At 46.8% G+C, this 71,382-nt stretch overlaps 1 protein-coding gene and 1 pseudogene across 4 annotated transcripts; one reads left to right on the plus strand and one right to left on the minus strand.

Annotated features, from left to right (window-relative positions):
* Positions 1–11,909: 11,909 nt before the first annotated feature.
* LOC129328264 (nuclear factor 7, brain-like) lies at positions 11,910–22,147 on the plus strand (annotated as a pseudogene).
* Positions 22,148–22,283: 136 nt separating this feature from the next.
* Positions 22,284–44,800, minus strand: MDC1 (mediator of DNA damage checkpoint 1). Of its 4 annotated transcripts, none has more exons than XM_054977211.1 (15): positions 44,716–44,800; positions 43,668–43,795; positions 41,849–42,322; positions 38,192–38,285; positions 35,890–37,412; positions 34,309–34,404; positions 33,652–33,738; positions 31,564–32,067; positions 28,636–28,703; positions 27,943–28,509; positions 27,496–27,621; positions 26,175–26,357; positions 23,277–23,405; positions 22,819–22,929; positions 22,286–22,695 (listed from the first exon to the last, which is right to left on the minus strand). In XM_054977211.1, exons 1-15 carry the CDS (start codon positions 44,736–44,738, stop codon positions 22,435–22,437), a joined length of 4,374 nt encoding a protein of 1,457 aa, XP_054833186.1. In that variant the 5' UTR covers positions 44,739–44,800; the 3' UTR covers positions 22,286–22,434. The 4 variants fall into 4 exon arrangements, with proteins under 4 accessions (XP_054833190.1, XP_054833186.1, XP_054833188.1 ...); XM_054977213.1 differs by lacking the exon at positions 44,716–44,800 and adding an exon at positions 44,239–44,328 and having other exon boundaries at positions 22,287–22,695; XM_054977212.1 differs by lacking the exon at positions 44,716–44,800 and adding an exon at positions 44,293–44,377 and having other exon boundaries at positions 22,288–22,695.
* Between the last annotated feature and the right edge of the window lie 26,582 nt (positions 44,801–71,382).

The following is a 71,382-nucleotide window of genomic DNA, read 5'->3' on the forward strand; positions in this document are numbered from 1 at the left end:
TAAAGGGATCAATCTGTAAGCATCTGAAGGACCGCTCAGTGATCCGGGGAAGTCAGCATGGTTTTGTTCCTAACAGATCCTGCCAGACCAACCTGGTTTCCTTCTTTGATCGAGTGACCAGCTTGCTGGATCGGGGAAACTCTGTTGATGTGATTTATCTGGATTTCAGTAAAGCTTTTGATAAGGTCCCCCATGACATTCTGATGGGCAAACTGGAAGACTGTGGAGTAGACTATAGGACAGTTCGGTGGATAGGGAACTGGTTGGAGGACCGCACTCAAAGAGTGGTGGTCAACGGCGTTTCATCAGATTGGAGGGAGGTGTCCAGTGGGGTGCCGCAGGGCTCGGTTTTGGGCCCGCTACTTTTCAATATTTTTATCAATGATCTGGATGAAGGAGTGGAAGGGCTGCTCATTAAATTTGCTGATGATACCAAATTGGGAGGGGTAGCAAACACCCAAGAAGATAGAATTAAAATTAAAATTCAACAAGACCTGAATACTCTGGAGAAGTGGGCAGCTGTGAATAGGATGCAATTCAACAAAGACAAGTGCACAGTATTACATCTGGGACACAAAAATGAGAAGCACAAATAGTGGATGGGGGATACACTTCTGGGCAGTAGTATATGTGAAAGGGATCTTGGGGTAAGAGTGGACTGTAAACTGAACATGAGCAGTCAGTGTGATGTGGTGGCAATAAAGGCTAATTCAATCCTGGGTTGTATCAAAGGGGCCATAGCATCGAAATCGCAGGAGGTCATAGCCCCTCTCTATACTGCCTTGGTCAGGCCACACCTGAAGTACTGTGTGCAGTTCTGGAGGCCTCACTTCAAAAAGGATGTGGACACAATCGAGAGGGTGCAGAGGAGAGCGACGAGGATGATCAGGGGTCTGGAGACTGAGCCCTACGAGGAAAGGCTGAGGGCCTTGGGAATGTTTAGTTTGGAGAAGAGGAGGTTGAGGGGGGACATGATTGCTCTCTTTAAATATTTGAAAGGCTGCCATTTGGAGGAGGGCAGGGAGCTGTTCCAGTTGGCAGCAGAGGGTAGGACGCGAAGCAATGGGCTAAAACTACATGCACAAAGGTACCGACTGGATATTAGGAAAAACTTTTTCACGGTCAGAGTAGTTCAAAAGTGGAATCAGCTGCCTAGGGAGGTGGTGAGCTCCCCCTCACTGGCAGTTTTCAAGAAGAGGCTGGATGAATACTTGTCAGAGATGCTTTAGGCTGATCCTGCACTGGGCAGGGGGTTAGACTAGATGGTCTGTATGGCCCCTTCCAACTCTATGATTCTATGATTCTATAATATAAATATATAAAGGGCAGGAGTTGAACTAACAGACGTTGCTCCAAGCCCTGAGGTTGCTCAAGGTAAATTCAAGGTAATGTGAATGGGCAGCTGTTCCTAGATCAATGGAGCATTCACACGTGATTCTCCATTTCCCCTGATCTACTGGAGCCCACCATTCTCCACCACACTGCCAGAGGGATTTTTTTTTTAAAAAATCAGTAATAATTTTTAAAAAATCAGTAATAAGCTATAGTGCCATTATAGCAATATATCAAAGATTTATTAAAAACATAGAACTGCACAGGGGGGAGGGATGAATGGAAGACACAAGATGTCACCGTGGGAAGGAGAAATATAACTTACAGGTTATTATGATTCTTACGTTTTGAGATTTTAGTCATACAGGTCATGTTTTCAGAAGAGACCGTGCATTCACCTCCTGCTATTTCACACCTCTTTGATAAAGACATTTTTTGCACGTCAGACATTTTACTGTAAGGAGAAAATAGGTATTGTTAGAGAGGCAATATGTGCAGTGGTTAGAGGGTGGGATTAGAAGAAGGGAGGGCCAGACTGCGATCCCACTCAGCTGGCAAGCTCAGGTGTCATTGGGCCCGTCTCTCTGACGAATCTATCATACACGAAGGGAGGATAAAATGCGGAAGCGCATATCACTGAAGCTAGCAGGACTTCCTTCCTTGCAGGAATGGTGGACCGCTGATGCTTATGGGATCCAATAACCAGGATGCTCTTCTATAGTGTTGGAGAAGAACGAGTTATGGCCAGACAAGCAGAAGCAAGAAAATTCTCTTAGGAAATGTGAAGTTTATCACATCAGAACTGTACCTCGTACTTCAGCCAAGAAAATAAATAATATCCCATTTCCCTCGTACAACTCACCAGTCTTCAGGCAGAGTAGAGCACAAAAGACCAAGATCACAATCTTTCTCATCTCGGATGATTTTTCAGGCGCAGGTGAGGATGTGAGAGTGGAAAGCAAGCAGAAAATCTCCTTCAGGCCAGGAAGATGCCCTCCAACATTGGGACGGATCAAAGCAGACTATTTATTCCCTCGAGGGACTGGAAAGAGTCAACCAGATGAGCCAAGAAGGTGTAGAAATACTTTGTGACTGGAAAGGGATGCTGAGATCCTCACATGCCCTTCTTGTAACAGAAATTATTGCATTTAGTTTTGCAACAAGTTTTTGCAATAGCTATTATAGCTATTAGAATAGAATTTTCTTTGTGGAAAAATACTTTTTTAGTTTGGGGTTTGGGCTTGGCCACCTACATTTAGTCGTAAAGGTTCTTCTCTCTCCTAGCAGAAAACAGGTAGGAAGGGGGAAGTTAATTGCTTCCAAGTTTCTCTAAGTACCAGCCATCAAATCTTTGGAAATCCTAATGGCCATCCTGGCCAGAGACACTAAAATTGTCAACTCCCACCTTGGCTGGAATCTGACAATGAGAAGAGACTGAGGGCCAAGCTACAAGTGATGAATGACACTAGAACGGCAAGTGGATTGAGAGGAGAGCAAGTGGAGGGCAAGTGAACAGGGAGGAATACACTTGCCGTTCAAGTGTCATTCGTCACTTGTAGTTTGGCCCGTAGAGACTAGGTGATAAGATGGGATAGATTGCATCTCCCTGGAAACTTCCGGCAAGGATTCTTTGACCCACAGGGTTGTGGGGAAAGAAAGGTGATAAAATCCCGTGGCGCAAAAGGAGTGGGGTTCATTTTGCAGGTCTGTTTGAGCTGAGTCTATCTGGAGGAACAGCTAAATTTGATTCCATTCCTGCTGCTCTACTGCAGACCAACACAGCTAACCCCATCTTGATGGCTGATATTGCCACGTGAAGCAGATAATGGGCCGACTGTCAGGACAAATCGTCCAAAGTAATGGGAAGCTTTTAGAACAGCGGTTCCCAAACTTTTTGGCACCAGGGACCGGTTTCGTGGAAGACAATTTTTCCACGGACCGGGGCGTGGGGAATGGTTTCGGGATGATACAATTGTGCACTTTATTTCTATTATTACATTATAATATACTAGAAACAAAACCCGTTGTAGCAAAAAATACAACAGGCTCTAGAAAGGGCAAGGGGGGGCTGTCTGATCATTGCTCCCTCCCCAGCACCCGGATCTGGGGCAGGGGAAGGAGGGCAGGATGGTATGCCCACCTCCAAGCCCCCTGCCCTCGCCCCCATTGTAGCTTGGGGGGGAGGTGAGTGAGATATGCCCACTGCCATGCCCCCCTTTGCCCCTGTGTGGCCCCCTCACCTCCCCTTTGGGACTTGTAGGGTTGCCAGCTCCAGGCTGGAACATTGCTGGAGATGGGGGGGGGAGTGGAGCCTGGAGAGGGTGGGCTTTGAGAGGGGAGGGACCTCAGGGGGAAATAATGCCCGTTGAGCCTACCTTCCAAGGCAGCCATTTTCTCCAGGGGAACTGAGCTCTGTCACCTGGAGATATGTTGTAATTCTGGGAGATCTCTAGCCACCACCTGGAGACTGGCAACTCTAGGCTTATTGGGGGGGGGCAAGGCAGGCAAGCCTGCCCCCCCTGCCCTTCATGTTCGTGGCTTTCTGGGGAATGCCGCAGGCTCCTAGGGTTGCCAGTGTCCAGGTGGTAGCTGGAAATCTCCCAGAATGACAGCTGGTCTCCAGGCCATAGAGATCAGTTCTCCTGGAGAAACACAGCCCTTTCAGAGGGTGGACTCCATCATAAGCTGCTGAGGCCCCTCCTCTCCCCCAGCCCCAGCCTCTCCAGAATCTCCCTCCCCCCCACCACACACACAATCACAGCTTTGGGGAGGGAGCAGGAGAGCCAGGCTAGTCCACCTCCATGCCCCACCGCCCCTCTCCCCAGAATCATGGCTGGGGTAGGGGGAGGCCAGGGAGGCTTCCATGCGGCTACTCGACCGACCCCCCCTCCCCAAGGACCTGGCTTTGGTGGGGAGAGGAGGCCAGCGATTGGGGTGCTGCCAGCAGGGAGCATGAGGGGGGGGCAACGTTCCAGGCTTCTCCACCCGGCAGCCACCCCGATCGGGCTGGTGCGGCACGGAGCGACTCTCCTCCGCCCGGCTGCCACCCAGATCGGGACGCTGCGGGCGGGAGGCGCAGGGGGGCCGGGGGGGGCTCCAGGCTCCTCTAACTGGCAGCCACCCCGATCGGGCTCTTGTAGCACGGAGTGACTCTCCTCCGCCCGGCAGCCACCCCGATCGGGCTGCTGCGACACGGAGCGACTCTCCTCTGCCGGGCAGCCACCCCATTGGGCTGCTGTGGGCGGGAGGTGCACGGGCTGGCAGCTCCAGGTTCCTCCGCCTGGCAGCCACTCCGATCAGGCTGCTGCAGCACAGAGCAATTCCCCTCCATATCCCCGCTAGGGGTGCACTTCTGCGCCTGCTCATTGGAATCCATGTGAGTCGTCGAAACCGCTAACACAATTATGTTATAGGATAATGACATAATTATACAACTCTTTCCCTATGTCCATCTATGGCTGCTTCGCTCATCTGTACAGCGCCTTCTGCAGGTACCGCCCTTCAAATGTGCAAACTCCCCAGCTATGCTCATTCTCTGAGGTGGCCTCCGCCTGCCTGAAAAGGTCAGGAAAGCTCCCAATCTCTTGGTTTTCACAGGTATTAGGGCTGTGTTATAAAGAAATGGTTCAGAGAAATACTTTAATAAAGGGCTAGGGACTGCAGACTATGCTACCGCATGTTGTCCGTTGTCTCCACGTCATTTAATATGTCATTTTAAAATGCTTATGTTTTGTTTCGGCATTGTTTTAACTCTGTATCCAAATATGTACTCTATTGCAGTGCTACTCAAAGTGTGGTCCGTGGACCAATGCCAGTCCACGAGCCCAAACGCAGGCCTGAATGTAGACAAAGGTGATGCTTCGTAGTTGCTCCTGCTGGATCTATCTGCAGCCTTTGATTCATGCTGTCGAGTCGTTTGGAGGCAGAAGTAGGTATCAGAGGACACACCTTGGACTGAATTCCTGTTGGACACCAGGGCTGAATCCATATGCCCTCGGAGCGTCCCGGCGTTGTGCTAAATGTTCTCTAAACACCCGGAAGTATAGCGTCTTTCTAGCACGATTCAGAAATCGCGCTAGAAAGACACTATACTACCGGGTGTTTAGCGAACATTTAGCGCAACGCCGGGACGCTCCGAGGGCATATGGATTCAGCCCAGCTATCTGTTGGAATATATGTTGCAAGGTCTGACATTCAGTCATTATGGGTTAATGTGTCTACTCATTGTACTATTGTTTGTTTGTTGGTCCCAAACCATATACGGCTTTACAGGTCAACACCAGCTCCTTGAATAGTGCCTGGAAACAAATTGGGAGTGTATACGAGCTAGGACTGGAGTGTTATATTCCCTATGACCTGCTCCAGTCAACATCCAGGAGTTAAAGAGAATGGCCGTTTCCGTAATGAAAGCTGAGCAGCACAGAGGGGAAACCCCCACGGAAACCAAACAAAACACCAATCAGTTAATAAACTTTGAAAGTTCTTAAAGTGCCAGTGCAATATACAGTGCAAACTTTTAACATGAAAAGTATCAAATTCATTCAAATTACATTCGTATACAGTAGCATAAACATTCAGATAAACTCTACAGTAGTAGTTGTAAACATTCAGATAAACTCTACAGTAGTAGTTATAGCAGCATAGCTGTGTTTTTTGGGACTCATCCACACACCCTCAGATTATGTCTGAGCCCTTCTTCCTGCCACAAAGTGCTGGTCCCTCAAGCTGCTACTCTCTATGGATGTCCTCTGTTCCTCTTTAACTGGTAAATATTGCCCTCCCCTGAATCTTTCTCATCCTTCCTCTGTTCTCGTTAGCTCTGTGCGCAAATTTCTAAAATTAAAAGTGGTGTAGAAACTGGGCAGAGGGTAATTATTCTCTGCAAAGACCAGGATTCTTAGTCATATGGAACACTAGGGGCCTGCTCCACCATACTTCATTCACTAACTTGATTCACAAATAGATAATGAGTATTGTATGAGCAATTCTACCATCTGACATTATTTCTGGCCTGATCTCGTGATGTCATACCACTCTAAGATTCAGATCTAAAATCCTACAGTGGCATGATGTACATGAGAGCAGAGTCACCTGGGCTCAGGAGCACATGGTCTGCAGCTGCTAGAGGAGGTAAGGGCTTTTTGCCTTTCTTGGCTGTGGTGGGTTAAGCTGAGAAGCTAAGGGTGGTCCTCTCTAGCTTTGGGGCTTTTTGTGTGTAGTTTTGTGTTGATTTGAGTGTAGTTTTGAGGCTGAGTGTGTTTGGGCTTGATTGTGTTTGAGGGTGAGTGTGTTTGTAAGGCTGCTGGGGGTTGCTGGAGTACAAGCCACACACCCCCTTTGTGCTCGCCTCCTGTGCTTAGCAGGAAGTGACCTTTTGCATTGAAAAGGCAACTGCTGGGCAGGGGCGCGAGCCTTTGGCGCGAGCCGAAGGGCGAGAGCTAAAGGGCTCTTGGCCTGTGGCTCTTAGCCAGGGGATCATAGCCGTTTTCTTTCCTCTTAGTGTGTTATTCCTAAAACAGAATAATGAAGTCAGAATGCCAGCAGGGGGTTGGGGGCTTTCCAGTGTATTGCACTGAGTGTCACATGTATGACTATCTGCCTTCTGGTCAGAAGTCCTGGATGTGTGCTCGCTGCAAGGAGCTCCTGGTTCTCAGGGAACGAGTACGTACCCTTGAGGCCAAGGTGGCTGACCTGGAGAAGCGGAGACAGTTAGATAGGCACGAGGACAAGATTCTCAGGGACAGGATAGATGTGTCCCACTCTAAAAATGGCAGCGTTCTTGTTGTCAAGGAGAATGAGGATCTTGTGGAATCAGGGCACCGTACTGAGGATAAGGGGAACATGCCCTCAGAAGGGACCTCTTCTTCAGTTGGTGAGCAGGTTTCCTTTCGCATCAAGGAACCATCCCTGGGTGGGGCGGGAGGGAGGCTCTTGGTAGTTGGTGATTCGATCCTTAGACAAGTAGATAGCTGGGTGGCACAACCGCGTTCTGACCGTATGGTGACTTGCCTGCCTGGTGCGAAGGTAGCGGACATTACGCGTGTTATAGATAGGCTGGTAGATAGTGCTGGGGAGGAGTCAGCGGTCGTGGTCCATGTTGGAACCAACGATGTTGGGAAATGCAGTCGTGAGGTCTTGGAACAAAAATTTAGGCTGTTAGGCAGGAGACTCAAGGCCAGGACCTCTAAGGTAGCCTTCTCAGAAGTGCTACCTGTTCCACGCGCAAGGCCAGAGAGACAAACGCAGATCAGGAGTCTCAATGCGTGGATGAGACGATGGTGTAGGGAGGAAGGGTTCAAGTTTGTTAGGCACTGGGATTCTTTTTGGGACAAGCGGGAGCTGTACAAGAGAGACGGTCTCCACTTGTCCCGAGAAGGAACCCGGCTGCTGGCACTTAAAATCAAAAAGGTGGCAGAGCAGTTTTTAAACTAAATGCTAGGGGAAAGCCGACAAGAGATAAAGTGTCTCTGGTTCAGGATGGTTCATCTCAGAGAGATGAAGGGCTAGGTATAACACTTCTACAGGGAGATAGATTAGAGTTGTCAACTGAGATGGAGACAAACAGTGCAGATGACCTAACTACGTCTCGAGGCAAAGTGTGCCGGGGAAGTTACAGGTGTTTATATACAAATGCTAGAAGTGTCCGAGGTAAAATTGGGGAGCTGGAATGTTTAGTGTTGGGCGAATCCATAGACATTGTGGGCATATCAGAAACTTGGTGGGATGAGGAAAATCAGTGGGACACGGTGATTCCTGGATATAAATTATATCAGAAGGATAGGGAGGGAAGGGTTGGTGGTGGGGTGGCTCTATATGTCAGAGAAGGTATACATTCCAGTAAGATTGAGAAGGTAACTGAATTAGATTCGCCTCTGGAAATGCTATGGGTTGAAATTACGGGCCCAAATGGAAACTTAACTGTGGGAGTTTGTTATCGCCCTCCAGATCAGAAAATAGAGGAGGATTATAAAATGATGACAGGATTAAAGATGGCTGCTAAACAAAAAAACTGTGTTGTAATGGGTGATTTTAACTACCCACACATTGACTGGGCCAATGGGTGTTCGAATCGGGGGAGAGAAAGTGAGTTTCTAGACTGTCTCAATGACTGTGCTATGGAACAGATGGTTACAGAACCTACTAGGGGAGAGGTGATCCTGGATTTGGTCCTCAGTAATGCTGAAGACCTGGTGAGAGATGTAAATGTGATTGCACCACTTGGGAACAGTGACCATAATGTTATTGAGTACAACATATGTATAAATAGGAAATTGCCAAATAAGACCAACACAGCCATGTTTAACTTCAAAAGGGGTAACTTTTCTGAGATGAGGGGGTACGTGAAGAAGAAACTGAAAGGGAAAGTAAAAAAGGTCAAAACACTTGGGGAATCTTGGAGACTATTTAAAACTACAATCCTGGAAGCTCAAATTAAATATATACCGCTGGTTAGGAAAGGCACAAATAGGTTTAGGAAAAGGCCAGCATGGTTAACAAGCAATGTAACAGAAGCTGTAAAAGGTAAAAAGGATTCTTTTAGGCAGTGGAAAACTAGTCGGAGTGAGGTTGATAAAAAGGAGCATAAGCTGTGGCAAAAAAAGTGCAAGTCTGTGATCAGACAGGCAAAAAGGGAATATGAGGAGCATATTGCAAAGAACATAAAGAAAAACAATAAACAATTCTTTAAATATATTAGAAGTAGGAAACCAGCTAGGGAGGCAGTGGGGCCCTTGGATGACCAAGGCGTAAAAGGATTACTAAAGGGTGATAGGGAAATGGCTGAGAAGCTGAATGCGTTCTTTGCTTCTGTCTTCACTGTGGAAGATAAGAAGTGCATGCCCACTCCGGAAGCACTGACTTTGGGACGGGTTTTGAAAGACCTGAGTCACATTGAGGTGACGAGAGAGGAGGTTATGCGACTGCTAGATAATTTAAAAACTGATAAATCACCGGGCCCAGATGGCATACATCCAAGAGTTCTGAAAGAACTCAAGTGTGAACTTGTAGATCTCCTCACAAAAATATGTAATCTGTCATTAAACTCTGCATCTGTTCCTGAGGACTGGAAGGTAGCTAATGTTGTCCCCATCTTTAAAAAAGGTTCCAGGGGAGATCCGGGAAATTACAGGCCAGTCAGCCTGACGTCAATACCGGGTAAGTTGGTGGAAACTATTATCAAAAATAAAATTAGTGGGCACATTGATGACCAAAAGCTGATGAGGAAAACTCAGCATGGGTTCTGTAAGGGAAGATCTTGTCTCACCAATCTGTTAGAGTTCTTTGAGGGAGTGAACAAACAAGTGGACAAGGGAGACCCGATAGATATTGTTTATCTTGACTTCCAGAAAGCTTTTGACAAAGTTCCTCATCAAAGGCTCCTAAGTAAGCTCAGTAGCTATGGGATAAAGGGCCAAGTCCTCTTGTGGATCGAAAACTGGCTAATTAATAGGAAACAGAGAGTGAGTATAAACGGGCACTTCTCACAGTGGAGGGTGGTGAGCAGTGGGGTGCCACAGGGGTCGGTATTGGGTCCAATGCTTTTTAACTTGTTTATTAATGATTTGGAATTGGGATTAAGCAGTGAAGTGGCTAAATTTGCAGATGACACGAAATTGTTCAGGGTGGTGAAAGCCAGAGAGGATTGTGAGGCACTCCAAAGGGATCTGTCGAGGCTAGAAGAGTGGGCATCCATGTGGCAAATGAGGTTCAATGTAGCCAAGTGCAAAGTAATGCACATTGGAACCAAAAATCCAAAAGATAAATACAAGTTGATGGGGTCTGAACTGGCGGAGACTGACCAAGAGAGAGATCTTGGAGTCATGATAGATAACTCACTAAAAACGTCAGCACAGTGTGCGACTGCCATAAAAAAAGCTAATGCTATGCTAGGGGTTATTAGGAAAGGGATTGAAAACAAATCAGCCGGTATCATAATGCCTCTGTATAAATCGATGGTGAGGCCTCATTTGGAGTACTGTGTACAGTTCTGGTCGCCACACCTTAAAAAAGATATCATAGCACTGGAAAAAGTACAGAGAAGGGCAACTAAAATGATTAAAGGGTTGGAACACTTTCCCTATGAGGAAAGATTGAAGCGCTTGGGGCTCTTTAGCCTGGAGAAAAGACGACTGAGGGGAGACATGATAGAGGTTTACAAGATAATGCACGGGTTAGAGAAGGTAGAGAAAGATGTGTTTTTCTCCCTTTCTCACAAGAACTCGTGGGCACTCTATGAAATTATTGAGCAGTCGGGTTAGAACAGATAGAAGAAAATACTACTTTACACAAAGGGTGATAAACACATGGAATTCGTTGCCACAGGAGGTGGTGGCAGCTACAAGCATTGCCAGCTTCAAGAGGGGACTGGACAAATATATGGAGCAGAGGTCCATCAGTGGCTATTAGCCACAGGAGATAGATGGTATTCTCTTTGTGGGGAGGTGGTGCTCTGTTGTCTTGGTGCTGGAAGGAAGGCAGTGGGAGGGCTTCTGGTGTCCTGGCCTCACTGACAGTCCTTTAGATGGCACTGGATTTCTAGCCAGTGTGTGTGACAGAATGTTGGACTGGATGGGCCACTGGCCTGATCCAACATGGCTTTGCTTATGTTCTTATGTTCTTACTTCCTGTTTTGGTCCGGAAATGACATCATATCATCACCATGAAGGTGCCCCCATGTGCCCACCTCCCATTCTTCTGTTGGTTGTCAATCACAAGCCAGCAACCCAACACCAATAAACCTCATCCTTTTTCCTCACTTGTTTTCAAGCTCCTGTCATGCATGCACTGTAAGCGAATTCCAGCTGGGTAGCCATGTTAGTCTGTACTAGAAGAGCAAGATTTGGGTCTAGTAGCATTTTAAGGTGCTACTGGACCCGAATATTACACTGTAAACTAGTTTCTGAAGAATCCTGGCAGCTTGATGAAAATTCTAAGAGAGCTAGCACTCCTCAGGCAGAGAGAATACTTAAATCAGTTTTATAAATCTCTCTCTATATATATTAAATGTAGGCAACTATAATATTGCTATCGGCCATGCCATGAAAATCTGCAGCGGTCCATTTCTACACATTTTAAGCCTCTGTTAAACAGACATGACATTTTTCTCCAGGCCTTTTGGCAATGGGCAATTCCATCAATGGCATTCATAAGCATATTAATAAATGAAGAAAAGCTCTAACTGCTGAGCTTGAGAAAAGAGCAAGAGTCCAGAAGCACCTATGACACTAACAACATTTGTGATAGGGGTGTGAGCTTTTGCGAGCTGTGACTCACGAAAGCTCACACCCCTACCACAAACGTTGTTAGTTTCATAAGTGCTACTGGACTCTTGCTCTTTTCTACTACTAGACAGACCAACATGGCTACCCATCTTGAGATATGAACGGATTCCTCTGTCTACTGTGTTCCCTTCTTATAGCCTTTGATTCTCAGCTAGGGGTTCAGAGCCAAGCTACAAGTGACGAATTACACTTGCCTGGCAAGTGAACAGACTCACCTGTATTCCTCCCTGTTCACTTGCTCTCCACTTGATCAAGTGGAGCGTGAATGGCAAGTGAACAGGGAGGAATACATGCGAGTCTATTCACTTGCCAGGCAAGTGTAATTCGTCACTTGTAGCTTGGCTCTCAGTCTAGTCCTTCCTTCGGACCTCCTCTTCTCCCCGGGCCTGGCTTTCTCTAGCCTCCAGTGGAGCCTGAGGAGAACCGAAGAGAAGGGAAAGTGAAAGCAATTCCGCGGCGCCTGGAGCAGCCATGGCGGAGGCCTTCCACCCAGACCTGACGTGCTCCGTCTGCTTGGACCTCTTCACTGAGCCGGTGCTGCTCGGCTGCAGCCACTGCTTTTGCCAGGAATGCATCGCCCGCTTCTGGGGCAGCCCAGAGAGAGCGGCCACTTGCCCGGACTGCAGAGCGCCTTGCCCCGACAGAAAATATGCACCGAATCGGTTGCTGGGGAGCTTGGCCGAAAAAGCCCGGCAGATGCAACGGGAGGAAGCGGGCGGCGACACCGGCCTGGAGGAGGAGGAGGAGGGGAAGCGGGAAGGGGAAGAAGAGGAAGAGGCCCCGATGCGGGGCTGCAAGGCGCACGGCGATAGTTTGGGGCTTTCTGCACCACCGATGAAGCGCCCGTTTGTTACCGCTGCGTCGACTCGCCTGTGCACGCCGGGCACAGCTTCAGCTCCTTGCAGGATGGGGCTCAGAAGTACAAGGTGAGCGAGCCGGGCTCTGTGGAGAAGGGTGGGGCCGGCAGGCTGCCTCCTCGGCTCCTCTCACAGGTTCTTCTTTCTCTGCTCAGGAGAAGCTGGCCCAGTGGCTGGAGTCCCTGGAGGCGCGAGCGGAGGAACTGGAAAGGCGAGAGCGCCGCCAGGAGGGCCATATGGTTTCCCTGAGGGTAAGGCACCTTCCGATTACGGGTGCTAACTGGCTAAACAGAACTTGTGGGTTTCTTTCCTGACTAGATTTGAACCTCATATGCTTTCAGCTCACCTTGTGCTTCCCGCAGTTCAGAGCCCCTTGACCCTGTTGTGAGTTTGTTCGTTGTTGTTCTTGCCAAAACCTACATAAAGCATCTGCCTGGCTAGATGCTTTGACTTACAAAATCTTATATTCTGGCCTGGAAAACATTGTTAGTTACTTTCTAAGGTGCTAGTGGACTCGAATTTTATTCAACAACCGACATGCCTCTCCTAAAAGGATCCGCTCTCAACTTTTCCTCATAGGACTTGTTTTCCAGCCCCTTCACCGTCCTGGTGTCTTTTTCCTTTGGACATGCTGTAGTTTGCTGATCTCCTTCTTCAATGTGGTGCTCAGAACTGGCCACAACCCTCCTAGTGAGGCCAGACCAATACAGAATAGAGTGGGACTGTTACTTCCCATAATCTGGACAGTTTGCTTCTGTTCCTGCGGTGCAAGATTGTATTAGCTTTGTCTGTAGCTGCATCACATTGCTGGCTCATCTTTAGGTTGTGATTAATGCTCACCTATATGTGAAGTGTGAGTTGGGCTCTGACCCAAGACTCACAGCAACCCCCGGTCTCCTTCCTGCTCAGGCAGCCATTTTTTCCTGTCAAAAGCAGCGTAAGATGGAAAGGAAGGGAAGTTAAATACTCTCTTGCTGCTCCAGAGCCTATTTGGCAATCCCCACACTGTTTCTAAGGTGAGTATCAGGTCAAATGTAAAATGCGAATTGGGCCCATCTTGCATTTAATTTAATGGCACCCTTAGATACCTAGATACTTTTTGCAACTATTGCTGGTCAGCGTGTATGAAATTATCCAAATCCAGCAGCAATTGTTAATATGAGAGCCATCGTGATACAGTGGTTAGAGTAATAGACTAAGATCTGGGAGACTGCGGTTCAAATCCAGATTCTGTTGTGGAAGCTTGCTGGGTGACCTTGGACAGCCACTCACTCTCAGACTAACTTATCTCATAAGGTTGTTGTGAAGATAAAATGGAGAAGAGAAGCGTGTCTTAAACCATTTTTATTCCACAGTTTCCCATTGTGGAATAGGATATAACTGAAGAAAAACAAATAAAAATGTTACAAACTTGTCCTTATTTTCATCCATGAAATGTTAGAGAGTGTGAAAGTAATGTAAATCCAGTCATCAGGAACTGTGTCATGAGCTGCAGATAGCTGTACCCCAAAGCAAGAGCTCTAGGGGTCAGATTAGGGCTGTGTTTTGGGCCAGTGACGGTGATCTTTGGCAAGGCACTGTCTCTCAGGTGACCTGTTGCACAGTGTTGTGAGGATAAAATAAAGAGAGAACCAGGAACGGTTCCTTGAGCTCTGTGGAAAGAGGACGGGATCCAAATATCCTAGATACACACACACTTCTCACTCTTCTGTTTCAGGACTCCGCCGTATCATTGCGTGCAAATATCGAGGCCAAGTTCTCTGAATTGCAGCAGTATCTGAACCAGAGGAAAGATAAAATGCTGGCCCAACTAGAAGAGGAAGAAAAGGATGCCCACAGAGACATGGAGATCTCTTTGTGCAAGATCCAAGCAAGGCTGAATTCTGCCAGGGTTTGGAGGAACCAGGGCAAGACTGTACTGGAAAGGAAGAACGCAACTGCCTTCCTTTTGGTGAGGCTATAATGTCGTTAACAGGTCTGAAGGTAGATTGTGTGAGAGTTTGAAAATGAGGAGAGAAAGAGCTCTTTAAGATGAAATTTGGGTGATGAGAACTGGCATAGGAACAAGGATTAGGGTTTCACAGTTCCCTAGGATACAGAGGATATTAAGGCCTAGCTAGTTCTCCCTGAGATCTTAAACCTCAGCAAGTGTGAAAGCTCAGACAATGATAATAAATCCCTTCACATAGAAGATTACCATGACTGAAAGAAGGCTAGACTAAATCCCCTTTGCTATATGCTATATGCAGTTTGCTATATGCAGACCTATTTTGTATGGGTGAAAACTTAATAATTTAAACTATGCCCCCCCTTTCAGCCTGAAGCAATACATCCCAGACTGACATTTACCAGGCTTAAGAATCCTAGGAGATAAGTGGGTCTAGTGGGTACATGGAGGTGTCTAAGAGCCAAGCTACAAGTGACAACTTGAAGTGGAGCGCAAGTGAATGGCAAGTGAACAGGGAGGAATACACGCGAGTCTGTTCACTTGCCAGGCAAGTGTCATTCGTCACTTGTAGCTTGGATCAAGGAGAAGACCTCTAAGATCTTTGGGAGAAGAATTGAGTCTTCCTTTGCCAAACAAATAAAAGGCTGTGTTGTTGAACTCTGCAGAGAAAGGCTTAGAACCAACGTTAGGCTGTTCTTTGGGTGCAGAAAGAGACTAGACAGGTTTAAGAAAGGAAAAGTTAGAGTGGAGTGAGAACTTAAGAAGGGATCAGTGGTCCGTCTAGTCAGTTTGGTGTAGTGGTTAAGAGTGGCAAGACTAATCTGGAGGGTCGGGTTCGATTCCTCACTCCCCTGCTTGAAGCCAGCTGGGTGACCTTGGGTCAGTCACAGCTCTTCCAGAGCTCTCTCAACCCCACTCACCTCACAGGGTGATTGTTGTGAGGATAATAATAACACACTTTGCAAACCACTCTGAGTGGGAGTTAAGTTGCCCTGAAGGGCTGTATATAAATTGAATGTTGTTGTTGTTGTTAATCCAGCATCCTGTTTTACACAGTAGCCAACCACTTGCCCGGGGAGGGGGGGGCGGTTAAACAGAGCAGAGAGGCTGAGGCCTTCTCTTGATGCTGCCTCCTACCAGCACTTCTCTGGTTTGCTTCTCTGAATATGGAGGTTCCCTTATTCACTGTGGCTGGTAGCTACAGAAGGACCTATCCTGAGGGAGAGAAGGGATGCAAACGGGAAAGAAGGCGACTAAAATCATGCAGACAACAAAGGAGAATGCTTTTGGAAGGGGCCTGGCTTATCTCATTCTTACTCTTTTTCTCCAGGATATCCAGCCCTTCCTGCGTATGTAAGTACAGCATTTGTATTGTTCGCAAGTTTTTCTCCTCTTTAGCAGCCCCTTGGGAATAGGTATACATCTACAACAGATGGCTGAATGACAAGGTGGTGGCACTGTGCCACTTCAGACTAGTGGTGGGAAGGAATCATATTTTGAATGCTACTGCAAATAGAAAGCTAGTAAATGAGGAGGGATGGCTTCTAAGCTAGCTTTGTCTTTTGCCTGTGGGGCTTGATTTCAGTTTTCAAGGGGATTTTAAGATAAGGGAGTCACCCTCTTGGCCTGTTCACTGAAGTGGTGTGGCCGATTCTACCATCTCAGGGTAGAAATGAGCAAAGATTACATATTCATCATTTTTGCATCCCTATATTTGCTGCCCTCCACTTCTCCATTATGGCCAGCTCTGAAGAAGTATGCTGTGTGCTTTTCACTAGAGACTGATTTCTTACTGGAAAAATCTTCATAGCACATAAATGTTTTTTATTTGTTAATTAAAATATCTAGTATACAGACTTGATAATTATGCAGAAACATTGTTAAAAGTACATTTGATTGTGTGACTCAAATATGATATAAAATATGTGCATATGTTAGAGTTGCCAGCCTCCAGACGGGGCATGACATCCTCCCAGCATTACAACTATTCTCCAGACTACAGAAATCGGTTCCCCTGGCAGAAAGGTAGGGTGGCCCTTTTAGCATCACATCCCCATTGAGTGTTGTCTCCACACCACACTCTGCCCTCACTAGACACTATCCTCAAATCTCCAGGAATTTCCCAAGACACAGCTGGCAACCCTAGCGCACATGTGCAGACACACAACACTTCTCAGACAAGAAGAGTATATAATTTATTCCATCTTTTGTACAGTTGCCGTGGGATGAAACAAACTTGAGCACAAGTCACTGTCAGAACAAATTAACTGAAGCCCTACTTGAGGATGCAAATCTCTTAATTCTGTGGCATGAGTAGACCAGGCTTGATGTACTGTTGACTGTCGCTCTGATTCCTCTCCACCAGAATGAAAGAAGGGAATGAAACGACGGAAGGCAGTGGAGGCAAAGAGGACCCTTTTGCTGTTCTCTCCAAAGAACTCTGCCTGGGGAAATTCAGGGGCCCAACCCAACATCTGGCGTGTAGAGCTATGTGGTCAGCCTTCAAACTAGGTATTCAGGGACCGGGGGCAGGGAATTAGTCTGTCTAGTATATATTTATTGTTCAGAAAACTCAGGGTGGCATATATGGTTCTGCCTTCATTTTCTCTTCAAAATAGTGGTAGCCCTGCTCATGTGTTACAGTGAACACATGCAACCTGCACACACGTGCGTACACCTCTTCTGAAGGAAAAGCTCACTGTGTCACTTTACAAATGAAACAAAGAACGAATACCTGGATATTTGTGTGGTTTCAGTCACATCCAGTTGTCCATGCTTTGAATGTAACATGAGAATTACTCAACATACCTGTCAAGAAAAATCAAGCATATAACTTGTGAACAGGGCTATTGTGAGGTAGGATAAATGGGGAAGCCGAGACATGGGATGTCCAAGGTCTCTCAGTGCACTTCGTGACTAAGAGCAGAACCACAAGTGACAAAAGGCACAGATTGGACACTTGTCAGCTTCCCTCAAGTTTTGATGGGAAATGTAGGTGCCCTGGTCTTGCAGCTTGGCTCTCCGACTGCTGTCCAATGGACTTTTCAACTGTCACTTGTCCAACATTCCGCCAAGCTGCCTACATTTCCCATCAAAACTTGAGGGAAGCTGACAAGTGTCCAATCTGTGCCTTTTGTCACTTGTGGTTCTGCTCTAAGTAGGCCTTTGAACCTGGAAGGCCTGTTTACGCATTACTATGTTCTTGTGGAAACTGGGAGGACATTTGAACAGATGTATGTTGGGCATTCCACGTCTCTCAGATATATGCAGGCCCAATTCAGGACTCCAGCTCACAAGGAAAGGGGGCTTAAGCGTCTTCACCTCATGATCTTTTCCCAACTGAAACAACCCTAGGGACCAGCTATGTCCTTTATCGTGGAAACCTAACATGTACTGATAGCTACACACAGGTTTCCACATCAGGGTATATAGACACAAATAAATGTTTGGTGGGTCCCTCCAATGAAGACTGGACATTCACTATCAAGGGAGAGAAACACCCCTGCCATGTTAGAGAGCTGCTGTAGCTCAGTGGGTAAGTGGTTTGGCTGCAATTCAGCACTCTAGTGGTTTGAATCCCACTACTGCCATGAACTCAGTAGGTGGCCTTGGGTAAACCACCCCTCTCAGCCCCAGCTGTATTGCGAGGGTAATAGCAACACTAACTTGTTCACTGCTCTGAGTGGGGCACTAATCTGTCTAGAAGAGTAGTATATAAGTGCAGTTGTTGTCGTTTCCAAGTGCAGTGTCATACTGTTCCCACAGAAGAGAATGGCTGCTGTTCAGTGCTCTTGGTCAGCCATTCACTCACAGGGAACAAAGGAAAGGGACTTCTTAGTGAGTGTTAAACCTTCAATGCTTATGATTGCTTGAAGGAGATGCTTGCCCTCTCTCACCTTGAAGCTTTTGTCCTGTGGAACTCAATGGAAGCAGGTTAATTTCCTCACTTGTTACTGGTTAGCGTATGATGGAACCTGGGAAGTGACTTACTAGGGGTCCCCAATATGGCACCCAACACCTTTCCTGGTGGCCACTAAATGTTTATTCAAAGTGGGTAGAGCCAAGTGGGGGTCTTGCCAGGAGGGCTTCTGATTGATCACTGGCTGTGCAGATTAAAATAACATTGCTTCAGTGGAAGCTGCCACCATGGCCTTAATTTTATTTTCTCAGTCCTCTTTCCCAGTGTATTTTTAAGACTATTTCTCTCCTCCCCTGCAACGGGATTCCGGTGTATGTGGCTCCACCTCCTGTAGCAACCATTTTTTGATTGGCTTCACCTTCTGCGGCAGCCATTTTGTGGCTGTACCTACCACCCGGTCAGAATTCCAGAGGTGCCCACAAGCTCAAAAAGGTTGGGAAACTATGGCTTAGAGAGGTCAGTAAAATCAAGTTTGCATTCTGCAAACATAGTTAGGTATGTCTACCACTTACTCAGACTCTTCTGAAGACTGATTTAAGTATGTGAGGGAACGACAACTTCCACAGCAGCCCTGGTTTCTGGTTTAGTTTGCTTTGGAGTGCTTCCTTCTACTGTGAGGTAAAAACGATTCCCCTGTTTTAAAATACTGTAGTACAAATGTCCCAGATTCAAAGTGTCTTAGATGAAATGATAATTAAGTTTCTAGCTTGGGGGTGGATTTTGTTAATGAAATATGGATAGCTTATTCCCATTTGACAGCTAAACAGGTGCAGGAGTTTTTGGAGCATCCATTTACACACTTTTCACACAGAAGTTTCCCTGCAGGTTGAGTGCTAAACTGTAAGTTTTCCATTTATTGAATTTCCAGGGTTTCCTTGTTTCTTCCGGCTTTCTCAAATTACTTTTGCCTATTATGAGAAAGCATGGGGGAACAACACATGGAAAATGAGGAAGTTTGGAGAAAAGCCACTGTAGTTTGGCACCCAATCTTCAAGAAACCACCATGTGAAAAGACCCACGATATTATTTCCTAATCATCCTCTTTCTGTGTTTTCTCCTGTTTTGATGCAATCTTTTTGGAAAGATTGTGATCAAAGTGCCTTTGAATGCATGTGGGTATTTTGTTGCTAGGCTCACAGGACCATCATTTTTATTATAATTGAAACTGCTGAAAAACCACAGGATTAACTGTCTTTTGCATTCTAGAAAATAAGCTTGGTAACATCCTATTGAATATAGTTTTTTCCTTTCCCACCAGAGCTGGAACCTGTTGAACTGGACACCAGTACTGCTCATCCCATATTTTCTGTTTATCACAAGGGAACATATGTGATGACTGAAAAGAAGTTTCAGAAATGCCACAATAATCCAGAAAGGTTTCAGAACTATCGAATGATACTGGGGAAAAGAGGCTTCCATTCTGGTAAACATTACTGGGAAATAGAGACAAAAGATATGGCAGAATGGATTGTTGGAGTAGCCACAGAATCCATAGAAAGGAAAGTTCAGGTTCCATTACAAGATTTCAAAGGCAAGATCTGGCCTGTGCAATTGTCCGCTGCAAACGACAGTGGTCCTGAAGATGGGGCCTTAAGCCAGAGATTTGGAGTGTATCTAGACTATGACGAAGGCCAGGTCTCTTTTTATGACGCAAAAAACGAGTCTCACCTTCGTACCCATAGGGCCCAATTCAAAGAAACAGTTTATCCTTTCTTCTGGAACGCTTCAGTGGACAGTAGGAAAACAGTGTCCTTGGCAATTTGTCACAATTGGAAATACTTTTAATGCAGTATCTTTACTACACATGTAGTCCATAGCCGCCACAACTTCTGCTGGGTTTTTACTTTATTTTAATACAATGCAGAAGTCCCATTCCCCCTACCTTATTTTAACTTTTCCAGCTGTCCTTGGAACTCAGGAACATGAAGCTGACAGGAAGGTATCAGACACAAACTAGGCTGTTGGCAGCTTTTCCCATGGTGGCCTCTAGCAAATAAATAAAATCCATTGTTGTCCTTGAGCTCCAAGGTAATGTCAGTGCATGGAGGAGAAAATAATACCGCCTGAACCTGAGTCTAAGGATCCACAAGCTAAAGAGTCTCCAGATTGTGCTGCAGTGTACTTGCAGACCTGGAAAGTTAAACATGAGCCACTTCCATCAGCAAGTAGTAAACCCCTTGCTGCAAGCCAAGCTATTCCATTTCAAGTTAGAGTGCCTGTCACCAAGTCCTTGCAATTATCAGGCAGTCCAGTTTGCTACTGGAACCAGCATGTTGGTCTCTCCTGCTGATCTTTGCACACATGTACTTGGAGCCAAAGTAGCATTTCTGTGGGTGCAAGGATTTGCACCTGTGGACCTCAGCGTTTTTGTTTCTCCCCTCCCAGGGCAGCCAATCTGAAACTGGATTTCAGGGGGCATTTCTAGCTGCCACAGAAGGAGGGGGATGGGACAATCACACTCTGCTGGTGGAAATACTTGCACTCACAGAAATGCTGGTCTGGATCTGGACTGTGGGTTGCAAACAAAAGATCAGCCATGAACAAAGGATCAGAAGCATATTAGTATTAGACACAGAGCAGCACTGTGCTCCTCCACAAAAGGGTAGGGACACAACACAGACACTGCATTGTTCTACAGGGTTTTGTCTGGAGGCAAATATCACCCCTTAGAAGGACTGTGTTAATAGCCCCTCACCTGTCACATCTACAAATAAAGCAAGCATCAAGTTCTGTATGGTTTCTTAACTCTAATTCGAGCAGTGGAACAGTTATTTACATTTTCATTATGGTTTACAAAGTTTAAGTGGTAGATAAAGAAAACTACTAAGTTTAGTTTACCAAATGAGAGATGGAGCCCAATTATGATGTGTGCGCGTTATGTACAGTCAAGTCACCTCCAACCTATGGCAACCCTATGAATGACCCCCAAAACATCCAGTCAATAACAGACTTGCTCAGATCCTACAAACGGGAAGATGTGGCTTCTTTTATTGAATCAAGCCATCTTGCGTTGGGTCTTCCTCTTTTCCTACTGCCTTCCACTTTTCCTAGCATCATTGACTTTTCCAGAGAGTCGTCTTATGACGTGGCCAAAGTTCGATAGCCTCACTTTTATCATTTTCACTTATAGGGAGAATTCAGGCTTGATGTGATCTAGAACCCATTTATTTGTCTTTTAGGCTGTCCATAGTAACTGCAAAACTCTCCTCCAGTACCACATTTCAAATGAATCAGTTTTCTTCCTGTCAGCTTTCTTCATTATCCAATTTTCACATCTATACATAGTAATGAGAAATACCATTGTTTGGATTATCTTGATCTTGGTCCCCAGAGAGACATCCTTATCTTTAAGGATCTTTTCTAATTGCTTCATAGCTGCTATTCCAAGTATCGGCGTTCTTCTGATTTCTTGGTTAGTTTCCCCTTCGTTTGAAATTTTGATGTCAATCACATTTTTTAAATTATTGGAGGAGCTACAAGCTAATACAGCCTATCACTTGTGCGATACTAGAGTGTGCATACCATTCCACACATGTAATCTTTACAACAGCCCTGTAAGATGAAACAGCATAATTATTCAGGTATTATAGATGGGAGACTAATGCTAAGAGAACATAGTGAGTTCATGGAGATAGGAGATCTGAGCTGGCACCCTCCATAGCTATAGCACAACCCTGCAGCCACTGCACTGTATCTGGTGAGGGCATGTGTGCATAACTGTGAGGCTATTTTGCTTCTGGCGTGTTACTGTAAACCGGAATGATGAAGATTCATATTAAAGATGGCTTTTCTCCTTATAAAAGTGGTATCTCGTTTATTAAGATAGAAAAGGACTGATATTGAGATTGCTGGAAAGCAAATTAAATCTGACATCTAATCAATTAAAAGCAAGACTGACTGAGGGCTGGAAAAGACTTGTTCAGATTGTAACATTTTTTTAAAAACCCTCTTTTTACACACAACACAATTCCTTCTTCCCCCAAAACCCTGCTTACAAAAAAACCCAGCTTTTTTTATACCCAGCTTTTATTAACGGTAAAAAAAATGCTATTTACAAATTTAAGGCAGTGACTCCAGATTATGAACCACGTAGCAGCATCAGCGCCGTCTTTTTGCTGTGTTGGGTGGGGCTGGGGCAGTGGGCGCCACAGCTCTCCTCTTGCTGGCTCTAGTTATGGAAGCAGTGGGACTATCGAGGGAAGAGGCACCCACTCCATCCAGGCGATGGGCATCTAAGTCAGCCTTCTGCTGCAGTATGCCTGTCAGGATGAACTCTGAGTTGGCGATGGGAACTCCGGCATCCTGTGCTGGTTTGCAGCGCGGCAGGTCCTCAGTACAGGAGATGACAACACGTTTGTCCTTTTAAAGGGTTAAAATATAGTCAGACCACACATAACCTCACCCCTGCGCCTGGCCCCTCTTGATCATTTCTACCAATGTAACATTCGTGGAGCGTCTGTAATATATACCACCTCCACGCACCTTGTAGGCTCGAGGCATTCTGGGTAAGAAGGTCCCCCCGCTGCATTTAATAATGTCTCTCATGTGCTCGGGTTCCGGCTTGACGCTAGGAGTGACGTGGAGTTCATAACCCTGAAAGGCAAAGAGGAAAGGGGTGTGGGTGTGTCTGACTAATTCGAATCCGATACTCACCTGAGAAGGCACATTCTCCCCCTCCCTCCATGAATACGAAATGTATAGTTTCAGAACGGGGGAAGTCACACATTCAGGAGCCATACAGTTCTAAGCATTCCCTTCCTGTTGAGTTCCTGCACCTTGATTAGCCACGTGGCGGGGGGGGGGGGCACCCCACAAGGGCAGAGTCTCACTGCTGCAACAGGAAAAGATGCAGGCAGGGGTTACTTTTCCTGTTACGTAAACTGGACTTGGCAGATCTACACGAGTGATTCTGGGTGGGGGCTTGATTGTTACGGTCTCACCTGAAGCAGGCCTCCCTTTTGCCGGGCTTTCTGCAGGGACGCTGCGAGGCTGAACTGGAAGGTCTTCTCCTGCTCAGGGTCACGAACGAGGAAGCTGCTGGGAGCCAGGAAAAAGGAGTTTCGCCTGCTCTGTGAGGGGGGAGAAAATAAAAATGAGCTGATAAGCAAGCAGGGGGTAGGATGTTAGGAAAATCACCCCTCCCCTCCCCTTAATAAAGGTCCATACACCATTTGGCCCTGGACTATTAAGAAACTACAGCTATATGCAATTACTTCATACCCAGTCATGACTGGCCTAATGAAACCAGGGCTGTCTACTCTGGAGAGGCACCATTGTGTCTAACGCTCTACTAGTCAGACTAGGATAATAATAACTTTCCTTATATACCACTCAGAACGGTGAACAAAGTGTTGTTATTTCCCCTCAGAATATTATCCCCACAATACAGCTGGGGAGCTGGGGCTGAGAGGAGTGACTTACCCAAGGCCACCCACAGAACTCGGGGCAGTAGTGGGATTCAAATCAGCAGAGTGCTGATTCACAGCCCAACCACTTAATCACTATGCTACAGAGACCTGGGCTCAGATCCTTACTCTGCCCCTGAAGCTGGCTGGGCGGCCTTGGGATAGTCATTCTCTCTCAGACTAACCTACCTCACAGGGTGGTGGTTATGAAGATAAAGGAGGGGAGAAGAATGTTGTAAGCTGCTTTGACTCCTCATAGGGAAGAAAAGAGGTATACATTAAATTTTACAAAAAATCCAGGAAAAGGTCTTTCCTACTCTTGCTATCAGAGATAACTACAGCCACTAGAAACTGGAGCCCAGAACTGCTACATTCGAATCCTGGACTCTTCAGCAGAACTGTCAGCCTTCCATATCAATGCAACTGTGCCACCCTCGTGTTCCACAGAAACGCCACCCTTCCTTCTGTGCTCCCATTAACCTTGCCCATCTATACATTTTTATCCTGCCCACCTCCAAGGATCTCAAGGCAGTGTACATGCTTCTGCCCTTCTCCCCCATTTGATCTTCACAACAACACCTGCGTAGAGCACACTTTCCCAAGCTTCTAGTAGCAGAGGCATCTTTTTTCCTGAATTCAAGATGGAGGCACTCTTTGCTCATACCTCAAAGGTTAAAACTGCTCTGCTTCAGATTAGTGCCCCCGTTGCAGTCTCTGCAGCACTCACAATTAGAAGTGTGACTGCTACTTAGAAAGAGGGAAGATTGCAGCAGTAACTCTTCCAGAGAGGCAGTGGGCAGGTCATTCTGCAATGGGTGCAACTAAATTATCCAATTGTGTCTGAGGAGAGGTGAGATGAAATTACCTCTCCCTGCTCAAAACCCAACGGAGGATGAATGGAAAGATCCAAGGCTGGAGCAGTACATCATGAAAACCTCTTCTGTTGATGGGTGCTTTAGGCTGCTGACACCTTTTAAATAATCATTTCATACAATATGCTGGCAGCTTATTAAAAAAATCAGGTCCCACTTTTCCAGATATGCCCAGGGCAACACACATCCCCGCCATCAATTTATTAAATCCAGCAAAGGAGAGAGTCACGAGAGAGACAATAACCAAAACAAAATCGTGACGACTTAACTAACAAGTCCAATAATAAGTACTCCCACAACCAATTACTACAATATTTCAGCATGCATTTTATAAATAGTATTCAAGATAACCAATTAAACGCACACACACAGAAATCTTGCCACGACAGCTGCAAAGTGCAGTACAATAAATTAAATTCATACAGGGTTTTTTTTTTACATAAAGTGCATAGTGCCAATTCCAATATTTATACAACACTCATTGCATAATTAAACTGCAAATGCTATCATGATTATAATTCATAAAGCACAACATGCAACCCCACAGTCATAACATTGCATAGAAAAACTGCCAGCAGACAACTCATGGATATCGGTAAAGGGAAAAAAAGTCCAGTCAAGGACGTGCCATCTGACGGTTGGACTGGTTCCTGGGTATAGGACCGTTTCGGATCTTTTTCAAAGACGGCAGGATGTCAAACAAAAGCTGACACAATCTTTATTATGTGGCACACACTTTATTATGAATTCCTTGTGAGGGTGATCGGCTGACGTGAATGGTAAATTGTCATCCTATTATAAGCGGAGTAAAGATTGCGTCAGCTTTTGTTTGACATCCTGCTGTCTTTGAAAAAGATCCGAAATGGTCCTATACCCAGGAACCGGTCCAACTGTCAGATGGCACGTCACTGACTGGACTTTTCCCCCCTTCACCAACATCCACAAGCTGTCTGCTGGCAGTTTTTCTATGCAATTTTATGACTGTGGGGTTGCACATTGTGCTTTATGAATTATAATCATTGTAGCATTTGCACTTTAATTATGCAATGAGTGTTGTATAAATATTGGAATTGGCACTATGCACTTTATGTAAAAAAATCCTGTATGAATTCAATTTATTGTACTGCACTTTGCAGCTGTCGTGGCAAGGTTTCTGTGTGTGTGCACGTTTAATTGGTTATCTTGAATACTATTTATAAAATGCATGCTGAAATATTGTAGTAATTGGTTGTGGGAGTACTTATTATTGGACTTGTTAGTTAGGTCATCACGATTTTGTTTTGGTTATCAATTTATTAAAAGCAACAAATCATGAGCAGCAAAGATAATATGATTAGCCAAAAAAAATAAAATGTCTTATAGCTTATTAGCACCATCCAGCATAGAGTCCGGGAATACTGCTGTAGAACCTGAGCAAATGTGAAAGGGATGGGTCGGTTGGCAACAAACACTTCCAGCTCCAGGATCACCATCTGGCGGATTGGAACACGCCCCAAGAAAGCAGGAGCAGGTCCTCCCCCACTCCAGTGGACCATGAGAGGGTGCAGGGGAAGGGGCTCACCTTCTCCAGCCAGTCAAGGGTAACGATGGGAACGCCTCGAGCCAGGGCACACAGGAACTTGACTGTGCGGCGCACGCGATCCGTCACAAGGTGGGTGCAGTCGAAGACAGACCCTGCTAAAGAGCCCCCCAGCTCTGTGACCACATGCTCCCCCTCCTCGTCAATCACCCCTGTGAACAGCACCTGCAAGGAGCAGGAAGAAAAGCCAGTTAAGAAATGTTTTGTGCCTCCCCGCACAGCCACCTGGCTAACAGTTCGGTCAAGTGTTTCTCATATTGTTTAGAGCTTGTTCTCCTTTTATTTATGGCTCCCTCCTCACAGCCTCCCAACAAATCAGAGTTTAGGTTATGTGAATCGCAATGTCGTTGCAAGCAAAGATTTAGGAACCGGGATACGTATCCAACCCCAGGCAATTGAAAAGAAACAGGAGAGTAAATTTCCAAAGCTGTTCTTAAAACCACACACAGGGAACTACCAATAAAACAAAGCGGCAGTTCTTCCTCTTCAAATCAGGCTGGAACGATGGGAGGGGCAAAAACGCAGCCACACAAACACACTCCACAACATTTGGATGAGGACCGAAGACACAGCCTTGCTGGATCAGACCAGAAGGCCCAGCTAGGCCAGCATCACATTTTCCCACTGCGGCCAACCAGATCCTTCCAGGAAGGCCACTGGCAGGGAAGGGGAACTCCCCAACGGCATCCAGTGGCAAACAGCCTCTGAACAGATGCGGCTCAGTTATGCTTACAGGGCCAATAGTTGCTGGCAGGTTTTAACCTTCACAAATGTACCCCATTCCTTTTCGAAAGCCATGTAAGTCAGAGGTGATGGCCACATCTTGTGGCGATGAGCTCCACACACTAACTAAGCATTAGGCAAAGCAACACCTTTTCCTCTCTCCACAAAAGGGAATTCAACCATCGAGGTACTAGCTGGAGAGCAGACGGCAACTTTATCCATCTCAGGATCCATGTTCTTCCCTGGAACGTCATGCTCCACCCCCTCCACCCCTTTCTGACCCACTGCTGGCATGGCCAATCCCACTGAGACAGCTTCAAGTTCAGGACCAGCTCCAGGCACTGCAAGTTAGGCAACTACCACGGCCCCAAACCAGCCAAGGGCTCACTGCCCCTCTCACTGTGCATGGAGGACCCAAGGCGGCAAAAGAAAAGTCTCGGTTTGCCCATTCTCCCCATTCTAAGTCAAGGGGGCTAACTATGGGTTCCTCACCCTAGGGCCCCTTCCCCAAACTTCCCAGCCAATGCTGCCCAAGCGCCCCCAGATTCCAGCCTCTACCACCACATGTGCAGTACAGTACCTTTGGTGCAGGAATTGCAGAAGCTGCTGAACTGTGGGATCGGTTCCGGGTTGTTGCAACTGGCTTCCTTTCCGTGCTCGGATGCTGTGACCTCTTCCCTGAAGATGGAGTGGACTGTGCTGGCTCCTGGGGAAAGGGGGCAACAAAAGAAATAGCAGAGAGGTGATTGGAAGGCACATGACACACCAGCTTTAATGAAGGGCCTAGATGGAAGACTTGGGAATCCTATGTATGTGTGCCACCTTCGGTCCCATGAAGAAAGGCAGGACAGAACCATAAATCACTGAAGCACAAGTACAACACAAGAACCAAAAGGCTTAGCAAAATGCTGGTGAAGAACAGAGTGTGCAAACACAACAGACCAGAAATGAGGTGGTGGATCAAGAAATGTTTATCCTCTGCACCACCTTACGGATTCCACCTCGACTTCCACAATGGGTTACACACCTGGCCAACTTTAGTGCGTTTCCCAGAATCCTTTGGGCTTGGTGTCATCACTGAAGTGCCCCCCGACTGCCTGCTGGACCGGGTCTGACGGCGTTCCGGCTGCTGATCATCTTCCACAGGCTCGGCTGTTGGCGCTCTCCGTTTCCTGGCCCTCACTGGCTCCTTGGTCGCAGGGCTGCTGGCAGCTGCTGCCAGTTCTTTCTCGGGCTTAGTGGCAGATTGGGATCCCTGTTGTGTGCGCCTGAGTCTGCCTTGCCACGCAGTAACTGCTGATTCCCCCTTGCTGGGTGTCTTCCTGAGGCTTGCTTCCTCTGCCCTGGGCTCTTCCTCCTTTTTCATATCCTGCGTGGGACCTCTGAGTTGCTGCCGCCCCCTGAATCTAGCCAAGGGAGCAACTGGCTCACTGGAGCTATTTGTGTCTGCAGATCCCACCTGGCCACGGAGGCGGCTGCTGCGTCTTTCAGGGAGGGGAGACGGGGAGGGGACAGCGGACGACCGCAGGCTGCGCCGCCGCTCAGAGACAAAAGCTACTGGTTTGGAAGGCTGCTCCGTGGCATGCTCTGGCAACTGCAACACAAGAGGGACAAGGCCTATCGGGCTGAGCTGGGAGGCAGGAGACCCAGGTCTCGAAAAGACACAAAACAGCAGCATCTATTTGCGCATGGTAAGAGGCCGTCACCCCTCCACGCTCACCTGCTCAGCATCCCTTGCTCCTGCTGCCAGTTCTGAGTGCCTTCGTTCTGGCCCACCTTCAATGCGGCCTAAAAGAAGCAAGCAGAGTAAGACGCGTGATGCAACTTGTGGATCGGCCAACAGGAGCCCATGCTGAACGATGAACATCCACCTACTCACACCTGCTCCATGGCGAGTCAATAATAACATAATAACATTTGATTTATATAACACCCTTCAGGACAACTTAATACTGACTCAGAGTGGTTTACAAAGTATGTTATTATTATCCCCACAACAATAATCACCCTATGAGGTGGGTGGGGCTGAGAGAGCTCCAGAGAACTGTGACTAGCCCAAGGTCACCCAGCTGGCTTCAAGTGGAGGAGTAGGGAATCAGACCCGGCTCTCCAGATTAGAGTCCTGCTGCTCTTAACCACTCCCCCAAACTGGCTCAAGAAACAGGCCTCTATTCAACCCCGCCCCCAACCTCTAAATTGAACTCTTAACAAAAAACCATGGAGTTGGGCCTCGCAGGCTTGCAAGTTCTCAACAAATGCCCAGCATTACAACAGGTAGGAACTGTATGGATTCCTAGGTTGCCAATGCATAGAGCTGCCTCCGTTTATCAAGGTCAGCATTGTGTACTCTGGCAGGGGCCCTCTAGGGGGCTGACGTCTTTCACATCACCTACTACCTGCCATTTTTAACTGGAGAACCCAATGATTGAAACTGAGACTTTCTGCAGGCTGATGCTCTAACCGTGACCCACAGCCCCTCCCCAAAGGAGAACCAGGCATGTCTGTGCACAGACACACTTCACGTCTCTCTGTGGGATTTGGGAGGGGCTGTGGCTCAGCGGTAGAGCATCAGCCTGCAGAAGGTCCCAGTTTCAATCCCGGGCACCTCCAGCTAAAAGGATCAGAAGGAGGAGATGTTAAGAAAGACCATTTTCTGTTTCAGAGCCAGAGCCAGCAAAGCTTACTTGCAAATCGAGAAGGACCGATGGTCTCACTCGACATGAAGCAGCTTAATCTGTTCATCCTTAACGCTGAGAGCAAACCAAGGCATCGAGAGAGATGGAGAAAGTTCATCAAGGAGAAGCAAGGCCTACAAATGCCTAGCCTCGACAGGAGCCTGCTTGGAAAGCTTTTTGCAGTAAGCTGAATTTTGGCCTTCTGCTATACCTTTCTTTGGTTTTTTTGCACCTGCAGGCCTTTACCTTATATTTGTGCCTCAATTTGGCCCTGCCCTTTCAGCTTCGGTGGCTTTTTTCCATAGAGAACGTCTCATCAAGCAAAATGGTTTCGTTTTATTCACAGATATGAGTAGCTGATATTCATTTACACAGACGAAAGGAAACGACTATACAGGGGAAGAGGGAGAACAGCGCTCTGGGCCTCGCGGGTCCCCAGTGTCTCAAATGATGGCAAACCGAGCCCATCTTCAACCAAACTTCAAGTTGCAGCCTGGTCCGCAAAACTTAAATAGAGCTCTTGAGAAAACAAGGCCGCATCTGTCTGCATATGGGACCACCAGCGTGAGGCAGCGGTTAGAGTGCTGGACTAGGCCTCGGAGAGGCAGGTTCAAATCCCCACTCGGCTGCAAAGTTCATGGGCTGACCTTTGTTACGAGGATAAAAAGGGGAAGGGGAGGCCAAGGGATGCTACCCTGAGCCCCTTGGGGGAAGGGCAGGACAAAAATATATTAAAATAAATAAAAAATAAAGACCCTCCCCCTCTCCTTGGGCTCCCCTACTAGATGAAACAAGGGAGTGTCACAGGGCCTCAGGAACTGGCTCTTAATGCATATAGACTAGCAAAACCTCCCTCCCCAAAAGGACCATGGTGGGTGTGTGCGGGGGGGGGGCAAATCACTCTGCAGGAATCCCAGTAAGGATGCTCTGCCCATTGGTGGACACCAAAGATTGTTTTATGGGGGAAAGAGGAATACTCAAGGACAGCGTGGAGTGAGTGGCCAGTTATGTCCCAATGATTCCCTCCCCACACACAGACACAACTCAGCTCGAGCATGGACCTATCAGCACAGCCCCCTACTGGGATTCTGAGACGTCGTCATACTAGAATTTGGGGGAACTGCAATGGGATGCCAGCAACGGCACACTTCAAATGTGGCACCTTCAAGACGGAGTCAGTTGGCAGATTCTTGCGTAGCTAGGATATAGAGACCAGAATGAAAATTCACATCCGCTAAGAAAACAAAAGAAGTGTGGGTTGGATAAGATTTTTACAACATATCCTTCTAAAGTCTGTCGTTTGGGCTCTCCCACCAGCTCCTCTAATCACCTAGGCCTGCTATTTATATGAATGGTGCAGGTCACCTTGGGAATTAGAACATCTTCTGTGTGACTGGTGGGTATAGAGGACATCTAATACTGAGAAATGCTCCATCTGAAATTTATGTCAGTATTTTTTAAAAACTGTCTTTCGTCTGAGGAGTGGACAGCAATAACAATTCTACCACACTAGCTCTTAGGATAGCAACCTGATGCAATCTGAGGTAAATCAAGCAGGGTGGATGAGTTCCCCTAAACAGGCAAGTGTTTGATGACTGCAGAAAGAAGCACGTCTCTACTTATCAGGGCTTTTTTCTGGGAAAAGAGGTGGGGGAACTCAGTGGATTGCCCTCAGAGAAAATGGTCACATGGCTGGTGGCCCCGCCCCCTGATCTCCAGACAGAGGGGAGTTGAGATTGCCCTCCGCACCGCTGAGCGGCGCGGAGGGCAATCTCAACTCCCCTCTGTCTGGAGATCAGGGGGTGGGGCCACCAGCCATGTGACCATTTCCAAGAGGTTCCGGAACTCCATTCCCCCACGTTCCCCCTGAAAAAAAGCCCTGCCACTTATCAAGGCCAAACAGCATGTCCACTGACGCATGTGCTCCCATTAAGGATAACAACACACACCCCAAATGCATCCCTATTGCTCACCTGCCCCTCCCTGAGGCTGTGACAGTTCTGCAGCGACTTCAGCTTCAGGAAATGCAGCACACGCCTGCTCCTTGCTCCTCGAAGCCTTCTCCACCTCTGGTGGTGCCAAGGGCTGACCACTGACAGAAGGGGAAACTTGAACTGAGCGAACCGTTTGAATTTCATCTTCCTTGTGGAGTTCCTCTGCTGCAGTGCCCCCTGCTGGCTGTGAGCTGGGCTCAGGACAGGACACTTCTATGGAGTGGGGTTGGGTCGTGTCTCTGGGGACACTGGAGTCCTGCTGACCGCTACTGGATGAGATTGGAACAAAAGGCTGCGTAGCCTGTTTAGAGAAGTCCTCCCCTTCAAGGGGGCATTGGACAAACAGTTCTGTATCTTCCTCCTGTTCAGTGATGAAGGCCTGCGTAGGCTCTTCCGCCAGGGTTGCAGGCCCCTTGCAGAACGGCTGAGTAGCTTCCAGCATGTAAATATCTGGATCATCATCTTTCACAGGAGAGCTGCAGGCTACATGAAGAGAAGGAACATGAACGCATGAAGCTGCCTTCCATCGAGGCAGCCCATTGGTTGATCCAGGCCAGTGCTGTCTACTCAGACTAGCAGTTGCTCACACTGAGGGCATTCACATCACCTCCTATCTGATCCTTTCAATTGGAGATTGAACCTGGGACCTTCTGCATACAAAGCAGATGCTCTACCACTGGGCCATGGACCATTCCCACAGGCCAACAGTAAATACCTAAGAACATAAGAAGAGCCCTCCTAGATCGGGCCAATAGTCCCTCTAGCCCAGCCTCCTGTCTCACACATGGCCAACCCACCACTCTGGAGGGCCAACAATAGGGGAGAGAGGTCGAGGCCTTTCCCTGATGTTGCCTCCTGCCACTGGGATTTGGAGGTTTTCTGCCTCTAAATGTCATGATTCCGTTTAGTCACCATGGCTACGAGCCACTGATGGATGTGTCCTCCATGAATCTGCCTAATCCCCTTTTAAAGCTGTCTATGTGGCCCTCACAACATCCTCTGACAGCAAATTCCACATCTTAATCACCAGTTGCGTAAAGAAGTACTTCCTACAGCCCATTAGCTTCCTCGGATGCCCTCAATTTCTAGTATTTTGGGAGAGTAAGAAAAAGTTCTCTCTATCCACTCTCTCTACCCTGTGCACAATTTTATAAATGCGGCCTACGTCTCCCACTGGGGTTAAACCATCAGATGGTACCACACAGCATCATACAGAAGGGAATTTTTAAAAAAATTCTGGACTTGTTTTTAACACCCATTTTAAGGATATGGTTACCCTGGTACTATGGGGAAAGGGCAGTTGAATTTTTGTTAACTTACATCCATGTTTTTCCTCGTACAAGTATAACTCCAAATAAAAATAATCTCCACACAACATTTTGAATATAAGATTTAAACCACACTTAGTCTGATTCCCCCCTCCCTTAAATATTCCAGTTCAAATATTTGTGACTTTTTATTTACTAGAAACAGAAGTTTAAACAAATAGATCACACCCTACTTCGGATGAGGGATAGTCTAATTATTACCAACACCCACTTCATGGAATCTTCAATATGCCTTCTCTAATATTCTAAATAGTAGAGAGGTCAGTCAGACATGGAGTTTGCAGTTAGATTCCAACCAGCACCTAATATGGCCTTCTATGAACTAGCAGAATCAAAAATGTGGTAAAGTTTAAAATACTAGTCATACTTTCTCCTGACAAGCTCACATCAGTTGATACCTCTTTCTTCCAGAACCACATACACAAATTAGCTCTAGTGGTCAAACCAAGGGGGAAGCAGCCATATCGACAACAACAACAACAAAAACAACAACCGACTTATATACCGCCCTTCAGGATAACTTAACACCCACTCAGAGCGGTTTACAAAGTATGTTATTATTATCCCCACAACAATCACCCTGTGAGGCGGGTGGGGTTGAGAGAACTCTGGAAGAGCTGTGACTGACCCAAGGTCACCCCCCTGTCTTCAAGTGGAGAAGTGGGGAATCAAACCCAGTTCTCTAGATGAGAGTCCCGCTGCTCTTATCCACTACCCCAAACTAGCCAAAGTCACTCACTTTTCCCAGGCTGGAACTTGGCCAACCCCAAGGGGGCTCGAAAGACAAATGCCTGAGTGGCCTCCTCTTCCAGGGCGCGTCTGGAGTCTGCAAGGGAGAGAGCAATTTGGGAAGAAAAAATTAAGGGGAGAAAGAAAATAATGAATGGATTGAAGAGTATTTCATGTCTCCCCAATGCCTATTGAATCACAAGGTGTAATCCACAATCCTCCTCCCTCTCTCACGCCAAGGAACTATCATCCTTTTCTCTTCTGCTGCTTGCTTCATTTTGAGAAGTTCAACTGTCCTATTGTTTTTGGTGCTTCCCCTCCCCCCATCCCAAATTCTTTTCTTTTTGTGCTTAGCTTTCTTCTTTCAGGGTTGTATGCCCCGACTCTCCTCTAATATACCAAGCAAAGTATTATATTTCCTTAGAAATGTTACCTCTACCCCTGTTCCATGACACAGGATACAGTACAACTGGTGAGTGCTTCATAGATGGTTACCCCAACACAAGAAAACTATAATCTCCCAAGGCCCGCTCCCCGAGCCTGACATGTTTAATCCCTATTTTTCTTCCAAAGTACCAAAGAATCCTGCGCTCTCAACTTCAGCCAACTTCATCCCACCAGATTTCAATCCTTTCAGGGGACCTGGGGGACACACAAGGTTCCTTACCTGCTGCTGCAGTATCTCTAGCCTTTTCAACTTTGGGAGAGGAGGTCACGGTGGGCAAGTAACACTGTGTTGCCTGGATCGCCAGGTCAGAATCATCTGGAAGAACAGGATCGGAATGGGAGTGAAATGGAGGAAGCAAATGACCCTTGTATCCCAGGGTGCCTTGCTTCACACTGCTGCCGCTGCCAACTTCTAAAAGGCGCCTGCCCCATGAAGCCCCTGCACAATGCTGTCGCAGAAGAGACAGTTGTGCAGGGACACAGATGCAGGGCTGGTGCAAAATCCTTGTGGGATCTTTCCAGACTTCTTTAGGTAGGCCATTCCATAAGGTGGCCACCCTACGGAATGGCCTATCTGAAGCAGTCGGGAAAGCTCCCACTCTCCTGGCTTTCCGCAAACAATGCAAAACTGAATTATTCAAGAGGGCTTTTTTCACTCAGATAGGAGGGCTGAACAGTAACAAAGTGGTCTCGGAGGGATGCATCAGTAGACGGACAGGGACCACAGATTTTATTACCATGTGCTACTGTGTGCTGCTTTGGGTATGATCCTACCGGGTAGCTGTATGTTGTTTAGTGTAGCAGTCTTAGACCTGCTTATCCTGTTACAGCATTTCTTTTACTCTGTATTGGATTTGTGCTGGTTTGAAATCTTTGCAAATTTGCATTTATAGACCCTATCCCATTGTTTACGTCCTTGAAATTGACCGTTGTAACTCACACAGTAAGCTTCCTCGAGTCTCAGTGAGAAAGGCACGCTATAACATAAATAAACAAACAATTTCTGCACTGAGGTAACCCTGGCTGTCTAGCATAAGAACATAAGAGAAGCCATGTTGGATCAGGCCAATGGCCCATCCAGTCCAACACTCTGTGTCACACAGTGGCCAAAAAACCGGGTCTCCTCAGGAGGTCTGCCAGTGGGGAAGGGACGTTAGAAGCCCTCCCACTGACTGGCCCCCCAAACACCAAGAATACAGAGCATCACTGCCCTAGACAGAGAGTCCCATCTAGACCTTGTGGCTAATAGCCACTGATGGACCTCTGCTCCTTATGTTTATCCAATCCCCTCTTGAAGCTGTCTATGCTTGAAACTGCCACCACCTCCTGAGGCAGTGAATTCCATGTGTGAATCACCCTTTGGGTGAAGAAGTACTTCCTTTTATCCGTTCTAACCCGACTGCTCAGCAATTTCATTGAGTGCCCACGAGTTCTTGTATTGTGAGAAAGAGAGAAAAATACTTCTTTCTCTACATTCTCTATTTTTATCCCACCCTTCTCTTCAAGGAGTTAAAAGTGACGCACATCATTCTCCTTTCCTTGTATTATCCTGGCAACCCCTTCTCAAAGAGGGTTAAGGTGAAAAGAGAGAAAGTGACCAGCCCACGGGAACCCACCAAGCTGTATGTCAAGAGTATGGATTTGAATCTGCATCTCCTAGAGCTAGGTACAACCTCTTCTGCACACTCGCAACACTCACCTTGCTTGCCTAACCAGATCACAGGTTTGGAATTCTCAACTAAGATCCTTGGCTTGGAAGGCCTCCCAGTAAAGAGGCAGGAGCCACCTCCCTCTCATTTACCTTCATTGTCTGTGTTGCTCTCATCCCCTGGCTGGGACTCATTTCCTTCAGCATCTGTATCTTCATCCTCTTTGGAAGGATCACGGCAGAGCTTCAGTTCTGTTCCAGAGCTAGCCGTTTCGTCCCCATGCACCGTAGGTCTCACAGGGACTAACTGAGTAGCTTGCTCTTCCAAAGGTTTCCCCGGTGATGCTGCGGTCGCCTCCTCTGCATCCGTATCACTGTCATGGGTCTTGGGGGATGGAGGAGTTGCTTCCACATCTGTATCGCTGTCTCCATCTTCCCTAGATCCAACTCCTTGATTCACAAAGCGGCTGCCTCCGTTTCCTCCACTGGGACCGTTGCTGGCGGCTTCGTGGTTTTGCTTTGAGCTCTCCCTGGGATTCTCAGCAGCTTCCTCCGCATCTGTATCACTCTCCACAGAAAGAGTAAGCGGGTGTTGATTTGCAGGCACAGAGGTCAGTTCCTCTGCAGCCTCAGGATTTACAGTGGGTTCCATCCTGTCCGAGCCTGCGGACTGTTCACCATCAGCTTCACCACTGGTATTCTTCACCTCCTTTGCACGCTCAGCCATATCACTGTTGCCCTGAAGCCTGATCCCCTTGATCTCCTCCACGTCTGCATCACAGTCTTTATTTCTCACAGGCAGGGGGCTGTGGGGATGAGCCCCACCTAATTTGTCTGCCTCTGATTCAGCCCCCTCCACACCTGTATCACAGTCCCTAGAAGCCTCATGACCCTTCAGAGTTCCCTCTCGATTCTCTACCCCAAGAGGCGGCTCTTCCACATCTGTGTCACCATCCTCATTTTCAGTAGGTGGCTGGATCTTCAAGCCCACATCTGGATCCTCTACTGCTTCCACATCCGTGTCACTGTCTGCTTCCTCGTGAGGTCGATGGCCTTCTGCATCGCCATCTGCTTTTTCCTCACCTTTGCAGCTGTCTTTGCGTTGGAGACGGGGCTCCCGGCTTTCAGGAGATGCAGCACCTGGATTGCCTATTGCCCCCTCTGCATCCGTGTCACTATCCCCACTTTCGGTGACTTGGTGGGCTTTTAAGCCCATAATGCCGGGTTTCTCCTCTGCCTCCTCTATATCTGTATCACTGTCAACAGCATTTGCTAATTGTCGGTTGTCTGAAGAGCCAACATCTGGATCCACCACCAAGGGTTCATCTGCATCCGTGTCGCTGCCCAGTTCTAGGGCAAGGTCATCCTTCACTGTGGGTCTTTCAGAAGCGGTACCCACTCCGTCTTCATCTTCCATGTCTGTGTCACTGTCCAGGTGGAAGTCTGTGACGCTTGGATGTGTAGAAGCATCCTGGTCTTTAACTACTGGCTGTCCTCCACAGTCTGGAAGAGTTTTCACCTCTGCATTTCCTGGCTGTAAAAGATGTCTTTCCTGGTTCACGGGGGTAACAGCACCATTCACTAAAGATCGTGGCTCAGCCTCGTCGCTGTCATGGCGCAGACGCAGGGAGGGACAAGGTGGGCCACTTTCTGAGGGCTCCCCACTTTCATCATCACTGTGGGATGAAAACAGCAAGCAGAAAAATTAAAGAATATATGGGAAAACACTACATTCTTGTAGCCCAGCACCCTCTAGTGACACAGTGAGACAATTACAGGCTACCGAGGGAAGGCAACAATTCCTCCGGGTTCACAGTGACTCCAGAAAGGCACAGATGCACAGAAACTGCTAAAATTCTTATTGTTGGGGAGCTAAAGAGAGATACGAGTTCAAATTCTGCTCCACCAACAATGACATTTCTACCATCATAAACATTTAGAGGGCAAGAATCTAGCTTGCGGGGTGGTATATACACTATGCATGTAGAGGGCCCAGATTCAGTTTCTGGCACCTCCACAACTGATAAGTTTCAAGGCTGCTGCAGAGACTGGCTGATGGGACTTCTCTTTGGGAAACAGAGCACTGCAGATTTAAAGTGTGCTAACATACAGGTGTTCAAACATACAGGTGAAACAGCCATTACGGAGAGCGCAGAAGCAAGCACACAAGCCATAACAAATTCTCTGCAAGTCCATCCACCGCAATACGGTACATTACAGAAAACACAGTTTAAAAAAACCCCTTGTTTACTGTCCCAAGCTTATCAAAAGTGACCTGCTCCTCAACATGCAAGTTCCATTCCTAGTTATCACAGCCATAACCCACAAATGGGTTTCCAGCTCTCCATGGATAAATGCAATCCTTCTCTCAATTCACACCTTTTTCAAGAAAGACTACAGTTCGGACTCATAACCCCCCACCCCACCCCAGCAAATGGTTAGAACAAAAACATACCTTTCCGGTACCACAGTAGCCGAGGGTGAAAAGAACATGGAGGAGGCCAAACTGCAGTGTCCTCTGGCACCGGGTTTGATCAAGGAACCAGACCCTAGTGAGAAAGACAGATAAAAGTAGGGAGACACTGCTGCAGGGAGATTTAATCCCCTCCCCACCAACATCAGGCTTTAGCTTGAGCAATAGATCTGCGGCAAAGCGCATGTTTCACGTCTCCCTCATACAAGGTTCACAGGAACGCACAAAGCTGCCTCCTGCTGAGTCAGGCCCTTGGTCTATCAAGCTCAGTACTGTCTGTTTTAACTGGCAGTGGATGTCCAGGGTCTCAGGCAGGGGTCTTTTGCATCACTGGTCCTTTTTGCTAGAGATGCCAGGGATCGAACCTGGGACCTTCTGCATGAAAAGCAGATGCTCTGCCACAGAGCCACGGCCCCTCACTGCAGGGAGTCTTTGGTCACAAGGTCTCTGGAAGCAGGGCTGCCAAAGAACTCTGCCCAAGGCTCTGCACAGCTGCTGCAAGTCAGGGATCAGAACACTGGACTAAAAGGACCATTAGCTGGACTTCAGTGTAAAAGCTGCCTCTTGCATGTTATGGAGTGTGGGTGAAACGACTCGTTCAGTTGCCCAGAACTTTCTGGCACCACTTATCTTACTATATAATTCTGTAAGCGAGTTTCTGCCAACTCACCTTGATTCCACAGTGCGGGTGCAATTGTGCGCCCCTAGCCGGGATGAAAAGTGAGTCCTCATGGCTGGCCTGCTGCCTGCCCTCCGCCCTGCGCCTCTGGGGACCAGCAGCTTTCCCCGGCCCTGTTTGAGCCAGGCAAGGGAAGGGAAGGGCGAGCCACCCACCACCCTTCCCTGCCCTGCTTGAGCTGGGCAAGGGACAGGAAGGGCGAGCCGCCTGCCACCCTCCCCTGCCCACTTGACCCGGGCAAGGGACAGGAAGGGCGAGCTGCCCACCGTGGTCCCCGGCCCAACCTGAGCTGGGCAAGGGACGGAAAGGGCGAGCTGCCCTCCACCCTCACTGGCCCCGTTTGAGCTGGGCAAGGGACAGGAAGGGCGAGCCACCCACCGCCCTCCCCTGTCCGCTTGAGCCGGGCAAGGGACGGGAAGGGCAAGCCGCCCACCACCCTCCCCAGCCCGACTTGAGCCAGGCAAAGGACAGGGAGGGCGAACCATCCGCTGCCCTCCCCTGCCCGCTTGAGCCGGGCAAGGGATGGGAATGGCGAGCTGCCCACCACCCTCCTCGGCCCCGCTTGAGCTGGGCAAGGGACAGAAAGGGCAAGCCACCTGCTGCCCTCCCCAGCCCCGCTTGAGATGCGGACGGGCGAGAAGGGCAAGGAACCTGTTGCCCCCCGAAGCCCTGCTTGAGCTGGGGAAGGGAGGGCGAGCCCCCTGCTGACCTCCAAAGCCAGCTCCCCGTCAGCTCTCCTCAGCCCCACTTGAGCTGGGCAAGGGGCGGGAGGAGTGAGCCGCTGGCCACCCTTAGCAGCCCTGTTTGAGCTGGTGAGGGAAGAGTGAGCCACCTGCAGACCTCCAAAGCCGCGATCCGCAGCTCCCCCTCTGTCAGTCCTCCCCAGCCCCCACCTCTCAGCCCTCCCCAGTTTGTCCCACCTGCCAGCCCTCCCGTCTCTCAGCCCTCCCCAGCCCCCCCTGCCACCCCTCCCCAGCTTTCGAGAGCCTGTTGTATTTTTTCCTACAACGGGCTTCTTTGCTAGTCTAAAATAAATTAAAAAGCAAGTTTTAACATATGTTTTTGAAGATTAATTTTAAAACAATTTCCATTGTGAAATTGGAGAAACTGAAGGGGGATGTTGTAATAGAACTTCCCATTGTTCTAGATATGGCATTTTGGACTCTACATTGATTTATTTAAATATTTATATCTTGCCTCCCCCCCCCACCAACGACTCCAAGTGACTTACATCATTCTCCCCTTCTTCCATTTCCTTTTCACAGCAACAACCCTGAAAGGTGGGTTAGGCTGAGGAAGAGTGACTGGTCCAAGGTCACCCCGCATGTTTCCCTGGCAGAATGAGGATTCGAACTGGGGTTTCCCAGATCCTAGTCTGACACTCTAGCCACTTTGCCATCCTCATTCTCACATGAACTCTGGCAACACAGCTCACTGCCCCTCTTCGTGGCTCGGGGAAGCAAAAGAAGAAACAACTGAAATATATGCACTACTGTTGCAGAATCTGGACTAAGCACAGAGTGCCGATTGTACTTTTCTATTAGCCACACTACCACTAGCAGCCTGCACCAACACAGGATCATATGAACAGCATTGCTAGATCAGACCAAGGTTCCCCTAGAATACACTCTTTTTCTAACAACAAGCAGCCAGACAAGCAGGCCAAAATGTGACAGCCCTCCTCTTTTCTGTTTGCAGCTTTCATATATGGAGGCTCTCTTAATGATCAACCTACCCTCCATTAATTCATCTACTCCTTTTTAGAAAAAGGCCACCCAACTGAGTCGCTGTCAACTTATCTTTTGGTAGCAGGCTCTTTTCTCTGCCTCAGATCCCAAAGCTACTGCCCTTTAGAAAACAATGCTGAGCCTAGACAGATCTAGAGGCTGATTCAGCATGGAGCATCTTCACATGTTGGCTAATCCTCAAAGAATCCTCAGAGCCTGCCTGTAAACCACCGATTTGGTTTGTCATCAAAGCTGCACAGACTCCGTGCTAAAACCAGGCCATTCAAATTCTATGCCTACAGACCTGACATAAATGATGCATATTAAGACTTGCATAATTTCTCTTATTTGGTGTATTCATTTTCACTGTTTCGCATATTGCATTCAGGTTTAGCTAGGGCAAGAAGTTAGATGGGGCACTGACCCTCGGCCACTGACAATATCACTGTTAATGATTCTGTGATTTCAGCATACATTGCCCACCTACTTTCATAAGGGCTAGAAACTTGGTGTGTTTTTTTAAAACAATAGCCGAGACTTGAATTCTGCACCGGAGAACGTGTTCTGTGACTTTCTGCACTTCTCTGACTACTGTAATTGGATCTATGCCATAACAACAACAAAACAACAACAGTTCACTTGTATACTTCTCTTCTGGACAGATTAGTCCTCACTCAAAGCAGTGAACAAAGTCAGTGTTACTATCTTCACAATACAGCTGGGGAGCTGGGGCTGAGAGGCTTACCCACTCAGAGGCAGTACTGAGATTCAATCCAGTGACGGGCTGCATTACAGCCCATCTCCTTATCCACACTACACCAGCTCTCATGATATTCAGTGATACACAATGATATTCACTCAATGGCTCAGAAGCCACATGTGACTTTTTGACATGCCACCTGTAGCAATTCCGAGCACAGTTCCCTAATGTGGTTCCTGCCCCATGTGTCGGAAAAGTGAGCAAGACCTTTGGCCTGGTGGGGCTTGCGGTTGGCAAGTGCTTCCCCTTTTGAAAGCCACCAAATGAGGAACAGGTAAGCTGCAAACCACATACAGGTGCACACTTTATGCCAAGGATGAAAGTAAATGTGACTCTTTTGATTGACGGTTCCTGTGAATGTGACTTCTCTATGAGTCACGGAGTGAGGACCACTGAACTCCAACAACATCGCTGGGTATGAAGCTGCAAGAGGCCCAATGCTGATCACCTCCCCTTTCTCAACTCCCACTCACCATCATCCCTTGGGAGATGCAGGATCTTGCCCACCCCATTCACCACTTCTTCATCTTCCTCCTCCCTGCCAGAATCCTGGACCAGGAGCCCCCTGAAGCGCATCTTCCTCCCCGGAGCAGGCGTCTCCTCAATGACCAGGGCATTTGCATCCGTACTTGTCTGGGTGGGTGGCACCTCCCAGGAGTCATTAGGGGATTCAGGGGCACCCTCTGGGACAAGCAGGAAGTACTGGCACCCCACATCTCCAAAGAGCAAGGTGTCCCCATCCTGAAGGCTGTACCGGACGTGCGGGATCAACACCATACGCTGGCGCCGGGTCCCGTTCATGCTCTTCTGATCATACAACAGGTGGGGTCCATCAGGAGAGGGGACCTCAATGACAGCATGAGCCTTCGAAACTGAAGAGGCGGGCAAACAGATCTGACAGTTTTCAAGACGGCCAATGACATTCTTCCCTGGGTAGATCCAAAAATCTGGAAGGAAAGAAGCGCTTAGGTGAAAGGAACCCAGAACTCTCTGCATTCCAAATCTCTGCCCAGTCCTGCTTGGATCCAAAGCTGGTTTAGCTGTGCAAAGGCTGGGATACTTGCACCTGAGTTATTCACAAAATGAAGGAAAAGCCAGAAATTGAAATAAGCTTAATGTGATTCACCAAACCCTGGAAAGACCAGAGACTCCTACTTCCACCATCTTTCACCCAAGGTAAGTGATTATATAAATCTAGGATAGCAGAAACATGATCTGCAAACCAGATACAACTCCCAAGACAACTCTGTACAGACCCTCTATCAAATGTTCACCAAAGTAGGCATAGCAACTAGTTTATTCAGCTTCACCCATAAGGAAAAGAAAAACGTTTACACCACATGCGTCGCTTATTTAAGTATTTACTCTCTGCTTTGGTATATAAAATCACGAATGCAACTTACGAGTGAAAACAAAGTCCAACATGAAGTACGACATAACTACAATAAAATTAAGGAAGCATCAAAGGCCCTCTTTCCAATTATCATTATTAAGTAAAATATGAACAGCAGAGAAACATTAAGAATCAGTTAAATCAATATGGAAGCAGTAACAAAATCAGAGTTTAAAATGCAGGAAGGGAGAAGTTTTCACCTGGCACTCTAAAAAAACGTTAGTCCCTCCTAGAGGTAACAACACAATCCAAATACTATCTTAATAGGGACCAACCCAACAACAAATAACAGTATGCAAGCTTCCGAATTCCCCAGAACACTTCATCAGGCCAGATGTTATAAAATAAAAACGAAGGGGAAAGCAGATTTTAAACAGATTTTTTAGATCACGGTGTTACCTCCGCATGCCAGCATATAGTGGATTTGCTGACAGGCAAAAAAGAATCAGGTTTCTGGTTGTGATAAGAGCATTCCAGAAACGGTACCACCATGAGGGGTAAAAAAAAACCTGTTTCCAGTTGTCACCTGCTTAATCTCTGAAGGAGAGCTGGAAGAACAGGACTACAGCCCTGAGGGTTAAATCCTATGCACCCTGCTCACCTTTGCTGGTGACTTGGCCCCCAAATTATCCTGATATCTGTTGTGAACCGATCTAAAACATCATGGCTCACTGAGCAGCAGTTTTGAAAAGCTTTCCATACTGGAGAAAGGCAGCTAGTTTGAGAATACATCCAGAGCAGCAGAAGCTCCTTTTTGGAGCCAGTACCCAGGGCTTAAGAATTCTCTATATTTTATGTTTTAATCAACCCCAAATCTACCGCCTCAAAAAAACAATCTAATTACTGTAACATGGTGAAAAGACAAGAGTTTCTGGTATAAGCCACAGAAGCAACCTTACCTTTCTCAGGCCCATACTTGCTGCTCAGAAGGTGCAGGCGTCCCACAGGCGTGGGATTCTCCCCAGAATCAGAAGGATCTTCAGGATCGGTCTCCGTATCCCAGTCCAACAGCTGAGTTTGGTCCATTCTGCAATAACAAAAGAAAACGGTTTCAGGTGCATAGCCCTGCTGGTTTGCAGTCAAAGAGTAAGATCTGGTCAAATAGGTGTTCTTGGGTCCAGAGCTTACATTCCAAAGGGTGTAATCCTATTAATGTGTTGCAGCAGCAACAACAGAAAGGGCTGTTGGCATGAAAACTAGCATTGTGGCCTAAGACACTCGACTCCACAAAAGCTTGTTCCAGAATACATCAGTGTTTGGGGGTACCCAAACTCCTTTTTGTTTCTAAGGAAGCCCCCTTTCCAGATCTTGATTGCACCTGCTCTCTCTCTATTGCTCCAGGACCCAGAGACGTGCCACGGGCATGCGGACAATGGTACCCGTAATGTCTGACCCCAAACCTCTTCCTGACTCTTTACTAACCAACTTTTTAAGATGCATAGCCCTTTAATGCTTAAAGTCGTCACACACCTTTCTTCCTCTCCTAAACGTACTAAAAACACATTACAGCACCCTCTGCTTTACCCCGTATCTGGAGGGGTGGGGAGAGGTCGCCTCCGCCTACCCCCCACCCAGCAGCAGCCTAGAAGGTAAACTCTGGAAATCTCTCTCCAAGTGTTCCGCCTTTCCCAAGGGAGTGGTTTTCATTGGACAGCTCCACTGCCATTTACAGAAAGTCTCTCTTTTCATTGGTCTACTGCTTTGTCAATCGTTTATTGGTCGACCTGGTATTAAACGGTCTTTCTTCTCTCGCTCCAGAGCCAATGAGCGCAGGATAGAGTGATCATCGAGAGGACAAATATGCAAAGCTAGAGGGTTCTTACGCCGCTCTGTAAGCTTCTTTCCTGTCCCTTCTGTCTACGCCACACTGAGCACACGCCCCCCCTCCAACCATAGAGATAAAGCTAGAAGCGCCGTAGCGAAGAGTCCCGCGCAACTTTCACTTACCGGTTCCGTTTGGAGTTCTCCATATTGCTTAAGTGCGCAGAAGCACAGAGGAATCGATGTTAAAATTAACAGGGCAGTCCTAAATAGAGTTACCCCACTCTAAGCCCATTGATTTCAATTGGCTTAGGCTGATGCTCCTCGGTTTAGGAGTGCACTGTAAATAGGTCAGTATTAACTAAGACAAACGTGATTAGCTCTTATGTGAATCATAGAATCATAGGGCTGGAAGCAGGGTTGCCAGTTTCTAGGTGGTGGCTGGAGATCTCCCGGAATTACAACTGATCTCCAGGTGACAGAGATCACTCCCCCTGGAGAAAATGGCTGCTTTGGAGGGTGGACTCTATTGCATTATACCATTCTGAGGTCCCTCCCCTCCCCAAACCCTGCCCTCTCCAGGCTCCACCCCGAAAATCTCCAGGAATTTCTCAACCTGGACCTGGCAGCCCTAGCTGGAAGGGACCTCCAGGACGAACGAATGTGTAAAAGACTATCCTCGAATATATTTATCTATCATCTGCCTTTCCCAAAGTTATAAAAACAATTCAGTTATAAAAACAATTCAATAAAGTCCAGTCTAATACATAAACTAGACTTCACAAATTAGAGAATGGTGACAAACAGCAGGAAAAAACGGATGGGGGAAACAAAAAGGACCTAGCATTTTCACAGGCAATTCAAACCAGAAGCTTCCTTTATAGGAAATTAGGGGCTGTGCCCCATAGCTTGCTGTGCTCCTGGTGTGTAATATCCGCAGGGCTTTTTTTCAGTGGGAATGTGGGGGAACGGTGGCCCCGCCCCCTGATCTCCAGACAGAGGGGAGTTTAGATTGCCCTCCGCGCCACTGAGCGGCGCAGAGGGCAATCTAAACGCCCCTCTGTCTGGAGATCAGGGGGCGGGGCCACCAGCCATGTGACCATTTTCTCTGAGGGCAACCCACTGAGTTCCACCACCTCTTTTCCCAGAAAAAAAGACCTGAATATCCCTAGGGGAGAGATTCAAAGCAGCTTACATTATTCTTCATTTTAGCCTCACAACTCTGTGAAGTAAGTTTGGCTGAGACTGTGTGACTGGGCCAAGGTTTGGCAAGTGGGGATTTGAACCTGAATTTCCTTGATCCTAGTGCAACATTCTAACTACTAGGGCAGTTGTTAACTCTCCCCCCACTCTGTCTTGTAATTGCCTACATTTTCTTGACTTGTGCTGCCTACCGTTTCTTGGCTTTTCATGAGTAAACCTTTGCCTCCATTGCAAATAGCAGGAGGATGTTATGGAGCTTATCTGTGCCAGGATGGTCGGATCACCATCATTCTTGGCACTGCACTTTCTACTATCATCCAGAAGGTGGTGGCCAATTTTGAGGCTCCTAGCTTTATTTTTGGTTGACTTGTGCTTGCTAGAGACAAACAAGAAAAAGGAGAGGGGTTTGAAGGTTTCTGGAAACTACATGGGCCCAGCGTAGGGTTGCCAGCTCCAGGCTGTGAAATTCCTGGAGATTTTGGGGGGGCAGCCTGGAGAGGGTGGGGAGGTTGCTCAGCAGGGTATAATGCCATAGAGTCCACCCACCAAAGCAGCCATTTGAACTGATATCTGGTGGGGCTGGTGACTGATTGTAATTCCAGGAGATTTCCAGCTAACACCTGGAGGTTTGCAACCTTAGAGAGTATTTTGATTCCCTTCATGTTTGGCACTGTGATTCCCCTGATCATCCTAATGCTGGTAGCCAGTTTTGAGAAACCTGACTTGAATTTTGGAGGCATTATATGTGCCACAGATGTATGGACAGACATTATATTAGATGCCTTTCCTCCAGAACTCTTGTCCACATCTCTATTCCCTTATAAAAATGCCCATCCTGAACAGTTCTGTTCTACAGGTTCTGCAGAATGATAAAGTGTGGGAGCCTTTCTCACCTGCTCAACAAGACCAGGTGGAGACAGGAGCACATCCCTTGATACCTCCAGAGCTCATTCCTTGATACCTTCTTCTGCCTCCCGATGGCACAGCAGGATGACATGGTCCACTGTATCAAAGGCTGCTGGTAGATCTAAAAATGAAAATTAAGACCAACTCTTGTGTACGTTCAAATGGAGATCCCACAGTCCAGGCTGAAACCTGACTGAAGGGGGTCTAAAGCAGATGTGTCATCAAGAAAGACTCCTGTTTCATTTTGCTTCTACAACTCACCTGGAATTATCCCCCATTAGCAATACATTTATTCCTTGATTGTTTAATGGTCCTCTTGGGTTTCCAAACTCTAATGCATAATGGAGGGAATAGGGAGAGAAGCATTTGCTTCGGTGTCTTTTAAAGCAAAGGAATTTAATGCACTGTGCCTTTTAGAGTTAATTGGCCCTTTCAGTGTCAGAGAGGCGTTCCTCTCTGCCAGCAGAAGTTTCTCAGCTATTTCAACCTTTGCTCTCTTTTTGGCTTTCCCCTTCACGGTCCAAAAGGGAGAGGTGCAGTAAGGGACAGAGACCAAAGTGCTGTTTAAGAGATGCCCTGCTTTTGACCTTGGTTTTGTGCTGTCTGACAGGTAAGAGCAGGGAGTTGTTCTTTTTCTAAAATTGAAATTGCGTTTGCTAGTGATTTCTTCTGAAAGGCACCCCCAAAGCCTATGGTCAGGGAATTTCAGCAAGTTTAACCATATGCATCTTTCCTCAGAAGTTAACTTCCAGTGACTTTAATGGGCCTTAATCACAATCGCTTACTCACCTACCTGACAAGTTTGTTTTGAGTATAAAATGGAGAAGGGCAGAATGGAAAGGCATTTGTCAAGAAAACTCCACCAAAATTCCAGGGAACATAGTCCTGCCTGTCCACTAAAGACGCCCTAAGTTTTAAGCAAATTGGACCAAAGGATCCAATTCTAGAAGCCCCTGAATAAGGTGCCACTAGCCACTCTCTATTGTTCCCTATGCAGAAAAAAATTCAGCGCTTTCTCCAAAACACAGAAAGCCTTATTCAAGCACACAACAGCAACCACTGGCCCAAAGCCTCCCACTGCAAATAGAAACAACAAAGCCCAGCAGAATCAACACCAAACCAGGGAATCCTAACAGAACCAATGCCAAACTAAAGAATCTCAGAAGAAAAACTGAATCAAGGGACACTGTTACAAGCTTAACAGAATCAGTGTCACTCACAGATTTCAGGCAGAACCCCATATCAATGCAAGCCCAACAGAACCAACGTCATGCCAGAGAATAGCCAGTCATACCAAGGCAGCCAGTCAGACCTGGCAATGGCATAACAGAAGCAAACAATGCTCTCTCACACTCACACGCAAACTACATGAGATGCCTGACGTGTTCTTCATGTGACAGGTCCCACAAGGTTCCCTGTATAGTGTAGAGCTAAGCTACAAGAGACGAATTACACAAGGATGCGCACATGAAGGGAGTCGCAATATTAGCCAGGAAGCTTTAAAAGATATTGGAAGGCTTTGTCAATTTCCCCTCTCTACAGAGCCAGGGAAGATGGCTCCTCAGAGGGTTTGTTAATTTCCTCTTGAAGGCTCTGTCAATTTCACCTCCCCTTCTAGAAGGCGAAGACGGTCTTACAAAGAACAACTGCTTCATGTAATTCTTTGCTGGAGAAGAGCGATGGGGAACTCTCTCTCTCTGTCTCTTGCAAAAAGCTTCAGTTCGGGTTTTACTCCAGGAGCTCAGGGGCAGGGTGTGTGTATGTGGACATAACATGAGGCAGGATCCAAAGCCCAATCCAAAGGAAGCTGAGGACAGTGCCCCAAACTTCTTGCTGAATGCAAAAGCATCCCCCTGTGTCCTGTCTGTTTAAATCAGAAGTGACTTAGGTGCATTGGTGTGACATTCCCTCTCCCTCTGTTCCTCCATGGCAACTTCGCTCATCTGAACAGGGTCTCCTACAGGTGCCACCCTGCACATGGGCAAAATCAACAGCAACCCGTACATTGTATTGTCGAAGGCTTTCACGGCCGGAGAACGATGGTTGTTGTGGGTTTTCCAGGCTGTATTGCCGTGGTCTTGGCATTGTAGTTCCTGACGTTTCGCCAGCTGCTGTGGCTGGCATCTTTAGAGGTGTAGCACCAAAAGACAGAGATCTCACAGTGTCACAGTGTGGAAAAGATGTTGGCAGGTCATTTATATCTACTCAGGAGGGGTGGGGTTGAGCTGAGTCATCCTGTAAGAGTTTCTCAGGGTGTGGAATGCTAATGGCGGGAGGCTTCACTGTATCCTGAGGAGGTTCTTTTGCATATGGATTGGTGCTTGATGTGCTAATCTTCTCTGCAGGGCTATTGTCGGGTATAGAGTGTTTTGGTTGTTGTGGGTTTTCCGGGCTGTATTGCCATGGTCTTGGCATTGTAGTTCCTGACGTTTCGCCAGCAGCTGTGGCTGGCATCTTCAGAGGTGTAGCACCAAAAGACAGAGATCTCTCAGTGTCACAGTGTGGAAAAGATCATTTGTATCTACTCAGGAGGGGTGGGGTTGAGATGAGTCATCCTGTAAGCGTTTCCCAGGGTGTGGAATGCTAATGGCGGGAGGCTTCACTGTATCCTGAGGAGGTTCTTTTGCATATGGATTGGTGCTTGATGTGCTAATCTTCTCTGCAGGGCTATTGTCGAGTATAGAGTGTTTTGTTAGCCTGGTGTTTTTCAGAACTGGAAACCATGCTCTGTTCATTCTTAAGGTTTCTTCTTTCCTGTTGAAGTTTTGCTTATGCTTGTGAATTTCAATGGCTTCCCTGTGCAGTCTGACAAAGTAGTTGGAAGTGTTGTCCAGTATTTTGGTGTCCTGGAATAAGATACTGTGCCCTGTTTGAGTTAGGCTATGTTCAGCCACTGCTGATTTTTCAGGTTGTCCAAGTCTGCAGTGTCTTTCATGTTCTTTTATTCTTGTCTGGATGCTACGCTTTGTGGTCCCGATGTAAACTTGTCCACAGCTGCAGGGTATACGGTATACTCCTGCAGAGGTGAGGGGGTCTCTACTGTCTTTTGCTGATCGTAGCATCTGTTGTATTTTTCGGGTGGGTCTGAATACTGCTTGAAGGTTATGCTTTTTCATAAGTTTTCCCATCTGATCAGTAATTCCTTTGATATATGGCAAAAACACTTTTCCTGTAGGAGACTGTTTTTCCTTGGTTGTTTGATTCATCCTGGGTTTGATTGCTCTTCGGATTTCATTTCTGGAGTAGCCATTTGCCTGAAGTGCGTGGTTTAGATGATTAATTTCCTCATTGAGAAAGTTTCCTCATTGAGAAAGTGCGGCTCACATATCCGTCTTGCACGATCCACTAATGTTTTCATTATGCCTCTTTTCTGTCGGGGGTGGTGATTGGAGTTTTTGTGTAAGTACCGATCAGTGTGAGTTGGTTTCCTGTAGACCTTGTGACCTAACTGAAAGTTTGCTTTGCGGATGACCAAGGTATCCAGAAATGGGAGTTTTCCCTCGATTTCTTTCTCCATTGTGAATTGTATGTTCCGGTGGATGTTGCTGAGATGATTCAAAAACCCCATCAATTCTTCCTCCCCATGGCTCCAAATGATAAATGTATCATCCACAAACTGGAACCATACACTAGGTTTGTGGGGTGCCGATTCTAGAGCTGTTTTTTCAAAATGTTCCATGTAGAAGTTTGCTATAACTGGGCTGAGAGGGCTCCCCATGGCCACCCCATCCATCTGTTCATAGAATTCGTTATCCCATTGGAAGTAACTGGTTGACAGACAATGATGGAATAAGGCTGTTATTTCTTTTCCACACTGTTATATCTTTTCCACACTGTGACACTGAGAGATCTCTGTCTTTTGGTGCTACACCTCTGAAGATGCCAGCCACAGCTGCTGGCGAAACGTCAGGAACTACAATGCCAAGACCACGGCAATACAGCCCGGAAAACCCACAACAACCATCGTTCTCCGGCCGTGAAAGCCTTCGACAATACATAGAGTGTTTTGTTAGCCTGGTGTTTTTCAGAACTGGAAACCATGCTCTGTTCATTCTTAAGGTTTCTTCTTTCCTGTTGAAGTTTTGCTTATGCTTGTGAATTTCAATGGCTTCCCTGTGCAGTCTGACAAAGTAGTTGGAAGTGTTGTCCTGGAATAAGATACTGTGCCCTGTTTGAGTTAGGCTATGTTCAGCCACTGCTGATTTTTCAGGTTGTCCAAGTCTGCAGTGTCTTTCATGTTCTTTTATTCTTGTCTGGATGCTACCCTTTGTGGTCCCACATCGGGATTTTTATATTAATTATAAAATTATATTAATTTTTATATTAATTTCCTCTCATTCTTTTATCTGTTCTGGCCATGCCTTCCAAACTTGTCTGCTTGTATTTTCATAATAGTAAGGGTATAGAGGCCAAATCAATATTTAGTTTGAAAACAATTTTATATTCTATTTTTTAAAAAGTATATATATATATATATATATATATATATATATATATATATATATATATATATATATATATATATATATATATATATATATATATATATTTTCATCTATTTTGTTCTAGCCAAAACTATTTGCTTGGGTTTTCATATTGATAAGACTAGAGTGATCACATAACTATATAGTTAAAACACAATTTTACCTTTTAAAGATAGTAACTCCATCTATTTTATTTTGACCATCTGGACTTATTTACTTGGATTTTCATACTCTTAAGGTTAAGAATAGCAGGTGGTCATTTAGCTTAGCCAGTTTATATTTTGAGAAGGAGTACAGTCTAAGTACATTTAATAAACTCCAAAGACCCATTAACATAAACAATATGGTGTTATATAAAAAAGAGAAAATAAGGAAAGAAGGGGAAAGCTATTTAGGTAGGAGGCTGAGTCTGCAGTTAATAAGTCCTGATATGCCAAATGAGGGGAAAATCAATCTGTGACACATGTACATTGGCTTTCTCTGTGGTGGCCCCTACCCTGTGGAACGGCCTGTCTGAGGAGGTCAGGAGAGCCCCACTCTCCTAGCTTTCTGCAAACAATGCAAAACAATGCAAAACTGAATTATTCAAATTCAAATGCAAAACTGAAATATTAGGGAGGAGCTCTCAGATGCTTCGCTAATGAGTTGAGGGTCATAGACTTTACCACTCTGTTGCTTTCCGTACTGTTTGTTATTTTAAATATGTGCTCCTATGAGCTACTTGTGCTTCATGTTGTCTCATGTCAGCCCTAGAAGTGCTTGTGTTCTGTTTCAGCATTTCTTCAGCTCTGTATTGGATTCTTGCAAATGTTATGTCATTGTAAATTTGTGTTTATTTACCCTATGGTACTGTTCAGGGCTTTTTTTCTGGGAAAACAGGTGGTGGAACTCAGTGGGTTGCCCTTGGAGAAAATTGTCACATGGCTGGTGGCCCTGCCCCCTAATCTCCAAACAGAGGGGCGTTTAGATTGCCCTCCATGCCACGGAGGGCAGTCTAAACTCCCCTCTGTCTGGAGATCAGGGGGCGAGGCCACCAGCCACGTGACCATTTTCAAGAGGTTCTGGAACTCCATTCCACCGTGTTCCTGCTGAAAAAAAGTCCTGGTACTGTTTATGGAAATGTCCTTGATATTGACTGTACTAATCTCACACTGTGTAATCCGCCTTGAGTTTCTGTGAGAAAGGCGGACTATAAATGACATACATAAAATAAATAAATAAATTCACGTGCCAGACCCCATCCCCAATTGCTCCTGGGTGTTGTTGGATACAGCCTGGCAACCCCACCCACCACCCAGCTGAGGATCAGACAACAGAACCAATGCATCATTTACATACAATGGGCATGATACCTTTAATGACCACTAGCATACGCCAAGGGCTTTACAACCTGGTCAAATAGTAAAGGCGAGAGAGGGCGACCTGGGCATGCAACCAGGTACAAACTCCCAGGATGTCCACTGCTGCATCCCTGCCCCTGCTGACCTGTAAGTGTGTGGTTGCCCTTTCAGCGCATGACCCCAGACAGAGCATACCTGTCCAGGTTCTGAAATGAGATGTGTTAGCCACACTGTGCGAACGTTTGTTCTCCCCCTTCAGCAGGGCTTTTTTTCAGTGGGAACGCGGTGGAACGGAGTTCTGGCACCTCTTAAAAATGGTCACATGGCTGGTGGCCCTGCCCCCTGATCTCCAGACAGAGGGAAGTTTAGATTGCAATCTAAACTCCCCTCTCTCTGGAGATCAGGGAGCGGGGCCACCGGCCATGTGACCATTTTCACCGAGGGCAATTTAAACTTTAAAAAACTCCCCCCCCCCTTGTTCCAGCTGACTCAAAGTGACGTCATTGTGCGGTCTTGAGTTTTACCTCCTCTTTTCCCAGAAAAAAAGCCCTACCCTTCGGTGTTTGTGCTAGGCTATTCCCTCTGTGCTAAGTGCCCTCTGCATGTGTTTTTTGCCACTATAGTGCAATAAGTGTGCATGTCAAGGACATTAGAGACAAATCCTGTGCGCTCTTATCATCTGAGTTATGGGGTATCCTGGCACGGGCTTATGTGGTGCTGGGGAGAGGTGTGATTGGCTGCTCAGCCAAGGCTTTTGGGCGAGTCTGTGGCTGGGTTGGGGCACTTTGCCTTTCCATTGTATGGGTGCCTATGTGCGACTATATGTGTTTTGCTGGCATAACGTTCTGCTCGTTCTGGAGGATGTTCCCAGGCTGGAGTGACTCAGTGAGATGAATAATTCTCACTCCTTTCTTCCCTGGCATAGCAATTACACCACAATATCTCTGGCAGCTGGCTGCAACAGGAGCCTACTGGTGGCTGGCTGCTGCGGCTTTGGGATACACCAACAGACCTCCAAGATATGCTTAGTCAGCTCCCTGCATTCTTTCAGCCCTGCCCCTTCAAGATTATGCTAGTATTTCTATCTAGGACTTTCTCATACTCATCTTCGGTATCTACAACAAACATTACACTGAGCTTCGGTTTATAATAAGGTATTTAAGAGTGTTGACCCTCTTGCTTGTCTCTTTCAAGTTCCTTCTCTCAATTTTTGAGAAATTTCCTTTTTTTGAAATAAAATATTAACCATGTTAATTTTCCTGAGCAACTTTCCTCTTACATTGATGTTGAACCTAATATCACTGAGGTGGCTTCCTCAATCGGGTCAATAAAGCTTACATCTCACAGCAAGTCCTGTGCGTCACACAGGATTAACTCTGCCTATCTAACTAGCACTCTTTTCTCCCACCCTTCTTCCAAGGAATTCAGGGCTCTCAGTTCTCCATTTGATCTTCACAACAACCCTATGGGGTAGGTTACTTAAGGACAGAATGAGTGGCCCAAGGTCACAAATCCAAATTAGGCCTCCATATACCTAAAAAAAAATTGTTTAAGTCTCCTGAAGTTTCAAACATAGAACTCCCAGCATATGTCTGGTATGGTCCTGAAAATCTTGTATGTAAATGGTTACATCTAGGAATAACCATACTTCAACAAAGTTGCATAAGAAATTTTTTTAGGACTTACCAAACTCCTACAAAATAATGTGTGCAAGGTGAGTTCTCTAAAACTCTTGATCACTTTGGGTATTCAGTTTTTTAGAAAGGAGAGAATAAGTTGCTTCAAGGCTTGGTGGCAAAGCTCAAAGTCTGTTTAAAATGAAAAATAGGATTAAACTGAGCACACAACGCTGCCTTCTATTGAATCAGGCCTTTGGACTATCAAGTATTGTCTACTCCGACTGGCCGCAGCTCTCCAGGGTCTCAGGTGGGTATCTTTCATACCACTTACTGCCTGATTATTTTTTAAACTTGGAGGTGCTGAGTGTGGAACCCAAGAAGACCTTCTGTAGGCAAAACAGAGGCTGTTCTCACTAAGCCACAGCCACAGGTTTTCAAGTTGCTGGGACAGAGGAGAGGGGGAAATGGCATTCTCCCTTTTGGCTTAGGAAGGCAGGATTTATTCAAATGCCTCTCCAGCACTAAACAAAGCACACAGAGACAGAGAGCACAAGAAAAAAAATATTAGTCCTTACAGGAATGATTTGATAATATGACCTAGGTGTATGGACCAGCACCTGCCTTCATAAGCAAAATCCTCCCTTGTGCTTTCAGTTATTTCCAAGTTATTCCATCTTGTTTTAGGGCTTCTGGTGTTATCATATAAAGCACTGTGTCCTCCGGCAACTCGTCATTGCGTGTGCCTTTTCCTTCACAATCCTTAGCTCTTTTTAAATGGCTGTCATTTCCTTTTACAGCGGCCTTAGGCAAGCCGTTTCCTCTCAGCCTTCCCCAACGCAGTATGACGGATAGTAATCTTAGCCTACCTAAGGGATTGTTTTAAGGATTACAAGATAAGGCCTGCAGAGTACTCTGAGGACGATTCTATTGTGGTATTGTTGTTGTCAAGGTGAGCCCTTCCTTATCGCTACATCTTCAACTGCTGAGTTGCTTATTCTAGTGAGGCATTTCCAAAGTAAAGAGCTCCAGGGCGCCTGGTTCTTTCAAAGCACACCAGTGGAAGGGAGCCTTTAACCCTGCCTACTTATCTGATTTCTAAGATATTAATTTCTGGGACTTTGGGTTTTGCTGGTTGCAGGTGATAGATGCTTTTCTATGTGGTGGAGCATTTCTCCTCACATTGCACATGTATGCTGAAGAAGGAAAGAGACTTTTAACTTACTGTGAATTTCCAAAGCTATTTCGACAGATGAACTTACTTGACTTCGTGGAATTATCTGAGTGGACTTTTCACTGTTTGGACTCTTTTCAGTTTTCAGGAGCGGCGTGCCTGCACCTTTACGTTTCATTGTTTCACAGCTTTCTAGCCTACTAGCTTGAGCTTATTGCATGACTACTGTGTTTAATATATGCAATTGCATATTTACTGACTTTCATTACATTTCACTTTGTTGTATGATTCTTGGATCATTTACCTCCAATTGCAGTGTTCTGCCTTGTTGTTTCTGTTTCTATGTGGTGGGGCAGCCATTTTTTAAACTGGTCCCTCTACTTGTCTCTTCAGTATCAATTTGAACTGCAGCAAATTCCAGATGATGTGATTTACCACATAAAAAACTTCACCTGCCCATTTCCAGATATTAAGTATCTGTTAAAGGGGGTGGGACGTTTCTCTCCTGGCCAGTTGGCACCCAGAGAATGGCTATGTCTATAACTGCCATTCTATTCACTTCAAATGGAGGAAGCATGTACAGTATTTTGTAGAAAGCAAAGGTACTGCAACATTTCATTTGTAGTTCTTTACTTCTAACTTCTAGCAGGTATAAGATTATAGGCACAATTTAGGGTTGCCAGCAGGTCTGGGGAAAAAATGTCCTTTCCCAATAACACCACCTGGTAAATAATACGTGATTAAGCCTCTGTTAAGATTTTTCTCCAGGACTTTTGGCTACCTTCAGTGAAGCAGCAGTAGAAATACACAGGAATTAATGTTTTAAAAACTAATTGAAAACCATTAAGACTGTAGTTCTTTCCTCAAGATGACAGCTTATCTCTTGCTTTCCACAAGGATGTGGAAGCCAATCTCTGGGTGGTGCCTGGCGATCTCCCAGAAGCACAACTGATCTCCAGATGACAGAGAATAGTTCCTCTGGAAAAAATGGCAGCTTCCAAGGGTGGACTTTAAGGGTGTGTAAAACGAAACAAACCAGCTGAAAATTGCTGTTTAGTTTCGTAAAAGCAGCTTCTGGGAAACCAAATTGTAATGACACCCACCCACTGAAAAGTTTGCGTATTTCATTTCAGTTCTTACCTCGCAACGGTGGTGGCAGCAGGCAAGCACCGGCTCCACAAAGCAGCATCTTGTTTGTCTTAATAGCATTCACCAATCATATCCCAAGGGGAGAGAGCCCTCACTTTATTAATTAATTCTGTTGGTGGGAAGGGGGAATGTGCGCAATGCACATGAGTGCATCTTTTTTCCCTATGGCTACTGAGGCAATGGCATTGTCTCCCTGCCAATCAGGTGAGTCCTCATAAGGGGAGATCCCTCCCCGTCTATTGGTTTTGGAAACCTTTGGAAGGCGGAATGTGCAGACTTCAATCATAGGCTGCAATTCTAAAGATACTTTCCTGGGAATAAGCACTATTGAATAATATGGGACTTTCCTCTGAGTAGACATGTTTAGGATTGCTCCCCCCCCACATCCTGTGAGCCGTTCGCCTACCCTGTTTTTTCAAAAACAATCCTGCCTGCCCACTGCAAAAGAATAACTTATGGGGAAAATACAGGTCTTTTTCAGTGATGGGGAGGGGGGGGTCATACAATCATGTGGTCTGCCTGCCTGCCCTTGGAGGATGAAGACTGGTGCAAGCAATTAATGGCCGTTTCCACACGGTCCAGTTATTTTGAGAAACTCCCGCATACTTTCGCTCTAAAACCCGTCAAAACCCAACAATACTCGACATTACCTGTCTTGTTCCGCCTCCGTTTATTCCACGTCGTTCCAATTTTTGAGCAGTCTGTGTGTTCCTCTGATGACGATTCCTAACATTTGGGAACATTCTGCCATCGTGGAAGCCCGCCCCCCTTTTATTTTTTTTTTTGTCGCCGCCGCCAGGCAGCCCAACCATTTTTTTTAAAAAAAGGCACGTTTTGCGCAGTTTCGTAATTTCAATGGATGAAGGGCATGATATTATGAGTTGGATACACCGGCGGGCATCGCAAAAAAATTTTTTGATGCATGAAAAAAGTGATTTTTTTTTAAGATGCAAAAAAAAAAGTGATTTTTTGAAAAATGGAGAGGCAGATCCCAACATGCTGTGGGGGGCTGCTTTGATCATCAGCAGCCTGCAACACCCCTTGCCCCGCCGACTACTTGCTTTGCCCTTGGCACCCCTGCAGCGCCCCGCAGACCTCAACCCTGCTTGGCTAGGAGTGCAGGGACGAGGGGCTCTCTTTGCCCATGCATGGCTGCAAGGAGCGGCAGATGCTTGGTGGCATGCAAGGCTGGAGCTAGCCGCCAATTGTCACTGGGCAGGAAGACAAGCCGGCGACGGCTCCACTGGGAGGAAAGGAGGCGGTGGTGACACAGGCGTCTTTGGCCATGGGGGCAAGAGAGGCAGGAGAAGGAGCCGAGGTGGGACATTGGGGAGAGTGCATAGAGCTCCCCGAGGGAAGGAAGCAGCACAAAAAACCTGCAAAGAAAACCTGGAACGGGTTTTAAGAGTTCTGCTGCTCTGGTGCTTGGAATGACAGCCCCTAATCTGGAGTTTGCCCATAAACCATTGCAACCCATAAACCAGTGCCCATAAACCAGTGCAACCAATAGCCCCCGAGAGATTTTCATGGGCAAACTAGCAGTCCTATCACAAGCCGTCGTGGGAGGAGCGTCAGATTTATCTATTGAAATCCCGAACTAACGCAAAACTCAACTCCCAAACAAAAAAAAAGGTGGAAACCGGGGGCGGCCAAGCTGCCCACTGCCCTGCAGTTTCTAATGTCCGTGTGGGCTGTTGGGAGCAGAACAATGCGGCACAATGCGGAAGAAGCCGCAATGAGGAGGGTGATCGTGGGGTTGTGGGCAGGTGATTCATTGCGCCTGACTCACGGGATTTTTGACCGTGTGGAACTGGCCAATATGAGAACACCCCCTCATCATGGGAACCAGACTGTAAAGCACAAGGAAATATAGCACTGACAGGCAATAGTAGGATGCAAAAGTAATAATTTATTGGCAAAATAGAGAAAGAAAAAAGTAAACATAAAGCAAGATTGTTTTTAATGCCGCTGGCACCCTGATACCCCTTTGCCAGGTAGTTTCTTGCCACAGTGTGCTCCCATCAACATTTTGTTTCTTCACTGTCTGTTATTGAGTGTGTGTGTGTATAGAGTAACTGAGGAAAAATGTGGTGGATCAATGGTTTAGAGAGAGGGTTGCAATTTTGGTGCCCGTTAAGTGCAAAAACAGCTGCCCCAAGGAACCTGGAAACCTTCATTGCAAAAAACAGGGCCAAAATTCATAATTAAAAAAAATCCAAACAGATTAGCTCCAATCCAGCAACATCTCATCCAAAAAAACATAATAACAGTACAGAGTTCCTTTCTTTTTCAGTGAACACCCCTAGTGAACTCTATGGTATTATATTCTGCTGCGGTCTTCTCCCGTCTCTGAACCCTGCCCTCCCCAGGCTCTGGAGCCAAATCTCCAGGAGTTTCCCAACCTGGAGTTGGAAAGCGTACATGGGGATATAGCACAGCTCCCTCTGACCTAAAGGACACCCACTGTTTCCATCTGCTCTTGACTTTTTCAGAGACCCACGTGTTTTGGTTGATACGGAAAAAATAGGGTTAAAACTTACAGCTGGGGCCTGGAATTCTTCCAGAATTACAACTGGGCCAAATCCAGACAGCCCTCCCCATGCCGAAACGTCGCGCGGAAAACGCGAAATATCGCGTTCTCTCGCGCAAGTTTTGCACGACGTCACATGACATCGCGCAAAACTCGTGCGAGAAAACGCAATATTTCGCGATATTTCGTGTTTTCTGCGCGACGACGCACGCCGTTTCGGCATGGGGAGAGCTGTCTGGAATCGGCCCTGTTCTCAAGACCACAGAGATCAGTTCCTTTGGAGGAAATGGCATTTTGGAGGGTGCAGTCTATGGCATTATATCCTGCTGAGCACCTTTCCCTCCCCAAACACCACCTCTAAATCTCCAGGAATTTCCCAAGCCACGATTGACAACTTTATCAACTAGTGGTGAGTTTAGAAAAACGTATTTTCCGTTGTATGCGGCCGTTTTTCCTTCTTTATCTCAGAAAGCCAGAGGTGCGACGTGATATAACAGTTTGCATACGGAACAATGGCGTGTGCTACAGACAGTTTGCATGACTTCATTTCGCTTGCTGTTGGAGTTGCATTAGAAGAAAATACCTTGTGCTAAGTCACGCAAGCGTGAAAAAGATAGTTGAGAAAATAATCCCTTTCACATAGCAAGGGCAGACAGCCAGGAGTAATTTTAGCACTTCTGGAAATCTTCCATGGGATCCAACCCATAATTGTGGATCAGTTTTACCTACAGTTGCCAACTCCAATTTGGGAAATTCCTGGAGATTTGAGGGTGGAGTTTAGAGAGAAGCTCACCAGTGATACGATGCCTTAGAGTCTGCCCTCTAAAGCCATCATTTCCTCCCACAGAACATCTCTCTGCAGACTGGAGATCAGTTGTAATTCCAGGGGAACTCCAGACCCCACCTGGAGGTTGGGCAATAACCTTAGCTTTTCCTCCAAGCAGCAGTAAATCAGTCTTGTCTGGATTAAATTTCATGTGCTCATGATTATCTAGATTTGCCAACAACTTGGAGAAAAAAAATATATCCTAACCTCTTAATGTGTGGAAATGAGTGGGTCAAGCTTTTCATGGCATGGAACATCACCTTAAGCCAGTCTGGTGTAGTGGTTAAGAGCGCAGGACTCTAATTTGGAGAGCAGGGTTTGATTCCCCACTCCTCCACTTGAAGCCAGCTGGGTGACCTTGAGCCAGTCACAGCTCTCTGGAGCTCTCTCAGCCCCACCCAACTCACAGGGTGTTTGTTGTGGGGATAATAATAACATACTTTGTAAACTGCTCTGAGTGGGCATTAAGTTGTCCTGAAGGGCGGTATATAAATTGAATGTTATTATTATTATTATTTTATTAGGGAGGTAGGACATATTTTTTCTAGGGTTGTTGGCAACCCTACCATCATTAGGAAATGAAAAGCAAAGGCTACAATCTGAGAGCGGGACCACAAGTGACGCCTGACACAGGTTGGACACTAGTCAGCTTCCCTCAAGTTTTGATGGGAAATGTAGTCATCCTGGTCTTGCAGCTTGGCTCTCTGACTGCTGTCCAATGGACTTTTCAACTGTCACTTGTCCAACATTCCGCCAAGCTGCCTACAATTCTCATCAAAACTTGAGGGAAGCTGACAAGTGTCCAACCTGTGTCAGGCGTCACTTGTGGTCCCGCTCTGAGTTCAGAAGTAGATGGTATTTTCTTGCTTCCTGGGCAAATCCACATGTCCCAGTGTGTCCCGGCACCGTGGTAAACATTTGCTAAACTTCCGGAAGTATAGTGTCTTTCTAGTGTGATTTCTGATGCATCACTCGATGAGTCAGAAATCACGCTAGAAAGATGCTATACTTCCGGAAATTTAGCGAACGTTTACCACGGCACCGGGATGTGTGTATCTTTTTTTAAAAAAAAATTGCTTTGGATAGCAAGCACAGAGTATCATTTTTACAACCTCTGCCTTTCCATGTTTACTCAGAAATAACCATCATTGATTTCGATCAAGATGGGTAGCTGTGTTAATCTATCTGTAGCAGTAAAAAAGAACGAGTCCAGTCGCACCTATGAGACTAACATTTTTTTAAAAAAAAGATTAACAAAATTTGCAGTACGATATGAGCTTTTGTGACATATGCTTACGGTTGAATGCAAGCTTGCGTCCATTTCCAATAATGTGCCAGACAATAGCATGCTACTGAAAAAAAGAGTTTGCTTTCTGTTATCTTTAAAGGTGTTACCAAAAATGACCAAGCAATGCCATCTTTGAATATTTGGAAGAGTAACAGGAAACACTGCTGCACCTGTAATTAAACATGGCCCCCGATGTCAGAGATTAACCCTCTATGGACAAGGATTGGAAGACTTTACGGTTTTCTGGGGAAAAAACCAAAACACCAGCTAGATCATTTAAGAATGAATCAATCCTCATAATAATAATAATAATCAATCCACACCCTGGGAAACTCTTACAGGATGACTCAGCTCAACCCCACCCCTCCTGAGTAGATACAAATGACCTGCCAACATCTTTTCCACACTGTGACACTGAGAGATCCTTGTCTTTTGGTGCTACACCTCTGAAGATGCCAGCCACAGCTGCTGGCGAAACGTCAGGAACTACAATGCCAAGACCACGGCAATACAGCCCGGAAAACCCACATCAACCATAATCCTCATAATTATTTTAATTTAATTATATTGCTTAAGAACTTCATTCTCCCTGATGTTTTCATTAGCTGTCTTCTCTGATTTGTTTATGCATCCAAGATAGAAAGTATGAATCAGTGACTGACACATACTGAAAGCAAGATTTTAAATAAAAAGCCTTAGGTAATTAAGGGACTGTTGACTGGCATCCTTTTCAATTTATTTCAGTAAAAAGGCATGATCTAGCCTAAAGTCAAGACTCTTTTCACAATCAGGGGACAAACAGCTGTTGGTGGTCCCTGGCCCCAAGGAGGCCTGCCTAGCCTCGACTAGAGCCAGGGCTTTTTTGGTCCTGGTTCCCACCTGGTGGAATGCTTTGTCTGCTGAAACCAGGGCCCGGCAGGATCTACTATCTTTTCACCAGGCCTGCAAGACAGAGTTGTTCCACCAGGCATATGGCTGAGGCTGGACCTCTGCTGGCCTGGGGAAAAAGGGTGTATAAATCTTAACCCTCCCTGTGAAGGCTGTCCACCATCCTGTTTTAAATGTGTTGTTTTTAATGAACATGAATTTTTAATTGTATTTTTAATATGTTGTTATCTGCCCTGAGCCCACTCGTGGGGAGGGCGGAATACAAATTTGAAATAAATAAAAAATTTTAAAAAATAAAGACTTTGACAGTTGTGCTAAAATTTTGCACTGAAATCAGTGCAAAGAGCATTAATCTTCCTGTGATAAACTGTGATTTGCTGAACGGAGATTAAAACTGTGAATCAGTCAACCATCTCAGTGGTTTCACAGACTCTCTTTGGTTATTGTTGGTGGGGGAATTTGGATGGAGGAAGGGAGAAAAACAGATTTCTGGAATTCACTCTTGATCCTACTAAGAGGCCTACTCTCTTGCATCCAGCCCTGGAGCTATCCATTGACTTATCCTTTCCCATTTCACCAATGCTAACAGTGAATCAGGTTCTGATTCTTCTCCAAAAATGCACAAGAAATCAGAACTTTTAGAAAGAATGGGGGGGGGGGGCTAGGATGGTTATGATGTCCCAGTCTATGGTCTGAATGAAAAAAAAATTAAGAACATAATCCAAGTAGTACCTTTTATTAGGACCAACCCAGTGACAGGTAAGAAAGTGTGAACTTTTGAGTTCTACCAGATCTCCCATTCACACTAGATGTTACAAAAAGGGTTTGGGGAAGTGAGAATGCTTCCGGACAGACTGTTAAGTCCTGTTAAAGCCTTCACTGTGTGTTAGATGCAGAGGAGATTCCAGCAGAGATGGTCTCAATTTACTCCAAGCAAGAGGCAATAAAACAATTAAACTCCATAGCAACATGAGTCCCAAATGCTTCTGATATCTCTCTAAACCAGGGAGAGACTAAATCCCTTTTCAGAAGAGAGATTAGAGGTCATTGTATTAACTCAGGAGATAAATGTGTTGCGTGGGGTTTAGGGATGCCAATTTTCTTCAGGGAAACTGTTCTCTGGAGTCTGGAGATCAGTTGCAATTCCAGGAGATCTCCAGGCCCCGCCTGGAAGTTGACAAGCCTACAAGTTAGTGCCTGTAGGGAGACTTCTTCGGAATCTTATGAATGCAGTTTTGAGGGCTGTGGCAGAAGACGGCAAGGCACAAGTGGTTGTATCTCCCCTGCCTTTTACAAAGGCTAGCGCTTGTTGTGTGGTGCACCACTTTGGACTATGACCATGGTTCAGGGGAAGTAAGGACTTTAACCCATACTTGTATTGGTTTGCCACATGAGTGCGTGCATGCATGCACTTGTGCGTGCGCGCACACACACACAAACAATAATACTAATAAATCATGGCATGGGGAAAAGGCATACAAAGAAGGGGTGCCTGTCTTGTTTTTTCTTTGCAGGATAAAAGAAGAACCTCTGATGTTTTCCTACAGGGATTCTGTAGCTGCCTGGTGGGTGCTGGCTGGTTGCCCTTGAAAGGCTCAGATTGCTAACGAAAAGTTAAAATCCCTTTGATTCTACATTTTTTAGAGAATCTGCCATTTACCACATTCCATGCTGTACATGTAACTATGGCTAATAGCTTACATTTAAGAGTGAAAGAATTGCTAAGAGGCCTACAAATTGTCTGATGCCTGCAGCCCTTCATGGTCACCACGCTGCCCATCTCCTTAGCTAACATTATACAATGGATGTTGTGGTTTTTTAAAAAGGGGGCGTGTCTTTTATTTTATTTCTGCCTTTTGGTGCCTTCTGGACAGCTGTATTGATTAGTGTTTTCTTTGCCTCTAGGGCACCTCCGACCATGGTCATCACAGGCTGCTGGGTTTTATGTAGACTTTCCCCATATGTGTGTATCCTGCCTGCCGTTAAAAACTGTTGAGTTTGCGAAGGATTTTTTTTAATGCTTGCGCTGTTACTCTGGAGCCATGGTGTGATCTATCTATTTGAGCATGCACTGAATCACTCTGTCACCTAACCGGTTACTGCCCCCAAAGACCACCTGAATTGTATCAGATGTATGTGTCTGGCCTTTCATTGGCTAGCTGCTTCCCTGTGTTTGACTGAGAGCCAAAAAAGATGAGATACCTGACAGGTGGAGGACACACATCAGTTTCCTGCAAGGTTCCAATGGAAGTGTACTGAGAAAGAACTTCTGCCTGGGAGAATCAGAGGTTCTTTCTCTAGGTATCTCATCTAGATGGCTTGGCTCCCTCTCGCCACCGTGTTTCCCTTGCTCCCTTAAAAGCACTCTGCAGCCAGAGAGAACCGAGCGTGCGGGCGGTGGCAAGAGGGAGCTGATTGCGCCGGCAGCGGTCGGAATGAGCTGGCAGCAACGATCAGCTCCTTGACCCTCTCACCCCTACAAGTGTGCGTCTCTTGCTCCCCTAAATGCACTCAGCAGCCAGAGGGAGTCAAGCACGCTGGCGGTGGCAAGAGGAAACAAGGAGCCTATCGCTGCTGCCAGCTCCCTCTGACCACTGCTGGCGCAATTGGCTCCCTCTCGCCACTGCCCACATGTTCAGCTCCCTCAAGCTATGAGGTGCTTTTAGGGGAGCAAGGGGAGCAGGCAGCAGTGAGAGGGAGCCGAGTGGACTAGACGAGACACCTAGAGAAAGAACCTCTGCAAGGGAGAAGAGGGATTCTCTCCCTCGTCTCCCTGGCAGAGGTTCTTTCTCACTACACTTCCTGTGGAACCTTGCAGGGAACTGAAGCGTGTCCTCAGTGCTTCAGATGTCTCCTTTGTTTTGGCTCTTCTTGTGCTGTCCTTCCTTCCCTTTTTGAATTGCGGACAGTAGCTAAAGAATTCAGCACAGCTATGATCATGGCTGATTGCAGGACTAAGCAGATGCTGCTTCGGAAGTTTATTGCTGAGATTCTTCAAAGTATCCTTACGTTGTTTTGTGATCCTATTCTGTTCATCAATAAAGAATTTTGCTGTGTTTATACTCCTTATGACAAGAACAAATTAATTATTACTGTGCACATATTTTGTTTTCAGAAAGCATGTTGCATGTATGTGTGTGTGAGTATGAGGGGGGCGAGTAATCCTATAACATATTTCAGTAAGCGGGTTTCCGACGACTCACATGAATGCCACAGCACAGGCGTGCTCTTGTGCCCCCTAGCGGGGATGAGAGGTGAGTCTTGGCAACAGGGCTTGCCAAGGAGGAAGGAGCAGGAGCTGCCTGCTCCCTGCCCTCCCTGTGCCTCCAGCCAAACGGCGAAGCACCCTCCAGCCTGTCAAGTCCCAGGTGGGCTGCAAGAAGGGCAGGCACGCTTCTCAGCCATTCCCTGCTGGGATCAGTGGTGGCAAAGCTCTCTCCTGCTTCATCTCCCTGCCTGATTTCTCCCCTCTCCCACTCCCACCCCCATTGCAAGCTCAACGCTTGGCAGCCTGCTCCTGCCTTAGTCTCCCTGCCTGTCTTTTCCTTTCTCCCATCCCCGCCAGGCCCCCACGTCTGCCAGGCACCTGGTTCAGCCCCCAAAGAGTCTGAATCCAGCAGCTAAAAGCCGCATCCAGCTCCAGCCTAGGGTTGCCAGCTTCCTGGTGGTGGCTAGAGATCTCCAGGAATTGGAAGAGATCTCCAGGCCACAGAGATCAGTTGCTCCGGAGAAAATGGCTATTTGGAAAGGTGGACTCTATGGCATTATAGCATGTTGAGGGGCCAAACCCTGACTTCTCCAGACTCCACTCCCCCAAATCTCCAGGAATTTCACAACCTGGAGCCGACAATCCTATTCCAGCCACCTAGTTTGACCTGAACGTGGCCAAACTGGGTAGCTGCCAGCTGCATGAGCACGCCAGGCTGCTTGCCTCCCCTCCCCCCTCCCAGCAGTGTTTCTGCAGCTCCAGCCACCCAGTCTGGCCCCCATAGAGCTGAACCAGGCAGCTGTCAGGTGCAGGAGCTCTCCAGGGCTCCTGCCCGGGGCACTGAGGAGGGCGCAATGCCAGGCCTGGCTGCCCTGCCCTCCTCCCATCTCAATCGGGGTGTTGGGGAGGGGGCAATGCCTGGCCTGGCTGCCCTGCTATCCCCCTGCCCGATGGGGGCAGAGACAGAAATGCCTGGCCCATCTGCCCTGCCCTTTCTAGAGCCCGTTGTATTGTTTCCATACAATGGGCTTTGTTACTAGTGGTTAATAATGAGGCAAATTTTGCCTCAGAATCATCTAAACATCAGTACATAGTCATTGATACCAAGAAGTGCTTTTGTAGCTGCATTCTGATTCATGAATCATTAATCATGAACATTTGAACAGAACCAGTGTCTTTTTGTTGTTCGAAAAGGTGCTAGTACTCCCCTTATGACTTGGGAGAGCTACCAAAAAGGTGCCAGTAGGGTTGCCAGCCCCCCGTTTTGGGCAGGGGATACCCACTGGGGCCTCATACTCAGCAGGTCAGAAATTGTGCTGGAATGCAGGCAGGGAGACAGCCACGAGCCTCTCCAGCAGTCCGAGTTCAAACAAGCCGATAAGGGAGTGAGCCAGGAGTGTAGTCCAAGGAGCTGAAATGCGGGGGTCAGAACCGAAAAGCAGTCAGAGCAGAATGGAGTCGCAGTGGAACCAGGCGGGTCTGTGCGCAGGTGCTTCTGCACCGAAGGAGAGGGCGTCCTGGCTTAAGAGTTCTCACCTGCAGGACGGGGCTGCACTCTATGTTACAACTCAAGGTCGTTCCGACGCTGCTCGAGTGCCTGAAGCCTTGCACTTCGCCTCCTTTCCTGTGCAGCAAGCCGCTGCCTCCCTCTGTGCTGCCTAACAGGTTCGGGGGAGCTAGGTGGGGATGCTGCCCTAGCCTCAGGAGCTGGTGCAGGTAAAGGGGCAGCTTCTGTCCCTGAGTCTGCCCTGGATTCCTCAACCTGCTCTGGCAGGGATGCCTGCTGCTCCAGTCCCTGCTGGTTTTCCAAGCAGCTGACGCTGGAGGAGCTGGGAGTATTCCCACTCCTGTCGTCCTCCCCAAGGTCTTCGTCCTCCGAGGACTCAGAGGCCACGACAGAAATGGGGGGACTTACTGGAAGTGTAGGCCCTTGCTAGTGACATCATCACATCACCAGCAACATGCTGACATCAGTTCCTGTATGCCATGATGTGACATCATTACATTGCTGGGTAAAGCCCTGGTATCTGGCCAAAAAGCACAGAGTTTTTGCCCAAATTCCAGACCGGTTGTTGCAGACTGACAGCAAGTCAATGGTTTCCCTTTCTCTCCAGGAGACCCACGAACTCCCCACAAACTTGCCTTTTCCTTCTTATTGCTCATTGAAAATGAACTTAGCATGCCGTGCTCGCAGAGCTTGGAAGTGGAGCCCTGGTACAGTGCCTGCGTATGCTCTTCAAAGGAAAGTACCAGGGGGCAGGAAGGAGAGGACTGGCTGCTTGTTTCCTGTATTCTGAATGGTCATTGCCGGTTCATTTAGCATCCGTGCAATATTTCACTCTTTTGACAATATCCCTAGCATGGAAATTCTTTTTTAAAAATGTGCACCTCCGACCTAGGGATGTCAGGCCCCCAGGAACCAAACTGGGGGGTGGGAGTTGGGAATTGGGGGTACTTACCCCCCCCGCACACACACAAAGTATGTTTGCACTCCTGCACCTACCTACTGCACTGGGAAAGTGTCATTTTCTGTCATGGCACAGAAGCATACACACACACCCCTCCCCTCAGGTGCCTCCTCCCAATGTTGCCAGGTGAACAGAGGTTGGAAACAGGGGTTGGGGGCAGGGGATCCCCTATCCCCATGCCCACCCTGTGCCAAAACAAAATGGCAAAGTGGGCAGAGCAATGAGAGACTGGCACAGGCATTACAGACAGGCCAAACCACACACAAACACCCCCAAATCAAGCAGTTTCAGAAAAGATTGGAGGGAAACAGGTTTCGGAGAGAGCAGAGGGAAAAACACAGGTTAAAAAACAAGACAACAAGGGATACGGAACGAAGCTGTGAGAAAACAATGTGGGGAAAGGAAACTAACAGACATGAAACTGGAGCAGTCAATTTGTTTCGATGCTGCCTCAGTGAAGAGGAGCATAAATGGTGGTCTCCTGCCTGGGCTTTAGAGAAAGCAGAAGCTTGAAACGGAGGCATCCGAGAGACGGCCCTGACGTGCTCTCTCCTGACTTCAACTGGGACGTGGTCCTGGGCCTCCTGGGTGTATCACAGCCTGCCTGACACAAAGAGAATGCTTCTGTGGCAGCTCTGAGCAGAGCAGCAGTGCCTGGGCCCCTTCGTGGCCGCCTGCCCACAGACTTCCTGCCTGCAAAAGGGGAAGGCCAGAGAGGAATGTGTTGGCTGCAGCCCTGAGACTCAAGCCTCCACCTTGCTCTGTTGCTCTCTCCTTGTCATGGGGGCGTGGAGGAAGAGTCGTGGCCAAATGGGACAGCACAGCCAGATGCGTATTTGCGTATTTACTCAGAAGTCAGTCCCTCTCTGCTGTATTTGCTTAGTACATTTTATCCCACCTGCCCTCCAAGGCACTCAAAATGGCACACACCATTCTTGCTTTAAGCCAACAACCCTGTCAGGTGGTCCAGCTAAATATGTGCTCCTATGAGCTACCTGTGCTTCATGTTGTCTAATGTCAGTCCTAGAATTGCTTATGTTCTGTTTTGGCATTTCTTTAATTCTGTATTGGATCCTTGCTCATGCTCTGTCTTTGTAAACTTGTGTTTATTTACCCTACGGCATTGTTTATGGAAATGTCCTTGATACTGTGTGGAAATATCCTTGAAATTAACTGTACTAATCGCACACTGTGTTATCTGCCTTGAGTCTCAGTGAGAAAGGTGGACTATAAATGACATAAAATAAATAATTTATTAAAAATACTTCTATACCACCTTTCCCCTGCCCAACAGAACTCAAAATATCTTATATCAAAATTAGAAACAAATAAACTCACATCAACATAATACAAATGAAAGAATACAACCTCCGCTCATGGCCATCAGACACATAGAAAAATGTGCATGGGTCTTCCCTCCTCTATTTAATCCTCACAACAATCCTGAGAGGTAGATTAGGCTGAGAATGTATACTGGCCCAAGGTTACTTAGCAAGCTTTCATAGAAGAATGGAGATTCAAAGCTAATCTCCCAGACCCCAGAGGGACGCTCTAGTCATTACACTCCACTGGCTCTCATAGGCTGATTCTGCACATGTTGGATAATGCACTTTATCAATCGTTTGAGGTGAATTTTTTGTTCCGCACACAAAAAAAAATCCGTTCCAAATGATCTATAAAGAGGATTGGAAGTGCATTATCCAACGTGTGCGGAATCACTCACAGATTCATGTGTTCCATTTCAGCCCTTCTCATTTTCACATTCTCTTTCGTTTATATATTTATTTCATTAAAATATTCATGCCCTGCTGTTCTTCTGGGGGAATATAGGGTCCCAAGGCATTTCCCTGTGTTTCCCCTGCCCCAGTCCATCACCGTGGCCATTCTCCCCCTCCACCACTATGCTTTTCCAGCTTTTTTTTAAAAAAAAAATCAGTTGACATATTATTATAGCAATCTGCCTATCAAGTTCTCTGAATTCAGAGCTTTCATTTTTTAAAAGTAAGTCTTTAGCCCCTTTCATTGTGGATAATATCTGGGAATTCAGAGAACTTAAGAGATTGTTATATCCTGACCTAGATAGCCTAGGTGAGCCTGATCTCGTCAGATCGCAAGTTTGGCCTTGGTTAGTAATTGGGTGGGTGACCTCCAGAGAAGACCAGGGTTGCACAGGCAGGCAATGGCAAACTACCTCTGTTAATCTCTTGCCATGAAAACCCCACCAGGGGTCATCATAAGTCAGCCGTGACTTGAGGGCACTCTCCACTCCAAGAGATTGTTATAATGCTGTAACAATTTGTAAATTACTGATTTTTTTAGAAACCCTCCAGTGTAGGAAGGGCAATGGCTGCTGCTGGAAACTGGGGCAGGGGAAATGGTGCTGATGTACATAAGAGTGGGAAGATCAGGAATTTCCCGTCCAAATGGGTGCCACCCCAGCTGTTGCAATCTCTCCCAAAACATCTTTTTAAAACAGGATTCGGAAGGATTGCTGGAAAGACTGGATAAAAACAGGATCCCCAAAGCAACTTGCAGTTATTCTTCTGACTCACTGTGGGCCCCTATTCTGCCACGAAGAAGGGCACAATGGGCTTCAGCCTTCCTGCCATGGGGGTGGGCTGTTTCTGTCCCACTGCCAGGGTCCATGTGTCCGCAAAAAAAATTTAGACCAGGAAAATGATTTTTTAAACAGACCCAATCCCAGTTCAGTGCAATTTGTTTCTAATTATGCTTTCCTGGGAGATTGCCCATGGATTCTAAGTTGGAGGCCAAAGCTAGTACAATTCTGAAAGGCCTGGATGTAAACGAAGTTCAGGCGGTATCCAAGTAACCACTTGAGCCTTCCCTGTAGCAAAATCTGTATGATACAAATATTCACCCAGAGAGCAATTCTATTGCCAGGAATTAAGCCACCAGATCCAGATGTCATGATCAAACCAGAGTTTGTTGAAGGTGGACACATACCTGGTTGTCCCTCCCTCTTTCCCTTGTATGGAGCACTAAGATTGCAGATGGAATTAACTCCAGTTTAATTTGCTGGAATTAACTGCATTTAAAAATCCTGGTCATTGAGAAGGAAACTAGCCTCAGTTTGTTGCAGTGTCCACATACAGCCAATATGACAAATCAAAATTAGTTGAAAAACCTTTGTCTTCATTGATATGCCATGTGAGGGGTGGAGATAAACTAAGGAGGCGGGAGAAAAAACATGGAGTTTAGCTCCACCATTTTGATGCTCTGCCCCCTTTCTGTAGTGGCTGAGGATGGAGTGTCCTGATGGACATGCCACATGCAGCCAGCTAGAGTTGCCAACCTTCAGGTGAGGCCTGACAATCTCCCAGAATTACAACTGCAGTCTCCATACTACAGAGATCAGTTCCCAAGGAGAAAATCCACTGCTTTGGAAGCTGGACTCTATGGCATTATACCTAGCTGAAGTCTTGTCCCTCCCTTCCCTAAACCCCAGCCTCCATCCTATCCGTCTCCAGCAATTTCCCATCCTGGAATTGACAACCCTAAGCCAGCCTGCAGTTCCCTCTTTGAATCAAGTCAAAGGAATTTTCACTGAGTTCATGAGTCATTATCAGAATTTAAACTGTGTGGAAGCTCCCATTAAGTTTGAGGCTTCCTATGTTCCATGCAGGAGGAAATCCCCATGTGAAGATCACCATGAAAAGGCCTGTGGGTTTGTTTGCTATGTCTGAACGGATTGTACCTCAATCCGTAGTTTTCAGATTTTCTACTTTCCAGAAAGTCTTTTCAAGTAACTTCCA

Source organism: Eublepharis macularius, chromosome 4 (assembly GCF_028583425.1).
Source record: "Eublepharis macularius isolate TG4126 chromosome 4, MPM_Emac_v1.0, whole genome shotgun sequence".
NCBI classification, from domain to species: Eukaryota; Metazoa; Chordata; class Lepidosauria; order Squamata; family Eublepharidae; genus Eublepharis; species Eublepharis macularius.

Bases quoted from the DNA above. Each gene is read 5' to 3' on its own strand.
- MDC1 (XM_054977211.1), bottom strand. From the start codon at position 44,738: ATGGAGAACTCCAAACGGAACCG. The intron at 28,704-31,563 runs GTGAGCAATAGG...TGCTTCTTTTAG, and splicing joins ACAGCCTCAGGGAGGGGCAG to GCCGCATTGAAGGTGGGCCA. The intron at 22,930-23,276 runs GTGAGACCGTAA...TTTGCCTTTCAG, and splicing joins AAAAGGGAGGCCTGCTTCAG to GGTTATGAACTCCACGTCAC.